Source organism: Lactuca serriola, chromosome 1 (assembly GCF_051521515.1).
Source record: "Lactuca serriola cultivar US96UC23 chromosome 1, Lser_US96UC23_V15, whole genome shotgun sequence".
Taxonomy (NCBI): Eukaryota; Viridiplantae; Streptophyta; class Magnoliopsida; order Asterales; family Asteraceae; genus Lactuca; species Lactuca serriola.
Genome location: NC_136408.1, coordinates 102,280,581 through 102,352,669, shown reverse-complemented (window position 1 = coordinate 102,352,669; position 72,089 = coordinate 102,280,581). Strand labels below are relative to the sequence as shown.

Below are 72,089 nucleotides of genomic sequence, written 5' to 3'. Positions count from 1 at the left end.
TGCTCTGGTTTGATGCATCGGTAGGCACGAAAAATTTTTAAATGGACTTGACTAGGGAGAGTTGAACTTAGGAAATTTATAGACTTGACAAATATTGACCTAGTTAGATCTGTTCAGCCTGACAATACGACGCTCGGATAGGTTGAGCAGGGAGTTATATATGGGAATCTACTCGTCACAATAATTGAACCCATACTTGGAACCGTGGCTTAACTTTTCCTCGATGTGCGGATTATGTCCTTAATTCCGGTTGGATGGGGCGACTGGTAAATGCCGATAAATTAGGTCTGTAGAATATCATTTTCTTTCTTTCCGTCTGTTAGTCATATCTTGTCTCCTTTGCGTGACTTCCAATCCGACCTGGTACACAACATATGCAACTCTATTTCTCTGCAGGTTATATATGTGAAAGACTTCTTATCTGTTAGCCATATGCTATCTCCTCTGCGCGACTTCTAATCCGACCTGGTACACAGCATATGCAACCTTCTACTTCTCAACCCCTCTAAAGTAATAAGTAATAAGTAATAGAATTCTGAATCTATCTTCTCTCTGAATGGTTGTCTGCTCACCCGATGTAAGGAGTACTCTGGAAGTTCTTGATGGTTGGGGCATATCAAGAAGCGGGAAACACATTCTAGTACACTTAAAATTGAACACATACAGATTGTCTATAGATCTCGCTGCTCAATTTAGGTGGATAACAATATCCTTGGTCGTCGTCAGATGAATGGTCCTTAGGATATAGTATCTAAGAAATTAGGACCAGATATAATTTTTAGGAACTTAAGTTCACCTGTCTTGTAACAAATAGTATGTCCTAAATTTCTCACAATTTTTCGTGTTTAAGTGGCCAACAATACCGACGATCGACCAGACAAAGATGTGAATATGAAAGGTACCGATAAGTGGATAAAGGCTGTCTAAAAACTTTGATCCCAAATCTCTCTTAAAGTTAGATATCAATTTTATTTTTTATTAAATTTGTTCATAGTTTTCCTCTATGCACAAATTTTAGGGGGAGAATTAAAAATAGATCAAAAATTAGAAAAATTCAAAAATCAAACAAAAAAATAGAAAATTAAAATAGCTGTTATTTATGTTTTATTTTTCCAGAAAATATCAAAAATCCAAAAAAAATATATTTTTTTGTGTGCTAATTTTTCTTTTAGTTTTGTTTTGTCTTGAAAAGTGATTTCAGGCGTAGATGAGACTCGTGGAGACTATATTGAAGATCTTCTGAGCCAAGGCATCATTCGTGAGCATCGAAGAATTCACATTCGAAGGAGCAAGAAATGAAGATTATTCTTTCGACATTTAATCTGACAACCCCAGAAGCATGGTGAAGCTATACTTGAAGATTATGTGACGGATTGCATTGAAGCCTCCTCAATCAGTCTGCTGATATCTTAAACCTGCTGAAGTGATCAGAAGATTTGTTCTCTCTGATAGTTCTCTCTGAAGATTCTCAAGCTGAAAGTGCTATCTTTCAAGAATCCTTTTATCAAGCCTCCTCACCCGACGTGCGTTCAAAGCCAAATTCTGAAGAAAAGCCCAACCGCTCAATATGAAGTCATTCATTGAAGATTCATCAAGTTCATCTTGAAGTTGTGAAGAATTTGAAGATTAATATTGAAGCCAAAGCTCTCATTGAAGATTGACAAGAAAAGCCAACTATTTTTTAGGGGGAGCTTGTTGGGTCATTTAGAAACGAAAGCTATAAACCAAGGGGGAGATTGTTGAGTCAAAAATATGGTTTATACTTTGCTTTTCTAGGAAAATATATTTTTATGTAATGTTGCATGTGTTTGCGGTTTGTGTGTACGGGCGCACACCCTGTATACGGCCGTACACAAGGTGTGCAGCTGTAGACATGTGTATGGCTGGAGGTCCATATAAATAGAGGAGTGCATGTGGGAGTGTATGGTTGAAAAGAAGGTTAGAAGAGAGCATCTTGAAGAGAGAGAAAGTTAGAGACAAGAAGTGTGTGTGTGAGAGAATCTATTGGAAGGAGCATCACTCAATTTCATTAATACATCACTAGATTCATCATCTTCTTCTTCTCCTTTTCTTCTATATTGATCTGACATAATCCAATTTATTGGGATTCCGCACCATCAATTGGATCTGATTGATACACAAGCAATTTTGGGGACTTACATCTCGATTGTCTCAGACCGGGATGTACGTTTCACTTCCAGATTCTGGAAGAAGTTTCATGAGGAGTTGGGTACTAGGCTGCATTTTAGTACCGCATATCACCCCCAGATGGACGGGCAGAGTGAGCGGACAATTCAGATGCTCGAGGACATGCTCCGGGCATGTGTGTTGGATTTCGGGGGAAGTTGGGATATGTACTTGCCCTTGGCAGAGTTTTCCTACAAGAACAGCCATCATTCGAGCATTGGTATGCTGCCCTTTGAGCTGTTGTATAGGAGGAGGTGTCGGACCCCCATTTGTTGGGGAGAGGTTGGGCAGCACGTGATGGGCAGTACAGAGATCGTGCTTCAGACGACAGAGCAGATCCAGCAGGTCAGGCAGAGGTTGTTGACCGCTCAGAGCCATCAGAAGAGTTATGCGGACAGACGCTGGTCCAAGCTTGAGTTTCAGGTCGGAGACTTTGTGCTCCTGAAGGTCTCTCCTTGGAAAGGAGTGATTCGATTCAGGAAGAGGGGCAAGTTGGGGCCCCGATATATTGGTCCATTCCGAGTGATCGCGAGGGTAGGCCGGGTAGCCTATCGTTTGGATTTGCCAGCAGAGTTGGGGCAGATTCACGACACTTTCCATGTGTCGCAACTGCGGAAGTGTGTAGCCGATAAGTCGGCAGTGGTTCCATTAGAGGATATTCAGGTGGATGCAAGCCTGAATTATGCTGAGAGGCCAGTGGCAATCAGAGATCGGAAAGTCAAGGTTCTGAGGAACAAGGAGGTACCCTTGGGTTTGGTTTAGTGGCAGCATCGAAAGGGGTCCGAGATGACCTGGGAGCCGGAGCGTGAGATGCGTGAGCAGCATCCGGAGTTATTTGTAGAGCGAGACTTCGAGGGCGAAGTCTAGTTCTAGTGGGGGAGAATTGTAACAGCCCAGATTCCCAGGTATTATTTAATCTTATAATTTTGGTGATTTGTGAGGGGACTCGGCGAGTTGGAGCTCAAACTCGCCGAGTATGATCGCGGTTTGGGCACGGGTTCACGTCCGAACTCGGCGAGTCCAAAAGGTGGACTCGGCGAGTCCATGCTGTTTAATGAAACCTTAATTTCCCAGGTATGAGACCTATTTAAGGGGGCTTATGGCCGTCATTTGCGGCCACCAACCCCAGAGAGAACCCTAAAGAGTCTTTAAGCGATTTATGAGAGAGAAGAGGAAGATCCTTGACTATTTGTGGGTGTTTTTGCACATAGAAGAGGATCAAGGCAAGAGGAGACCATAGAAGGTGCTAATCCAGTGATTTCTGAGCTCAGAGACTTCATTTGAGGTAGCCATTCGTTCCTTTCTCAGTCCTTGGTGTAAATCTTAGAGTTAGGGTTTCTTTGTGGAAAGATTCATGGAGCAATTGGCATCTTCCTGTGTTTGTGCTTTAGATCTGGACCCAAAGAGGTCCAGAGACCCTTTTCCCTCAAGCTTTATGAGTGTTAATGGACGCCATGAGCTTAGTATAGCATTCTAGAGACCACATCATCAAATAAGGCCTTTGGACCTTTGCATGAGCACCAAGATTGTAACTTTACGTGATGTATGTGCTTTGAAGGACTGGATCTATGGGTTATTGGAACGGATCTGACCTCAGGAGTGAGTTTGAGTTCATGCATGGCATAGACTCGCCGAGTCCAAAGAACAGACTCGGCGAGTAGCATGAAGATTGTCCATAACCACGCAACGAGTGGTCTTGCCGAGTTAAGGGGTTGACTTAGTGAGTCAGGGAGAGTCAGAGAGGGTTGACGGGTGGACTGAGTCAAGCTGGAACTCGCCGAGTTGTTCTTGAGACTCAGCGAGTTGAGTCGTGGTGGCCCCGCGATTCATGCCAGGTGGAACTCATCGAGTCAGGGAAGTACTCGACGTGTCAAGAGAGGATCCTAGGGAGTCAGTGAGCACGTATAGACTCGTCGAGTCGCTCTAACGCACTCGCCGAGTCCGGTCAAAGTTGACCGTTGACCAGAGTTGACCAGTGTTAACTTGATAGGGGTAGTCAACCTTAGTTGTGATAGTGTTAATTAGAGATATATAGCTCGGGGGATCGAGCACGAGTGATTTCCGGGATTTGCGAGTTACCGAGATACACGAGGTGAGTCTTCTCACTATACTTTACCTTGAGTAGGTAACCAGAGTTATGTGACAGAGTATTTGTATGCTATGTATGTTATGTGTTGTACTGCATTATTTCTATGTGATTTATGTTGTGCATGTTTATAGAGTTGGAACCGGAAGGTTCACAGAGTTAGAACCAGAGGGTTCGCAGAGTAGGGTCCACGGACCCACAGAGTTATGGCCTCGAGTGGCTAACATGTGTTATGTGTGGTATTTTGGGGACCTCACTAAGCTTTGTGCTTACAGTGTTGGTGTTATTTGTTTCAGGTACTAGTGATGACCGTGGGAAGGTGTCGGCTTGTTCAGTACACACACGCGGGATTTTTATGTTATCAGATCTTGGGAATTTTATATAGCATGGATTAAGTTTCAAACATTAATATTTTTGTGAATGTTAAATGAATTGTGTTTTTATAAAAAGCGAAAAATTGTTTTGAAATTTACGGTGTTACACTTTAGGTGATATCAGGAGAGAGTATGCACTAGGGTTTATTGTGCAACAATAATGTCCCGACACATCAAAATTTAGGAGTTTACAGCCTAAACAATGGTTTTTATGGCCGTAAACCCCAAGGAATGGGGTATATAAGTGACACTTAGTCATTTATACCATTTTTCCACCTTTTCAAGAACAAATCTCAAACTCTCTCAAGTATCATCCAAGTTTTCTTCAAAATCTTCAATCTAGTAACTGTTTATAGCTCTTTCAAGTTAGTATATCACCTAATCTAGTGTTTTAACACACATCCATCCGTGAAATTGTTCAAAAAGGTTGATTCTTCAAGTTTCACCAAGAACACACACTAGTGTTCTTGGACTTTTAGCTCATTTCAAGCTTCTATATTGTAAGTACTTCTATCCTAGAGTATCATAGAGCTTGTTATACTTCTTTACATCAAGAAAACACAAGGAAACACCAAGATCAAATGTGTTTACGGTCCAAGAACACCTTGGTCTGTAAACCCTTCTTTAAGGGCCAAAGTGACCCTAGTCCTTTCCTATGCCTTAGTAACTATCATGGATCCCTTCATTGATATGTTAAGGACTTGAAAACACCAAAATACCATATTCCATAGGGGTTTACGACTGTAAACCAAAAGGGAAATAGGGTCGTAAACTCCATTTAGGATTGAAATGGTGCCCTAACTTCTTCCTTAGGCTTATACATCAAGTATAAATGCTTCTAAGGTGTAACACCGTAAATTTCAAAACAATTTTTTGCATTTTATAAAAACATAATTCATTCATTATTCACAAAAACATCATTGTTTAAAACTCAATTCATAACATATATCAATCCCAAGATCTCATAACATAAAAAAAATCTCGTGTGTGTACTGATCAAGTCGGCGCCTTCCCGCGATCCTCACTAGTACCTGAAACACATAACACAAAACACTGTAAGCACATATTAGCCACTCGAGGCTATAACTCTGCGGGTCCGTGCACCCAAACTCAGTGAACCCTCAGGTTCTATCTCTGTGAACCTTCAGGTTCTAACTCTGTAAACATACACAACATAAATCACATAGAATAATGTAGTCTATCACATAACACATATATAGCATACAAAAATTTTATCACATAACTCTAATTACCTACTCAAGGTAAAGTATAGTGAGAAGACTCACCTCGGATATCTCAGTAAATCTCTTACTCGGTAAACTCTGGTCTAGCCCCTGCCTAATCACATGAAATAAATACTCTAATTAATACAACTCTCAGGGCTAGGCTAATCTCTCTCTCTCTCTCTCTCTCTATATATATATATATATATATATATATATATATATATATATATATATATATATATATATATATATATATATATATATATATATATATATATATATACATCCTCTAGGAAGGGTAAAAGACTATCCTACCCTTCCGATGACTCTAATGTCCAAACATTGACTAACCCTACAAGTCAACGAAGTCAACGGTCAACCTTGACCACACTCGCTGAGTGCACAACTGTGACTCAGAGAGTCCACACGTGTTCTTCACTCTCCTAGTCCTCATTTGACTCACTGAGTGAATCTCAACTCTGCAAATCATCACTGATCACAATCGGTGAAATGTCCCGACCCAACTTGCCGAGTCGGGCTCCTGACTCGATGAGTACCATCGTGCACTCTGTGCTCTAGATTACCTCTGACTCACCGAGTCACTTCCCCAACTCAGTGAGTCACCAACTGTGCGATTATCGGGAAAACACTCATCCTACTCGTCAAGTCAGCTATTGGACTTGGCGAGTTCATGCCATGCTCAAGCTGAACTGACCTCCTGAGGTTAGATCCGCTCCTCTAAACCGTAGATCCAGCTTACCAAAGCATTATAACCATGTAAAGCTAACATCTTAGAGCTCGTGCAAAGGCTCAAAGGCCTTATTTGAAGATATGACCTCTAAAATGACATCCTAAGCTCATAACCCCCATTAGCATTCATAAAGCTCAAGGGAAAAGGGTCTCTGGACCTCTTTGGGTCCAGATCTAAAACACCAACACGAGAAGGGACCAATTACTCCATATAACCATCTTCTAAAGGGGCTAAAAAGCCCTAACTCTAAGAATTACACCATAAACTGAAGAAGGGTCAAATGAATACCTCAAAAAGAAGTCTCTGAGCCCTGGAATCACTGGATTAGCACTCTTTTCAGCCTCCTCTTGTCTTGGTCCTCTTCTATTTGCAAAAACACTAACAAATGATCAAGAAATGACTCCTTTCCTCTCATAAACTCTCTAGCTCACTTAGGGTTTCTCTCTGGGGTCTGGTAGCCGAAAATGACGGCCATAAGGCCCTTTAAATAGGCCCCAAACCCGAGGAATCAGGGTTTCATTGAACAGTGTGGACTCGCCTAGTCCTTGGGGTGACTCGCCGAGTCCAGCCATCCATCCGGATAATGATTCGCGTCTCTACTCGGCGAGTCTACGCGTCAACTCGCCGAGTTCTTCCACAAAACTTGAAATTCAACGAATAAATATAATACCTGAAATTCCGGATGTTACAATTCTCCCCCACTTGAATCAGACTTCGCCCTCGATGTCTCATCCCTGAAATAGCTCCGTATGTTGCTCACGCATCTCCCGCTCCGGCTCCCAAGTCAACTCAGATCCTCTCCGATGTTGCCACTGAACCTGCACCAGACGCACCTCCTTATTCCTCAAAACCTTGATCTTCTGATCCACAATCGCAACTGGTATCTCCATGTAGTTCAGGGTCGCATCCACCTGAATGTCCTCTAACGGCACTACCACCGACTCGTCGGCTATACACTTCCTCAACTGAGACACGTGGAAGGTATTATGAATCCGCTCCAACTCCGCAGGTAGCTCCAAGCGATACGCTACCCTGCCCACCCTTGCGGTCATTGTGAATGGCCCAATATACCGGGGCCCTAGGTTGCCCCTCTTCCTGAATCGAATCACTCCTTTCCAAGGAGATACCTTCAGGAGAACATAATCACCGACCTAGAACTCAAGCTCGGATCGTCGCCTATCCGCATAACTCTTCTGGTGACTCTGAGTGGTCAACAATCTCTGTCTGACCTGGTGTATCTGCTCTGTCGTCTGAAGCACAATCTCCGTGCTACCCATCACTCGTTGCCCTACCTCTCCCCAACAAATGGGAGTCTGACACCTCCTCCCATACAACAGCTCAAAGGGCGGCATACCAATGCTCGAATGATGGTTGTTGTTGTAGGAAAACTCCGCTAAGGGAAAATACGTGTCCCAACTTCCGCCAAAATCCAACACACATGCTCGGAGCATGTCCTCGAGCGTCTGAATCGTCCGCTCGCTCTAACCATCAGTCTGTGGGTGGTATGCGGTACTAAAATGCAACCTCGTACCCAACTCCTCATGGAATTTCTTACAAAATCTGGAAGTGAAACACACATCTCGATCTGACACAATCGAGATCGGCACCCCATGCCGCAATACCAACTCTCTCACATATAACTCTGCTAACTTCTCCGCAGAAGAACTCTTACAAATGGCGAGAAAGTGAGCGCTCTTTGTCAAGCAGTCTACTATCACCCAAATCGCATCGACAGCCCTCGCCGTTCTCAGCAATTTGGTGATAAAATCCATGGATATCTGCTCCCATTTCCACTCTGGGACTTCCAGTGGCTGCAACTTACCATGCGGTCTCTGATGTTCGGTCGTAACCCTACGACAGGTTAGGCACCTCTCAACAAACCACGCTACATCTCTCTTCATACAGGGCCATCAATACTCCCTTTTAAGATCCAAAAACATCTTAGTGGCCCCGGGATGGATCGAGAATCTCGATCTATGCGCCTCCTCCATCAAGATGGTACGCGTTCCTCCAACAAACATTACCCAAATCCGACCCTGGAAGGTCATAAGCCCTCTACTATCGGTCACGAACTCTGACACCTCTCTGATAACTCGCTCTCTCTTACGGTTCTCCGGTCTGATTGCCTCAGCCTGAGCCCCTCTAATGGTGTCCAACACCGGAGTCATCACCGTCAATCTCATACAAATATCCCGAATCGGGGCGCTCTCTGCCCTACGACTTAGGGCGTCGGCTACCACATTAGCCTTGCCCGGGTGGTACAGGATCTCGCAATCATAATCCTTTACTACATCCAACCATCTTCTCTGACGCATGTTCAGGTTTGGCTGATCCATCAAATACTTCAAACTCTTGTGGTCCGTGTATATCGTACACCGAACCCCATACAGATAATGGCGTCAAATCTTGTGGGCGAACACCACAGCCTCCAACTCTAGATCATGGGTGGGACACCTTGCTTCATGGGGCTTCAGCTGCCTCGATGCGTACGCGATCACATGCCCCCTCTACATCAACACCGCGCCCAACCCAGATATCGATGCGTCACAACACACCATGAAGTCCTCCATTCCCTCTGGAAGAGCCAACACCGGGGCTTCGCACAATCTCTGGTGAAGAGTCTTAAATGAGGCCTGCTGCTCTGGGCCCCAGCTGAACACTACACCCTTCCGGGTCAACCTAGTGAGAGGAATAACAATCTTGGAGAAATCCCTAATGAACCTCCGATAATAGCCGGCCAAGCCTAGAAAACTCCTAATCTCAGAAGGAGATTTCGACACCTCCCAACTCATCACCGCCTAGATCTTGGCCGGATCAACCAAAATCCCCTTTTGGTTAACGAGGTGACCAAGGAAATGCACCTCTCGTAACCAAAAATCGCACTTGGAGAATTTGGCGTAAAGCCTCTCCAATCTCATCATACTGAGGATTTGTCGCCAATGCTCCTCATGCTGCTCCCTGGATCTCGAATATACCAAAATGTCATCAATGAACACAATCACTGATCGATCCAGCATCGGTCTGCATACCCTGTTCATGAGATCCATGAACGCTGCAGGCGCATTGGTGAGCCCGAATGGCATCACCACGAACTCGTAGTTCCCATAACAAGTCCTGAATGCGGTCTTCTGGATCTCCTCCTTGCGCACCCTCATCTGATGATATCCAGATCTCAGATCAATCTTGAAAAACCAAGATGCTCCCTACAGCTGATCGAACAAATCTTCGATCCTCGGCAAAGGATAACGGTTCTTGACCATTAACTTGTTCATCTCTTGATAATCTATGCACATTCGGTGCGACCCATCCTTTTTCTTCACAAAAAGGATCGGTGCTCCCCATGGCGAGCTGCTCGGCCGTATAAAACCCTTCCCCAGCAGCTCCTTAAGCTATGAGAATAACTCGTGAATCTATGGAGGTGCAAGGCGATAGGGCGCCTTGGCAATAGGTGCTGCCCCTGGAATCAAATCAATGCGAAACTCAACCTACCTATCGGGAGGCACACACGGTAACTCCTTAGGAAAGACATCCGGGACTTCACGCACTATCGGAACCTGCTCAACTGTACTCGTTCTCTGTGCATCAACTCTCGTATCCATCACATACGCTACAAAACCACTACAGCCCTGCTGTAGACTCTGCGTCGCTCTAGCAGCCGAACAAAACGCTGAATCGGGACGGGTACCCTCTCCGTACACCATAAGAACTCCCCCACTTGGGTCTCGTATAGTCACCAGCTGCCGCTCGTAATTGATAATTGCTCCAAATCTGCCCAACCAATCCATGCCTACGATGACACAGACGTCCCCCATCGCAATCGGGACCAAATCAATAGGATACTCTACACCGAAAATCTCGAGTACACATCCTCGAATCACCTCCGTGGCATACACGGCTCTCTCGTCAACGATGGAGACTCTCAGAGGTCGACTTAACGCCTCTCGACTAATACTGATGTGCTGACTAAAAGCCAACGATATAAAAGATCAACTCGCATCCGAGTCAAATAACACCAAAGCAGGTACAGAACTCACAAGAAAAGTACCTACGCATATCATAATATAAGCACAAAATATCAGACATTAAAATAAATACATGAAAGAATACAAACCAGCCACAACATCGGGCGCTGCACGGACCTCTTCCGTAGTCAACTGGAAGGCTCTCCACCGAGTCTTAGGCATCTCGGTCTTCACCGGTCGAATATCAGAAGCTCTAACAGCAGCAAGGGCAGACCCCTGAGAAGCTCCCTGTGTTGAACCTCGTAGTATCGGATACTCTCCCTTCCGGTGTCCGGTCTGGTTGCAGTGAAAGCACACTACAAACCCTTTAGGGCAGTCCTTGGCCATATGCCCCTCCTTGCCACACTTGTAGCAAGATCTAGCTCTACAAACTTCATCATGACCCTTTCCGCACTTTCCACAAGTGCGACCCTTCTGGCTCCCTGCTCTGGAATCAGCGGGCTTGGCCCGCTTGGCTGCCGGCTGGGACTGTGCCGGTCGCCGATCCCTCCCCTGAGACTCCGCCTCCTTCGTAGCCTGAGTCTCTAGCTCGATCTCCCTCTTCTGGGCATTTGCCTGAAGCTCGGCAAATGTGCGCTACGAGGAGTTCGCCACGAACTCCCGAATATCTCTCCTCAAAATACTCAGATAATGGCTCATACGTGCCTGCTCAGTAGACACGTGTTCAGGGCAGAACATCGCCCTCTCATGAAACATCCTGGTAATAACCATAACAGACTCTGTACCCTGCTTGAGGGTCAAAAACTCCTGTGCCAACCGATCCCGTTCCACCGAGGGAACGTACTCATCAGGAAACATGGCGGTGAACCTCTCCCAGGTCACCGCAGCAAGCTCTGTTGGAGAATAGTGTGTTGTCGCGAACTTCCATCAGTCCTTCGCCTCCAGGCGAAGTTGGTTCACCGCAAACCGATCCCTCAAGTGCTCCGTGCACGAGCATGTATAGAAACACCCCTCAATGTCAGATACCCATCTCATCGCTGCAATCGGATCCTGCATCCCATCAAACTCTGGTGGCTTCGTGTTGCTGAACTCCCTGAACAACAACGAGTCACCCCCTATGGCCTAGCAGCAGCGACGGCTGTGGTGGCCGCTGCAACAGCAGCCTCAGAAAGAGCGGCATAACGCTCGTCAAAAGTCTCAATCAGCTTGGTCTTAATAGACCCGAACATCTCTGGTATCTCTTCCCTGATGGCCGCAGCCACCTCCTCATGGATGATCTGGTGGATCTCCTCATCACTAGTCCTGCTGCTCTCTGGCGCATGACGTGTGCTCACCATGATCTACCTCTGAAATACAACATACGATATATTAGAAACTCACTCAAGCATACTCGCACTTGATAACTCATCCCTCCTTGATCCCTGGCATCCCGAAGATTCTTACTTGAACTATACATCGCCCCGGTGTTTTCAGTAGTACGGGCCCAATACTACCGTCCACACCATATTAGTATACACCCCAAGTCCTCCTCCTAGGATCCCAAATCCCAAGTACTCTGTTATGCATAATCCACTCTCTAACAGATCTCTCATAAGCTACTCACTGCTACCTACTCACTCTCAAGGATCTCATAGCAGCTCACCCCCCTAGGCTAAGGCATCACAAATCAAGCCACTCTAGTCCTAATAGGAATACCTAGCCCACTCTAGCACGAGAATACATCATATCAATCTCATAAACATATAACATAAGGGTATTTTAGGAAATCACCGTTCGGGCACTGACTGATTGTACACACGACTTTGCTCTGCATTTTCCAAAAAGCTTTTACTCTTTTTAGAAAACTTGGTTCTCTTTTGAAAATATTTCTCAAATCCTCAGTTTGAGTTCAAATACGCCCGAAGGTGTACTCAAATCCCTTAAACTAAGAATCTGATACCAACATGTAACACCGTAAATTTCAAACAATTTTTCGCATTTTATAAAAACATAATTCATTCATTATTCATAAAAACATCATTGTTTAAAACTCAATTCATAACATATATCAATCCCAAGATCTCATAACATAAAAAAAATCCAGTGTGTGTACTGATCAAGTCGGCGCCTTCCCGCGATGCTCACTAGTACCTGAAACACATAACACAAAACACTGTAAGCACGAAGCTTAGTGAGTTCCCCAAAATACCATATATAACACATATTAGCCACTCGAGGCTATAACTCTGTGGGTCCGTGCACCGAAACTCTGTGAACCCTCAGGTTCTATCTCTGTGAACCTTCAGGTTCTAACTCTGTAAACATGCAAAGCATAAATCACATAGAATAATGCATTGTAACACATAACACATATATAGCATACAAACACTGTATCACATAACTCTGATTACCTACTCATGGTAAAGTATAGTGAGAAGTCTCACCTCGGATATCTCAATAAATCTCTGACTCGGTAAACTCTGGTCTAGCCCCTGCCTAATCACATGAAATAAATACTCTAATTAATACAACTCTCAGGGCTAGGCTAATCTCTCTCTCTATATATACATATTCTTGGAAGGGTAAAAGACTATCCTACCCTTCCGATGACTCTAAGGTCCAAACATTGACTAACCCTAAAAGACAACGAAGTCAACGGTCAACCTTGACCAAACTCGCGGAGTGCACAACTGTGACTCGGCGAGTCCACACGTGTTCTTCACTCTCCTAGTCCTCATTCGACTCACTGAGTGAATCTCAACTCTGCAAATCATCACTGATCACAATCTGTGAAATGTCCCGACCCAACTCGCCGAGTCCGGCTCCTGACTCGGCGAGTACCATCGTGCACTCTGTCCTCTAGATTCCCTCTGACTCACCGAGTCACATCCCCAACTCAGTGAGTCACCAACTATGCAATTATCGGGAAAACCCTCGTCCTACTCGTCGAGTCGGCTATTGGACTCGGTGAGTTCATGCCATGCTTAAGCTAAACTGACCTCCTGAGGTCAGATCTGCTCCTCTAAACCGTAGATCCAGCTTCCTAAAGCATTATAATCACATAAAGCTAACATCTTGGTGCTCATGCAAAGGCTCAAAGGCCTTATTTGAAGATATGACCTCTAAAATGACATCCTAAGCTCATAAACCCAATTAACACTCATAAAGCTCAAGGGAAAAGGGTCTCTGGACCTCTTTGGGTCCAAATCTACAGCACCAACACGAGAAGGGACCAATTACTCCATATAACCATCCTCTAAAGGGGCTAAAAAGAACTAACTCTAAGAATTACACCATAAACTGAAGAAGGGTCGAATGAATAGCTCAAAATGAAGTCTCTGAGCCCTAGAATCACTAGATTAGCTCCCTCTTCAGCCTCCTCTTGTCTTGGTCCACTTTTATTCGCAAAAACACTAACAAATGATCAAGAAATGACTCCTTTCCTCTCACAAACGCTCTAGCTCACTTAGGGTTTCTCTCTGGGGTCTGTTAGCCGCAAAGGACGGCCATAAAGCCCTTTAAATAGGCCCCAAACCCGAGGAATTAGGGTTTCATTAAACAGCGTAGACTCGCCGAGTCCTTGGGGCGACTCGCCGAGTCCAGCCATCCACCTGGAGAATGATTCGCGTCTCTACTCGGCCAGTCTACGCGTCAACTCGCCGAGTTCTTCCATAAAACTTGAAATTCAACGAATAAATATAATACCTGAAATTCCGGATGTTACATAAGGTCTTGTAAAACCTTCAAACCAACAAATGGTCAAAGGAGTATGAGCTTACGACCATAAACTCAAGGGTTTACGACCGTAAACTCAATGAGTTGAGGTCACAAAACCGTAAACTCAAGAAAAGGGTTCTTTTGAACCCTAAACCCAATAGGTTTGTCCCACGACACTTAGATGCAATCCTAGGGGCTTATAACAATTATTTAAAGTGTTTAACTTGTCTTAGGATGTCTTAACTTTGTTAATTAGTTTTCTAAAGATTAATTGGACACATATATGTGTATTTATATGTTAACTAGGATCATTGTGTGTACAAGTCATCACTTGACACCTACCAATCCTATTTATTTAGTTCATCCATACCACAAACTACAGGTGCTTTCATACCCCGTAAATTAACCTTTTAATGTTTTTAAATGTTTCTATGGGGGGGGGGGGGGAATACAAGTTGAATACTTATACATATTATGTTATTAATAGCTACCAAACAAGTGGTTTTATTACTTTTCAAACTGTGTTACCAAACTGCTTTACTTCAAAATGTTTTACAAGCTCTTTTACTTGTCAAATACTTTTACTTAAACTCTTTGATACTTATATATTGTCAAATGCATGTCTATGTATGTATAGTTATATAAGCAATGAATAAAATACTTAGGAAGGCCAGCTCGCTTTAATTCCTTTTCCTTGTTTGGATGTGGCTTTAGAGCATCGGTTATCCGTCCGAAGGTCGTTTAAATATTAGTTGTATATCATGTATACATACATATTCATAAAAGTTCCTTCAATCAGTTCTATACCATTGGTTAGCAAGGGTATACAAACATGATCATACATTACTAGTAAGCTACCATAGGGGTAGTTTAGAAAGATACTAAAACTATTACTAGAATAATGAAACATACAATGAGCCAGTTCATTCATGAGTCAATACTTGCTAGATAGAGAGAGAGCATACAATACAACTAGTACACACAGTACATTACTATACATGCTAGATAGAGAGAGAACACACATTACAACTAGCACACGCAGAACATTACAGTACATACGGGCTAGACAGAGAAAGAACACACAATACAGCTAGCACATTCATTACATATACATTCATGAAGTTATGTGAACCATTAAACGAGGCATGGCACTACCTGCCATGATCGTTTTTGTATCCAGAATCTCCTTAATTGGGGAGCATATGAGTTTGCGTATAGATCAATACTGGATTGACTATCCTATACCTTGCTGCTCGCTACAGTGGGACTTGCAAGTCTACGGGTGCCAAATGTCATTTCTTACGGGGTCTTACATCTTCATTTTACTAGAGTCGGTAGCAGGATACAAGTCGATCACAGGTTACTTTAAATATCAATTGGTTTAAGGTAGGTAGTACAACAGTAGTCACTTATTACGAATACTACAGTACTATGATATTTTCCCATTACATTCACTTTGTGAATATTCACACGATGCACGGTATTCTAAAAACTATATTTTTGGTTAATGATAGTCGGACTTGGGAGAATACACACTCTTACAAGAGACACACGCACAGATACTAGATGCCTTGGTAGAAGGATACAATTAGTAGGAAACATAGGGTTTTCTAGGAGAGTTCAAACATTTTACAAAACATCTTACAAATGCTTTCATACAAACATAGACACTAATACACTTATGATCTCACTAGCTTTAAAGCTGATACTCTCTTTCAAAATAACTTGTATTCTCAGGTCACCATTAGACAGGTACAGGTGCCAGGTTTTGAGAAGATAGAGTTTGTTCAAGACTCGTCTTTTATTTTGATATGTATTTTTGGTGACTATATAACTTGACAGAACACACTTGTATGAAATTATATTATTCATTGTTGTGATACTGTACATGACGTCCTCCGCCCCAGAACGTTTCCGCCGTTCATTATTTTAGGGTGTGACAAAGAAAGGCGGCCTAAGTGGATGCTTATTTTGAGGGTTGTGTGAGTTTGGAGTTCAGTAAAACTCCCCTGCATGTGTATCGTGTCTTCTCGGTGCTTAATAGTAGAATTTGGAAATTAGTTTGGGGTTCCAGTCATGAAATGAGTTCAGTTCGGGTGTCCAGTCGAGTGTGTGTTAGACTCTAAGGATTTTTGGATCGATAGATTGAGGGTAAGATATTGAGTTGTGGTTATGTTAGGGCAAAAGTGTTGTAATACTGTGGGGGAAACCATAGCATTCATGGATTCTTTCAGATGATTAGGTCGGGGTGGACCAGTTCGCAAGATTATGGGTAGACCACAACATGATTGGAATCAGGTAATGGCAGGTTGTTGGGGATCGAGCATGATGTAAGACTACAATATTCTGGTAGCGTTCAATACTCATATTTGACATGATGGTGACAGGTTGCCAAACTATTATGATCGAATGGACTAAAAGGATTGATGGAGCCAGGAGTAGCGATATAGCAAGGGCAGTTATTGTTAGTCGAAGTATCCTTTAGGAATCGCATGGAGCGACTGTGAGATCGCTTGTTGGTTCAGCAACCAGACAAGGATCTGGTATTTTGGATGAGTTTTCTGTCAAGAATAGGTGTACTGCAGAAAAATTGGTATGTTACTCTGTCTCCTAGTAGTAACCTCAAGTTATCAGAAGTTGAGTAGCCAGTTGGGAGATAAGTGGAATGAATTCGACAATAATTCAGTGTGGGCGATCTGACAGGGAGCCAGACCATCTCGAGACTTCAGATTTCATATTGAGTAATGTCATCCTAATTCGGGGAAAATTGCCCATTTTCATATTTCAGAACCCTACGAGGGTGGGTTACAATTGCCTTGGAAAGGCTGGGGTATGCTTGTAGTTGTGGCCATGCAGTTCAAGTTGTCTAGCATGTAAGGAATGATGACAAACGATTTCGAGAACAAAATCAAATTTAAGTGGGGGAGAGTTGTAACATCCCATTTAAAATAGAATAATTAAATAATTAACCCGGAACCCCGAGAAGTAATTTTTATTATTATTTTATATTATTATATCCAAAAAAATCAAACAATAATTATCGAGATGTTAGTTTGGGGGTTAAAGTGTAATTTTGGGATTTATTTTGAAAAAGATTTCAGATGTTAGGATGTGTTTTGAAAGTATTATACCTGAATTGTAATGAATTATGAAAGATGGGGGTTATTTGGTAAATCTTGGATCAAAGTTGAAAGGATTTTATGGAGTCAGGGGCTAAATGGTAATTTTGGGACTTAAAATGAAAGGAAAAGGAGAAGGAGGGGCGAGTTGTGTCAATGTGGGAAGAAGTTTTCTGTGAGGCGGGTATTTAACATAATCTCTAACCCTAACCCTAATGGATGTAACAGCCAACACCCCATTCCCTCTTCATCCTACCAGCCGCCACCCTCTCCCTCTTCCATCGTCCGGCTGCCACCATCCTTCCCACTCGACTCACTTACTATTCCAACCAACCAAGACCGCCATCGACCAACGGGTGAACTAGGAATGATAGTCGCTCTGGTCGTGTCCGATGGAAGTGCGATCACCATAGATAAAGACCAAGACCGCCGAATGCGCCGCTGCTTCGTCATCATGACGTTTGCTCCCCTTGATGCCGCTAATCTCTTCACCGCCTCTCTCTGCATATTTCGTTCTTCTCCCTTCGTTTTTGCTCGAGCCCGCTGCTAGCCATCGCCTGCTGCCACGGAGTGACTGAAAGGGGTGCGTGGTTCACTTTATATCAACGATGGGGTGCATGTTTCAATAGCAAGAATTTTTGTGCGTGTGATGCTAGCTGGAGATCGAGGAAAGGAACCACCATGTCCGGCACCCATGGTGGCCGCCGCCTGCTGCCATTTTCCATTACCACCAGCCACCGTGGAAGGTGGCTATATGTTTGTCTTTGCTATGTATTTAGGTGAGTGTATTATTATTGTATTGCATTAAGTGTATGTTGTGTTGTGGGATAAAAGTGAGCCACCACCACCACCGTCTGGTGGTGGTTGCCACCATCTGCCACCGTCGGCCACCACAAGGTCGCTGTGAGTGTGTGTGTTTAGCTTAGTGTGTGTGTGTTAATTGAGATTTTCATTGTAACACTTTTATAGGGTAGGAATAATCAAAATAAAAATCTATAACCACCACCGTGAGGTGGTGGCTGCCACCACCAACCGCCGTGTTGGGTGGTAGTGTGCCTCGTTTGCGTTTTGACTCGTTTGGAGATGCTTGGACAAAGTGGTCCCAATAAAACCCTAATGGGCCCAATGAATCCATAATTGAACTAAAAGCCCAACCATTTGATTAATGGGCTAGTATTTAGGCTGGAAACCCAAATTACGGTTTGGAAAACGCTAATGGCATAAACCCTAATTTTGGGAAATTATCGGGACCTGCACTTGAATTAATTACTAAACTAAAAATGTTAATTAATATTCATTGGCAAGTTAACCTAAGGCAATATTGGACTTAATGGATTAAGTCCTTAATGTGTTAAGTAGAAACACTTAACCTAATCGTCATTTCATGTGAAAACCCTAATTTCACTTGAGCCTTGAGTTAGGCCTTCCTATTGGGCTTTGGTGATTAGACTATTGATGGGCTATCCAAGAGCAAATAAATGGACCAAAATAATTCGATGGGCTTTAGGGTAAGGCTCATGTGAAGGACTTGGGCCCAATTTGGAAAATTGGGCAATAGGTGGGGCATGACTCGCCGTGGATGATTATGTGATATTGGGCCACAGGAATACCAAGAGTTTGGATTAGAATAATTGGATGGGCCTTAAGGAAAGACCATCCAGAGATCTGGGCCCAATTTGAAAAATTGGGCCATATATATTGGACTTTGGCCCATTACTTGACGTTTAGGCCTTTGGAGTGTGAGTTGGACTTTGTGCTTGGAACCAGCAGCTGAATTTGTCAACCAGCAGCTGGAAGTTTTATCGGCAGAACTTCAGCAGTGCCAGGTGAGTTCTCCACACTATATCAACAGGGTCTATGGCACCAAGGTCGGCCCTTTATGATTTACATCCTAGTTTAGGATGGTTGCTATGTTAGATTACATCCTGGTTTAGGATTGTTTATATGTTAGATTACATCTTGGTTTAGGATGGTTGCTATGTTTGACTACATCCTGGTTTAGGATGGTTGCTATTCTAGTAATATGTTAGATTACATCCTGGTTTAGGATGGTTGCTATGTTTGATTACATCCTGGTTTACGATGGTTGCTATGCTAGTAATCTGTTAGATTGATATCCTGGTTGTAGGATGGTTGCTATGTTAGAGATCGGTTAGATTTATATGACTATGTGTTATTGCATGCTAGCATATGATATTTATGTGCACATGCTTATTGGTTTGGGGAAAGGGTTAAGGCAGGCCCTGCGGTGTGCAGTAGGCCAAGACACCCTGGGCGGACTAGGTAGACTGCAGGCTCGGGTCAGGCAAATCTAGTCAGGCTGAAGGCCTAGTGAGCGGACTAGATAGGCTAAAGTCCCCGAGGAAGGCGATCCAAATGTGCCGATGGATCGGAGAGCTGTCCAAATAGACTGAGGACGGGGATTTGGTCCAGTCAGACTGATGGCTCATTATGCATGTTGTTTGGTTATATGTTATATAATATTATTATGATTGTCTGGCATTGGTATCTTAGGGGTAACTCACTAAGCCTTTGAGCTTACATTTATCGATTATTGTCTCAGGTATTTTGATGACCGCGGGAAGGCGAAGGCGTGATCGTGCACCTCCTTACATTTTCATGATTGATTTTGGGGATACTCTGATGTTTAAATTATTTTAAAAGTAAACTGTAATAACTTAATGGTTTTAAATGTTTTAAAAAGTTTTAAAATTGCTTGAATTTTATTGTTGTTACATCTCTTGTTTGTGCAGAAAGACCTTCAAGGAGTAGGATTTTCTCTCAAGACATTGGATCCACAATCTTCTGTTTAGTATGCACAATTTGGAGGTATAAAGCTCCAACCATGCCTCATATTTTCCTAGATCTTGGTTAAGCTATTATTTTCTTCTCTTTTGTCCCAAACTCTAGGTGTTTGTGATTATGAGGTACTCCAAAGCCTTTAATCTATCGTTTTAGAAATTTCAACGCATTTTAAGTCTTAAAAATGAAAGCTTGGATCTTGGTTTATCCCTATGCAAGAGTTACGGTGTAGAAAAGGTTTAAGCAAGTTAGGTTTTTAGTGTTGGGCGTTTTTAGTGTTGGGCTTCATGTAGTCATGTAAAGGCATAAAGTTTGAAAAATTTTGACCTTTGGGGTCTTATTGAGCTCAGATATGAAATTTGCGTGTAGGGTCTTAAGGCACTAAAACCTAATTATGATTTTTGCTATAGGGTGCATACAATGGGCATAATTCGCAGTACGCTGCGCTTACTGTACCTCACTCACGATCCATTCCCATATTGGTAGAATATACGAGGCATACCAGTTGGTACCCACCCAGGGTGTACGGCCCACTCTAGCTTTTGGTCATTTTGGGCCTTGAATCGTTGGGCTTTGCTTGTTGGTCATGGACCATAGACTTTCATGCTAATGCGTCACTTTTAAATTTGGGCCCATGTTTGACTTTGGGGTAGGCCTAGGATTTTCTTCGGGCTTAAATGAAAAGGATAAATTGTCCCTTTTACCTTAGATATGGTACAAATAAAATACAGTTTCAACTATGGGTTATGTCTTAATTATTAATTGGGGCTTCATTTGTGTAGTCAGAGCAGGGATTTTTCCAGTCCAACAGCCTGTTAGATGCCATTTGATTAATCTAATAGGGCAGTTTTCATTATCATTTAGGATCATATTTTTTACATTTGAATGTCATTTATTTAAATAATGTTCGGCTCATGTATTTTATTAGAACCCGTACTATTAGCATTTTTTATGTCAATTTCAGATAGTTCGAGTGAAGCAGTACCTTAGGAGCCGTTGGATACATATTTGGAGCTTAAATGGAGTTGGAACTGAAGGATGATGTTGAGTAATGCTTATAAAATATTTTTTTTCAAGCAATATTCGATCGAATTGATCACAAGAAGAAAGAATCTGCAATCTGAAACTAAAGGATGTTGCTTGCAGCTTTAGCCCCTTGTTAGTATCTTGACCATATCTCATGAGCCATAACTCTGATTGAAGAGATTCAAAATGTTCTGAAAACTACACACAATTGTGGACAACTTTCATGTCTGTGAAAAAGGCCAAATCTATGATTACATATGCCAAAAATACGATCACATGTATGATTGCATGTTTTTCCTCCGATCACATGTTTGCCATGAAGCTTCCCCTATGTGATCGCATAAATGGACCGAAGTTCCAGAAACATCGAAAAAAGCATCCTACACCATTTAGGTGCAAATATGGTAAAAATTCATAAACCTGCCATTGCATATTTCGATTTCTTTCTTCGTAAGTTTTCGCCTTGAGTATAAATACAACCCTCATAATCAGTTGTGAAAGGTTTGACGATTCCATATGAAGAAAACCACTTTTGAAGGCGATTTTTGATATATTTCAGCGACTTATGAAGATCTGAAGGCTGCGAATCTTCTCACACATTTAGTTTAAAAGATTTATCAGTAAATGTTTCTTTTATCTAGTTTGATTTCGTGTTTTATGTCTGGCTAAACTTTAGTTTTCAGTTCTACATAGACTAGTACTTCTCATGTGATTAGTTTTCAGATCTGATTTTCATTTTGTATTTCTATCTAGATTTTTTAGTGTTGAGCTTAATGAAAGTTTGATTTTAAATTCTTGTTAGTCTGATCACATTGCTAGGGTTTTATCATTCTAGTTAATCAGTTAATATAATTTGTAATTGTTCTTGTCAACTAGTAAAAGTAACTAGTATTAGATTGGTTCCGTTTTGGGATTTAACTCTAGTATAAATTGAAAAAATCATACCTTTACGCTTCCGAGCTTGTGAGAAGTATTAGGTATTGTTAGGAAATTTACACAGAACTTAATCCAGTTTTTATGATTTAATTAAGAGCTTGTTTAATTAGATTGTAAAAAGTTAGGGTTAATTCAAAGAGCTAGTTTTGGTTAACTAGTTTAGGTAAAAGAGATTATACTAGAGCTTGTTAGTTTTTCTTAGGATCGGCTTAGATAGAACGCACTCTGAATAAGCAGATATGAACTAGTTGCATGATTAGGAAACTCGCAGCAGAACTAAAACCATTTCTATTATTGATTTTCGTTTAATTTAATATTACTACAAGTTTTAGTTTTTTTAGTTTAATTTAGAAATCCCCCTTTTATATTTTTGTTTCATGGCTAGATGTGCCTCGTGCTAAAATGCATTGAGTTTTAGGGTGTGTCCCTGTGGAATCGACCCTGCTTCCCTGTGTTATATTCGTAGTGCAACCAGTAGTGATTAATTTCATTTGTTTAAATCGGGTGCGACAACCGGTCTTAACAAATTGGCACCATTGCCGGGGAGACGATGCTTTCTAATTGTTTTATTCCAAGAATTTTTCGTTTAGGTACACCTTTAGCTTTTGATCTATAATTCAAGAGAATTGCAAGGAAACTAAAGAAAGAAGTAGCAAGAAAGAAACAATCAGCTAGTTTATTTGGTTCAACATCTTCCGCACCTGCAGAAAACATCACATCAAATGGCACTCCCTTGTGGAATGCATCAAATCACTTTTTTTTTAGAAAGTACCCCTATCTTCTCCTAAAAACAGCCCTTATAAAACATATTCCCCACCCTCTTTCGTTAAATATGTAACCATAGATTCTTTAGAAACAAAATATAATGAATCAGTCATAAGTAGATATCTAGCAGAAAAGACTCTCAGAGAGTGGGCCACTCAAGAAGTCAATCAGGAGCCCCTCTACATTACTTTTCTAGAAGCCCAAAACTTTGAGTTGAAATCTGGGCTAATATATCTTATTCCCACATTCCGCGGCCTGGAAAATGAAGACTCATATAAATTCCTCATGGAATTTCATGTGGCTTGTTTAGGAATGAACCCTCATGTTGTCAAAGAAGATCAGATAGAGTTAAGGGAATTCCCCTTTTCACTTCAAGACTCAGCAAGGGAATGGCTATATGAACTTCCATCTGGTTCTATAACCACTTGGCAAAACTCGTGAAGATGTTTTTAAAGAGGTATTTTCTAGAAACACGAGTTTCCCATTTCCGAACAGAAATCATTGGGATCAAACAAGAAAAAAGAGAAGCTTTACATACTTATTGGGAAAGGTTTAAGAAGCTTCTAGTTCGGTGACCACAACATGGGATCAACGATTATCAACTCTATAATTGATTCTGTCAAAGTCTGACACCCATGGAAAGGTGCCTTACAAATGCTTCCATTGGTGGTTCCTTGGGTGATATGACACCAACCGAAATTAAGGAGTTGATCGAGAAGTTGGCAATACTCATCTGGAGTCTCAAATATCTGAGCTGACGAAAACTATTTTGCTCTTGACAAAAGAAAAGGCAGCTGTGAAGAAACCATGTTGTATATGCTTGAAGACGAAACATCCAACTGAGAAGTCCCAACAACACTAGTAAGTTAATCTGGTTGGGCAAAGTTGAGCTAATGACTTTAAATATGGGCAACTTTCTGGCAGTCAACCCGAGGATTTTTTTTCCGCTTTCAGTAAAGAGATGGTCATAGTTCCAAGCACTGAGTATCGACAGAGTTGCTGAAATTCAAATTTTTTGTCACATCTTGATCAAAAAAAAAAAAGAATTTCTACGAACTTATCAGGTTCATTCATTCCTAACTGCACCCTTTTTGTTTTTATTTGGTTTATTGAGTTGTTCATTTCTCTCTAAGCACTGAGGATAATAAATTATTTTAAACTTGGGGAGGAGGTTAGCATAAAAAAATTGCATTTTTTGTTCTAATTTTCAGTATTTTTAGGTAAAAATTTTCAATTTTTATTTTTCTTTTTGCATTTTATTTTCCGCATTGCCTTTGCATATAAAATTTGAAAAATCCAAAAAATATTTAATTTTCCTTTTTACTTTTCTTCATTCATAAAAAACAAACCCCTTAAAAAGATTTTATTTCTAGCTATTTTTATTTTCTACATTTAAAAATTCTTAAAAAACTTTTAGAAAGTCAAAAAAATTCAAAAAGTTTAAAAAATATGAGATGAGGACATTCTTTACATTTGATAACTCCGCGAAGTTGGAAAATGAAGGAATCAGGTTGTTATTGGAAATTTAGAATCAACTATCATAACTAAGGGACCTAAACATCGTAATATGAGACCCAAGCCTTAGAAAATAAAACAAATGACATACTGAAACATTTTTGTGGACGGTAAACAACCTTGGGATGATTTGCTTTAAAATGTTTAAAAACAGCCTTTATCGACAACTATGGACCCACAAAACATAGACCTATTTGTTGACCCACGTTACCCTTGCGGTAACATAGAGCCCTTATATCCGATCCACACTGACAACAAGGAAGGAAGGGTACAACTGTCATATCCAGTACCCAAATCAAAATTTCAAACACTTAATCGATGAAGTCTAAAGAAATTCAAAAATTCAAAAGTTGATTGAAGAACCCAAGCGAAAAACAAAGATACAAATTCAAGTTCACTTGAATCAAAAGCACCCTCAGAGTTAAATTTGGCGAATGAAGAATTGTATGGTATGATATTTGTGGATCTCGAAAAAGTGAAAGCATAGGAGTTGGCTCCCTACGGGTGAGTCTCACTGCATCTATGAAAGCTGATTTTTCGTGAAGGGTTGTTATGGATACGTCGATTCTATTGCTTGACTATTTAGTATTATGGACATGAGATCCTGGACTGTGTTATTTTCGCTCAAAAATCTAATTAAGGTATAAAGTTTAAATAAAACTATGGTTGGACTATTGGGTTACATTGTTTCGTGATCTTCCTCACTTTGGGAGTCTGTGATACATGAAAGGTAACAGGATAGTCGTCTAGGTAGTAGTGATTGGAAATCCCTCGATGTAAAGTGTGATCATATAAAAAATTATATATATGAAATATTTAAAAAACAAGTGAAGTATTTTTAGTTTCTTTTATTTTATTCTAAATTTTTTTAGGTCATCGACATTTTTCCATTTGTTTATAATGTTTTATCTTTTTTTACTTGAGAACAAGTAAGATTTAAGATTGGGGAGATTTTTTTAAATACCATTTTATGCATCTTATAGGGTAGTTTTCATTATCATTTAGGATCATCTTTTGTACATTTTCATGTCATTTATTTAAATAATGTTCAACTCATGTATTTTATTAGAATTCTCGTACTGGTACCATTTTTTATGTCAATTTCAGATAGTTCGAGTGAAGCAGTACTTTGGGAGCAGCTTGATGCATATTTGGAGATTAAATGTTGTTAGATGCTAAAAGACATTGACTTTTAGACTATGTCCCTACGGATTCGACCCTGCTTCCTTGTGCTATATTTTTAGTGCAACCAACAGCCATTAATTTTATTTGTTTAAATCAGGTGTGAAAACCGGTCTTAACACAGCCCGAATATTCATCTAGTTTTTCAGTAGTTGAGTTGAGTTTTCTCACTAGATCCATGGGTTGAAGGCACCAATGAGGGCCCATTGCTTGTTGTATAGAATGCTTGATGCCTCGTGATGTTTTGAATAATTTAATGATTGATAGTTTTTGGTACAATCAATGAATGGAATTAATAGTTTTAAATGAAACAGTTTATTACTATTTTTGAGTCATTACAAGTTGGTATTAGAGCCTGTGTTTGAGAGATTCGGGTATACTTTCGGGTGCGTTAGAACTCAAAATAAGGAAATGATAGTTTTCTTAAAAAAATGACGTTAAACTTTTAAAAGGACTTTTGTTAAAAAGAAGGGATGTGATGCGTGTAATTAGTCGAGCTCAAGTAAGTGGTTCTCAAATTACCTATACATACATATTAAGAGTAGTATGCTTGATATGAGAATTACATGCTAGATTATGGCTAAGGATACTTTCAAGAATGATCGATTAGGATTGTATAGCCTTAGAACGATTAATTAAGATTGGATACCTTCATGAATGACTGATATGAGAATTGCATGCTAGATTAGAATTGATATCGGCTCAGTTAATTGCTAAGGTTATCCTTTCAAAGTTGTAGATGATTAGGATTGTACATCCCTAGAACGATCGATTTGGACTCATTTCCTGTTCTTCTTTTGGTTGTGGACTTAGAGTAGAATCATCATTTGACAGTCTATGTGATCTTATTTTTTGTATAACATGCATACACATGGAAACCAGTAGTGTTGATTGAGGTTCTTAGTATTGCAAGTGGTGGGAGTTGAGAAAACCTAGGAGATTCTGGGATATGTATGTTATATGGAATAGGTTTAGTTTATTTCTTTAATGTGATGACTTAGAGGAATCAATATTGACCTTGAGGATGGTACATGTAGGTGTGAAATGTAGTATTAGGCTCGTACTACTAGAAGCATATGAGTTATACTTGAGACGAGTGCAGACCTAGAAACTCTAAGGAGAACTATATAGAGGAATGCCCTCGAGTCCTTTGCTGATTATTTATATGTTGTGTTTCAGTTTGGAGGATGCTGATGATTACTCGAGGAGGTTCACGTTCGGCTTTTAGTTTAGGCTTGGGTTTAGGTGTTGAGCCAATTGATGAGAGGTTATATGAGTTCATTTCGGCCGAGGATACTAGCGGTATCTTGCATGCTACCCCTGTTTTGTTCGGTACCATCAAGGATGGGATTATGGAGTTGGTGGATGAGGGGCACAAGCCTTTTCGAGACGAGATTGCTATGAGTCAGGTTGGAGCTCGAACTTTCTCATGTCGGGAGTTAAAGGCTTGTGAAGCTATTGAGCTCTTGAGTTCTTAACCCCATTGCTAGCCGTCGTTGGATTGTTGACTTGGAGAATGCTCAGCGGACGAGCCTTTCCATGAGGAGGAAAAGGTGGGATTTGCATCATGCCTACTGAGGAACAGATCACAAGGCTGGTGGGAGGAGGTTACCCGAGCTGTAGGGTCAGCGGTAGTGGCAGTGATGACCTGGGAGGATTTTCCTCAAAGATTCCAAAGGAAGTTTGTACCTCCTATCAAGGTGCAGTAGCTAGCGAGGGAGTTCTAGGAATTTCGTTAGACTACTATGATCATGGCGGAGATTACTGCCAAATGTAGGGAAACGAATTTGTTGGTGCCGTAGTACGTTGTGGATGAGGAGATTTCGAAGACAAGATAACATGACATTCTGAGGGACGATATCAGGAAATTCGTGAGCTTTTAGGGGTGCGAGACCTAGAATAACGTGATTAAGAGGGCCCACAAGCAGGAGATTGAGTTGGAGCTCTGATCGATAAGGAAGTTGGAGAAGGTACAGACAATGATGAACCATGCTAAGAGGTCCAAGACCTCCAATACTCACACCAGAGACAATCATGGTCATGGCCGTTGCAACAAGTGTGGCAAGCCGCACAGTGAGGCTTTTCGAGCGGTGGATACAGATTGTTTTAGCTATGTCCAGTCGGGCCACATGAGCAAGGATCGCCCCAGGGGGGCTGTGATTTTCTTTTATTGCAATCAGACTGGCCTTAAAAGGCCCATGGTCCGAGATTGTCCAAAGGAGCAGTCGCGGCACCTGCGCCAACCACCTTAAGGATTACGGATGGCCACCTAGGCATGTGAGAGGCTCCTATGATGACGAGCAGGGCATTTCACATGATGACCGATAAGGCCTCTGCAACGCCAAATGTGGTTATCGGTATGTGTCCTATTTCTTTCTCTTATTTATTTTGTTGTTTATGCTTATGATTATTTTGATCTTGTATATGGAGCTTTTTGGTCAATGGTTTGACCACTCATGTTCTGTTTGATACGGGGGTTACCTGATCCTTTGTATCTCCTACACTTAGCAAGAAGTTTTGCGATGCTCCTGGGACTTTGGATTCCCCACTAGAGGTTGAGATTCTGGATAATCATACTGTGAGTGCTTCGAGGGTTTTCCGTTGGTGTGTCTTGAATATATTTAGTGAGAGATTCTATATTGATTTGGTGTCGATTCGCTTGAGAGGATCGAAGGTTATCATGAGGATGGATTGGTTGGGCCCCAATGGGGCCATGAATTGATTGCGTGCGGCAGTTGGTGAGAGTTTGAACCCCAAGTGGGGGAGAACTAGTTACTCTTGGTGAGAGAGCTTCACATGGACCAGTTCTTTGTTCAGTTGCGAAGGCCATGATATATTTGCAACATGGTTGTTCTGGGTTTATAGCTTATGTTGTAGACACTCGAGTTGAGGACAAGACATAATTGAGTGGGCTATCCAGCCTTCGGTATTTCCTCGATATGTTTCCCAAGGATTTTCTATGAGTGCATCTCGAATGGAAGGTTGAGTCTTGGATTGATATGGTTCCTGGTGGGGCTCCGATAGCCAAGGCATTGTATTGCCTGGAGCCACCTGAGATGCAGGAGTTGTCTACGCGGCTTCAGGAGCAGCTAGACAAGGGTTTTATTCGTCCGAGCATCTCTCCGTGCGGAGCATTGATTCTATTCATGAAAAATAAGGTCGGTTTACACAAAATGTGCATTGATTACTGAGAGTTGAATAAGATAACGGTGAATAAACGTTACCCACTATAGAGGATTGGTGATTTATTTGACCAACTTCAGGGTGTATATTGGTTCTCCAAAATTGATTTGAGGTTGGGTACAATCAGATGAGTATCATGGAGGATGACGTGCAGAAGATAGCCTTTAAGACTCGTTATGGTCATTACAAGTTTGTGGTGATGCCATTCAGGCCCACCAATACACCAACAAAGTTCATGGGTCTCATGAACCGAGTTTGCAAGACGATGTTGGATCATTCTATGATTATATTCATTGATGACATTTTACTCTCTTGCAAGACCAAGGAGCGATACGAGGAACATTTGCAAGATGTATTAAAGACCCTGAGGGGGGAGAGGCTTTATGACAAGTTCTCCAAGTGTGAGTTCTGGTTGCACGATGTGCAATTTTAGGGGAACATTATGAACTACAATAGTATATTGATCGATCCGGCCAAGATCGAGGCCATGATGTGATTGGAGGTTCCGAGGAACACATATGATATTTGGAGTTTCTTAGGTCTTGTAGGGTATTATCAGTGATTTATCTAGGATTTCTCCAAGATTGCAATGCCTTTAACCCATTCGACTAAGAAGAATGTGACTTTTCGATGGGGGCCTGATCTGCAGTTGGCTTTTGAGACACCGAGGAAGAAACTGTGTGAGGCCCCGATTCTCGCGCTCCCCAAGGGTTTATCCAAATCCATAACACCTTCCATGTGTCTCAGCCTCAGAAGTGTGTTGCCGATTAGTCCAAACTTGTTCCTCTGGATGATATTCAGGTTGATGACCACCTGAATTATATGGACAGACCGACGACAATCCTAGATCGGAAGACAAAGGCTTTGCGTAACAAAAAAATGTCACTGGTCAAGAGTTCCGAGTGGATATAGGAGCCCGAGGCAGAAATGCAAGAGCATTACCCTAATTTGTTCATGGCAGTAGACTTTGACGGCGAAGTCTAGTTCTTGTAGGGGAGAGTTGTAACATCTAGTTTTATAGGTATTTGATTTTGACCCTTGAGTTATGAATTTTTTGCAAGATGGGTCCCCAATGCCAATTTCGTGATTTTTTGGGTGCAGCTTGGGTACGTTGGGTGTACCTAGTTCCGCGCCAGTATGTTGCACGTATGCTAGTATGCTACGCGTACGTGGTTTAGACCAAAACCCTAATTTTAGGGTTTGTGCACTATTTAAGCACCATTATAGCACCCAACACCTTTACCTTTATCAGCCTCCATCCCAAGATCGACCCTCCTTGAAAACCCTAGTTTATTTTGAGCATTTTGAGCTTTTGGAGTGAGTTATGGGCTCTCTTGTTTGTGAAGAGATCTTCAAGGAGTACGATTTCCTCTCACTACTTTGGATCCAACATCTTCTCTTCGGTGTGCACCATTTGGAGGTATGATGTACTCTAAAGCCTTTAAGCCATCCTTTTAGACATTTCAGGGCATTTAATGTCAGAAAAATGCAAGCTTGGATCTTGGTTTGTCCGCATGGAAGAGTTATGGTGTAGAAAAGGTTTAAGAAAGTTAGGTTTTTAGTGTCGAGCCTCTTGTAGCCATGCAAAGGCATAAAGTTTGCAATTTTATGGCCTTAGGGGTCTTATTGAGGTCATATCTAAAATTTGGCCCATAGCAGGAAATGATCAAATATCTATGATTTGGCCCATAACATTTATTTTCTTTTATGTGTGGTATGTGGTACTTTGGGGGAACTCAGTAAACTATACGCTTACGGTTTATGTTTATGGTTTCAGGTAAGTGAATCTGTAAGCTAGACTACAATCACCAAAATCAAATTACAATTACCATAGAGATCCGATTATAGTTTTTCTAAGAGTGGGAGATTCAACATAAAAGTAACAACATGGGTTCAATCGAATAGTTTGATGAAGAATCGATGTGTTGATGCCCTGCATATACTATAGAAGAATCCAAGTGTTGATACCCTTGGCGAGAAGTGGCGACAGGATGGCGATCACGTCTGGTGAACCTCCGATTCAAGTGAATCAATTTTCATTCCTGTGAAGCTCCAAATTCGATACAATTTTCAATGATGAATCCATCTTCATTAGGGGAAATTGATGTGTTTTAGGAGTTTAAGAAAAGAAAAAAGAAACACGAACAAAAAGATAAATTGATCCAAACCATCTTCATATTGTTAATCCATCTTCATTTGGGGCAAATTGGAGATGAAGATGAGGTTTGGATTAAGATTTAGACTTTGATAGATTTGAGTGTACCCATCATCTCCTTCGTCCCTTAGTTGTTTGTCCTTACCACTCACACTAAATAATCAACGACATGAAGAGAAGGGGAACAGGTTGGTAGTGGTCGATTTCGTCAGTGTCAAGCAGTTGTGGGGTATTCAGTTAGGGTCAAGAAATCACGTTGCCAATAATAATGGTTTTCTAGGGTTTTAGTGCTGTTTACATGAATAAAAAAAGTGGAAAGAAAAGTGGGTATATGAAGCTGGTCTCTGGAGAGAGAGAGAGAGAGAGAGAGAGAGAGAGAGAGAGAGAGAGAGAGAGAGAGAGAGAGAGAGAGAGAGAGAGAGAGAGAGAGAGAGAGAGAGAGAGAGAGAGAGAGAGATGCCATATTTATTATTAATAAATTTTTAAATTAAACAGAAAAAATATTCAAAAAAATGTGATTTGAACTAAATGAATACCACCATAAAATTTGCTCACAAAAACCATTGATCCAAGAAAATTGTGATTTGAATTAAATGAATACCACATTTACCATTTTTGGAGTTTTGTCTTCGTTTTACTAAAAAATACTCACCACTCTAAGGCTACCCGGAGTCGGCGTCGGAGTCGGCGTCCTTGAAGATGCATGATGCTGAGGTGGCGTGACCGAAGACGCGTGAACAGCATGTGACGTGAATCGGAAGACGGAAGAAGACGGAGCTTTTTATTGGCTTGCTTCTTTTTTGACCGTTTGCCCCTTAATTTTGTTGGTTTTTCCTTTTAATCCATCGAAGTAGGAAAAAAAAAAGCAGATGTATCCGTTTTCCAGAAATCGGGTGAAGAAGACTACCAAAATGTACCGGTGGACATTCGATATGTTTTAATTGAAGTTACAAATTTGATCTCTGAGATTCTGTCATTTAATCCTATTATACCATTTTACTTTTATTTGAATTAAGTTAAACCTTTAACTACATCTAATTATGTTTATTTAATTTTAAAAATTAATAATATGTTTATTTGATTTTCTAATTAGTAAAATGATTACTTAAGTTTATAATAATGTTTTTCTATTTAATCTAATACTATAAAATTAAAAAAAATAAAAATATAAATGATTTGGATTGGTAAGCATTCGTAGCTATTACCTTTTTAATATGGTTCATTTGTTTTAAATTTATTTCTTTTCCATCCTTTTTGGAAAAACAAAAGCAAAAAATGTTTGACAAACTACTTTTAGAAGCTACTTTTGAAGTTTTTACCTAAGGAAAAGGAACTTTTTGGAAAAGTCAGGAAATCTTGACTTTTTGTAACTTTTCAAAAAAAGACTTTTGGGGTTTGAAAAGTTATGCCAAACACCCCTTAGACTACTTTTAGTCGCGTTTTAGTCCCCCACTTCAGCAAATCCGTCGCTATTCGCTCCATTCTGTGGCCTCCACGTTGACCCCTGCCCTTCTTTGTCGCCCTCTTCGTTGACCGCCGCGGACTCCATCGCCCCCCTCCTCCTTGTTTGCGCCACCGAGAACATGGCGTTTCTACAATCACCCAATACAATGAGGTATCAGACAAACAATCTTTAACAATACAAATCAGTATCACATATTTGATTTTTAATTCTAATCATGGGTCCTATTTTGTTTTGGTACTGCAATCAATTGATTTTTTCTCAATCTTATCGGGTTTAATTGCTTTTTGATTTTGTTTCTTCCGTGTCATCTTTTTTTTTTTTTTCTGAATTCTTTTTAGCAATTTTTAGTATCTGGTGCAGGAATCAGGATGGGGGTGTGGATTAAGTCGTGGAGTTATTTCTTGGTCTGGTGTGGTTACAGTCAGTGGTACGAGAATACAATAAAGACAAGTTTTGGTTATGTTATGCAATTTTCGTATTCTTACAGTTCATATTTGAAGATATGGAAATATTTACAGGCTCAGAGATGGGTTTGATTAAGATACTTTTGATATATGATCGATTACTGATTTATCACTGAAATTTGGAGAATTCTTGCAGATTTTGTCTATGGGAAAATTTGGATCTCAAAGGTTCCTAATATGGGTCTCTCAATTTTCACATTGTTTTTGTGTGAGTTCTCTTTATGTTTAATATTCTGGTTGCTTTATGTTTTAAGTTTTATTGAGGAGTTGTTAAAGAAAAATAAAGGAGTCCAAGGACACAAAGACAAAATGCTCATTTAAATATATTTAATGCTGGACTTTTAAACTGAACCATGAAATGTATTTAGTTGACATGGATGAATATGAAAATTAAAAGATTCAAACATTATCTCATCACATAATTTTAAGTTGTATTGATGAGTTATATATTCTAACTTTGATAATTTATATTTCCTAGTAGAACTATTTCTGTAACAATGTTGTAAATTATATGATAATTACACAGATTTTACAAGTTACTAAGCCTCTAAAATCTAAATACTAATGTTTGTAGGTATGCTGAAATCCACAAAGTCAAGTACCTGGACCCCATTTCTTAGAAATCTATTATTTCAATTTCTTATACGCTCCAAGAAAAGTCGACAAGAAGATATGTTTTTTTTTATCAAAAGCAGTTGTTGACTAAGACTTTCTTTACAAAACCACTACTTTCTCTTAATTTGATTTGTAAATCTAGTCTCTAATTGCTCATACCTTCCCTGTACTCATAATGGTTGTTCTCACTAAATTTATTGGAGATTCTTCTTCTTCCCCTACTAATGATCACAAACATGATGTCTTTTTAAGTTTCCGAGGTGTTGATACTCGTTATGGTTTCACAGATCATCTCCATAAGGCGCTCTTGGATGCAAATATTTCCACCTTTTTGGATGATGAAGAGATTGAAACTGGAGGAAAGCTAAAACCAGAATTGGATAGTGCAATTAAAGCATCTAGGGCTTCTGTTATCGTGCTGTCCCAGAATTATGCTAGTTCCTCATGGTGTCTTGATGAATTGGTACTGATCCTTGAGCAACGTATGAGATCCAACCAAATTGTTATCCCTATCTTTTATCATGTTGAGCCCACCGATATTAGGAAGCAAGAAAGCACCTTTGGAGTTGCAATAGCTGAACACAGACAGCATATGGAGAAAATGACAAATGCAAATAAAAGAAGTCAATTGGCTCAAAAGATTGATAGATGGATTCAAGCGCTTACTGAAGTTGCGGGTTTGAAAGGGAGGGATGTAAGTGGCAGGTAATTATTTTCTTATCCATATTTACACATGCCACAACTGACCTTTGTTTGATAACCCATGAAATTTAAATCTTATATACTGCTATGTTTATTTAATTTCAAAAAAAAGTTTTTTTTTTTTTTTTAATTTTTAAATTGGACAAAGATGCATAAAGTTGAAGCTGATTTTCTATTATGTGATCCCATATATTAATTCATTCAGACATTTAGATTGTAAAAAGATGTATAACTGATTAAAAAGTATGATTTCTGACATTCTTTGGGTTAGGACTTAGAATATGATTTTATGATTTGCTATACATAATACATCTATGGTAATGTTATTAATTTAACTCATTTTTATAAATAATTATTTGATAATCCAAAGATGCTTTCTATAATAAATCAGATTTTGAATGGCTTGATACGTCTTTATTATAATATTTTACTATAGTTAAATATTATAATATCATAATTAGTATAATCACAGTTGTGAAACTCATATGTGTTGGTTCAACCCTACAACTTGTGAACAGATAAGAACAAACAGGTATGTTATGAAGCTACTGTACACGAGAAGAAGAAAGAAAGAACAGATGGAGGCTTTTCTTGTTTTTCTTCTGGACTTAAAAGCAACTATATTAATAAAAAGCAAATGGCTATAAATAGCCTACAAAACCCAACCGAAATAAACAATACCAACCTGAAAACCAGTCACTACTCCTAAAGAATAGGACACTCCAATGATCTAGTACACCAACTTTCACATCCATTGTACTAGGCCAACCACCCTTTGATGACCCTTTATTAAATTGTAGATACACTAAACAAAATATAACCTTTTACCCATAATCCAAAATAGCCCATGTCAAGATTACACAACACTCACCTCCTTAATCTTAACATTATTTAGTTTCCTCAAAGCCGTGCTACTTCATCATCATCTTGGATCAAATTCGCTTCTTCTTCATTTGTTTCTTTCTTAGGACACTCAGCTACATAATGTCCATATTCTTGACAATTATAGCATGTAATATGTCGCTTATTTCGATACTAACATTTCTCCCTTCGATCTTCATAGCTTTGGAACTGGCTATCAGGACCTCTACCACGACCTCTTCCTTGACTCCGGCCTCTTCCTTGTCCGTATTGACCTGAATTGAAGTGACCACACTTGGTTCTCTCTTCCAATACTCTTTTGATAGTAAAGAACTTGTATTGATTTTGATCATTATTAACTACATCAAGAGCTTTAATTCTCTCTTCATATGCCTTCAACCTCCTCACAGCTTCCTCAAGTGACATATTCTCTATCTCCGAGAATTATTCGATAGATGCAACAATTTACAATAATATCTTAGGAACCGAATTTAGCAAAATTTTTACCATTATCTCATCTTTCAAGCAAACCCAAGACTCTTGAATTTTGTAGCAATCTCACTAAGTTTGCCCAAAAACTCATCAATCATGAAACCCTCTTTCATCTTCAACATCTCTAGCTTGGTACTAAGTGTTTGAAGTCTTGTCCTTTGAACTCTTTCAGCTCACAAATACCGCACACGAAACGTTTCCCACATGTCTTTTGCATCCTTATGCTTAGCCACTTGAAGCAATATATTTTCAGGTAGAGTCTGAAACACAAATGCTCTTGCCATTAGATTTTTCTTTGCCTCGACCGCTCTTCCCGTTTCCAAATCAACCACTTAAACATAAACCATATGCTAGTAGGATCGACTCCACCATAATAGACCAACTTGTATAGCTTGTAGCTGTTAACTTGGGGCATTACAATGGGATACTTTGGCTGCTTAAAGGTACAACCTGACTTGATCCACCCAGATTTGTTGCTCGCGTCGTGCCTAACTTGATTCTTTCTTCTCGTAAAGTACCAAAAGATCACACAGATCTGGGTTATTTGAGATCTTCGTTTCTTTCTTTAGCATACTATTAGATATATTATAATAATATAGACTAAAGGGTACTTATTTGTAATTATTATATATATATATATATATATATATATATATATATATATATAACCCTAATACATTAGATCAATACAATATACAATTCTCGGATCTTTATAGTATCAGAGCCGTAGGTATCTTACTCCCCACTCAATCCGAAAAACAGCTAGGGTTAGCATCGATCTTCTTCACCATTCTTCTCAGCGATCATCTTCTCTTTGCCAGCTTCACAACCGATGAAAAGAAATCCCACTACTTCCACAAGTTTGCCTTCAACCTCACACTAACCAACTATGGCTATTGGAAGAATATGATACATCCTTTTCTTCTTGCACACAAGTTGTTCGATTATGTGGATGGCACAATTCCATGCCCACCCAAACAACTCCCACCTATTGCTACCACTGCTGCTATTCCCACACCAGAACCACGAGATAATCCAAATTACTCGATTTGGATTGCCAATGATGTGCACATTCGCCTGATCATCTCTTCCATATCTGAATCAACCTTCCGTCATGTTCAAGGTGACACTTCTTATGATCTGTGGTCCTCTCTAGAATGTGCTTTTGCACCACATTCATCTTCTAGAGAATACACTTTAAAAACTCAACTCTTACGGATTGAGATGAAAGGAGATGAGACTCCTAATGCCTAACTTAACCGAGCACAAGAATATGTTGATGCCCTAGTCATCATTGGTGAACCAGTCAAGGATAAACACCTAGCTGACACGGTTGCCGAGATCATTTGGCTTCAAGCTCTTCTTCATGAACTTAGTGTTAACAGTCTCTGAGCTCCAGTCTTGTGGTGTAACAATCTTGGCACAACCTATCTTTCTGCTAATCCAGTCTTTCATGCTCGTACGAAAAATGTGGAGGTTGATTTTCACTTTGTTAGAGAAAAGGTTACTAAAGGAAAACTAGGAGTTCAACACATATCAACGCATGATCAAACAGCTAATATCTTCACAAAGCCACTGCCAACTCCAAGATTTGTATCTCTTCGATCCGAGCTGCAGGTTATTCCCCATCCTTAGCATGTGGGGGCGTATTAGACATAATTACAATAATATAGACTAGAGGGTCTTTATATGTAATTGTTATTATTATTATTATTATTATTATTATTATTATTATTATTATTATTATTATTATTATTATTATTATTATTATTATATATATATATATATATATATATATATATATAACCCTAATACGTTTAATCAATACAATATATAATTCTCGGCTCTTCACCCACCCACACATACTTGCAGGTGAACAATGTTCTTGTCTTCTGATTACACATACCTTTTTTTCCTACTCATGTTCATTTGTTTCTCCACACAGGTTGCTTGTCTTCTTTGTTAAACCATATCTTTAATTCAGCACACAAGCTTTCCATCAACTCACACAGATCGGTCTTGAAACTCTATCACACAGATTCCTAGTTTTGAACTCGGCTCACGTAGAGCGTTGATAAGCTCATACAGAGCTCTGTGGGTCACATAGAACCTCTGATGATCCCATGTATGTTATGAAGCTGATGTACACGAGAAGAAAAAAGAAAGAACAAATGAAGGCTTGTCTTGTTTTTATTCTGGACTTATAATCAACTATTTTAATCAAAAGCAAATGGCTATAAATAGCCTACAAAACCCAACGGAAATAAAAAATTCCAGGCTAAAAACTAGTCACTACTTTTAAAGAATAGGACACTCTCATGACCTTGTACACCAACTTTCACATCCATTCTACTTAGTCAAACACTTTGACGACCCTTTATTTAATTGTGTAAATAGTAAACAAAAACTAACCTTTTACCAATAATCCAAAATAGCCAATGTCAAGATTTGCCAACACTTAACCTGTAATCTTAACATTAATTAATTAGTTTCCTCAAAGTAGTGCTACTTCATCATCATCTTGGATCAAATTAGCTTCTTCTTCATTTGTTTCTTTCCTAGGACACTCGTCTGCATAATGTCCATTTTCTTGACAATTATAGAATTTAATGACACTTATCTTGATACATACATTGCTCCCTTCGATCTTCATAACTTTGGAACTGGTCATCTCAACCTCTACCACGGCCTCTTCCTTGACTTCGGCCTCTTCCTTGTCCGTATTGACCTTGATTGAATTTACCACGCATGGTTCTCTCTTCCAATCCTCTTTTGACAATAAAATTTTGTTTTGATTTTGATCATTATCACCTTCATCAAGAGCTTTAGTTCTCTCTTCAAATGCCTTCAACCTCCCCACAACTTCCTCAAGTAACATGTTCTCTATCTCCAAGTATTGTTCGATAGATCCAAAAATTTACAATAATTTCTTAGGAACCGAATTTAGAAACGTTTTTACGACTGCGTCATCTTCCAAGCTAGACCCAAGAATCTTGAATTTTTACCAATCTCCTTAAGTTTGCCCAAAAACTCATCAATCGTGTTACCCTTTTTCATATTCAACATCTCTAGCTCGGTTCTAAGTGTTTGATATCTTTCTTTTTGAACTCTTTCATCTTCCAAATACCGCACATGAAGAGTTTTGCTGTAACGACCCAATTTTCACGTCCAAAAATTTTCGTTATTAAATATTACATAAAAGCATTAATAGTTAAAACAATTTTTGATTAAACAATTTCACCTCGAAAACCAAATTGAAAACCACAACATTCGATCAATCAAATATCAGAGTATCAATCCCAGAATAAACTCGTAACTGCGGAAACAAGAGTGTGTGTGTGTGTGACATGCTGCTACCGCGCCGGCTCCTTTCCCCTAGCTGAGGAGGTACCTGAAACCAAAACTGAAAACCGTAAGCACAAAGTTTAGTGAGTTCCCCCACTGTACCACATACCATATAATCTCATAACATACACATATTATCAGGCATATATGGGTGCCCGACCTACCCCTTCGGCCCTCTCGACCGGATATTGCCTAGCATATCTGGGTGCTGGCCTCCCCTTCGGTCCTCTCGACCGGATACTGGGGAACTATTTCTCCCCTCTACTACTACTACATAACATGTATCATAATATCATAATCTATCTAACATGGGTGGGTATGACTACCCCTTCGGCCCTACCGACTGGATATCTCGGGGACTATCTCCCCCTACTGTCACTAGCACATAGCATCATATCATACTAGCACATAAACACAACACAGGTAGTAGTAATCCCTAGATGAATATCACAGAGACAATCATCTACATATAACTCCTATTGGTGGGCCGACATTGTGGTCATAGACCCACCGCTACTAGAAGGTAACTCACCTCAGAGTAGCTGCTGATTTGATCGGGAACTGACTGCCTACTGCTGCTGCTCTGGAAATCCTCCGGATGTAATTCCCACAACATACTCAATCAATTACTGCTAACTATCCTTTGGGTAAAATGACCATTTTACCCTTGATCATGTCCTTAAGTCAAAGTCAGAGTCAACTTTCAATTGACCCGACTCGCCGAGTTGGCTCGCCAACTCGCCGAGTCCCCATCCAATCGACTGCCCTGGGTCCCGTCTTTACTCGTCGAGTTAGGCGTTGACTCGACGAGTTCTCCTTCCAACTGATGTCTAACTCCTTCATCCTACTCGCCGAGTTGTATGAACAACTCGCCGAGTTCGTCTTCATCCGATGAACACTCATGTTGAGACTTGCCGAGTTGTATGAACAACTCGCCGAGTCTGTTCTTGATCTATGAAGATTGCCTTGGACTCGCCGAGTCAGGCAATGACTCGCCGAGTCCCTCCATGGATGAGTTCAGCTTCCAACTCACCGAGTCACACCCCGTGACTCACTGTTCACAATCAACACTACAAAAAGGGGACAAACTCGGAGACTCGCGAGCAGACTCACCGAGTCAGATGAACGACTCGCCGAGTCGTTTCCATGCAACCATTAACTACACGGATTTGCTCGATTCCAGTCCATGCCATTCATAGATCTGGGTTCCTAGAGCATGAATCACACGTAAAGTTTCCAACTTTACGTGTAGATATGCACCAATAAGGGTTTTAGGGTTCAAAATGCACCCAAAAGGGTAGATCTAGGGTCTTCATGCAATGAGGGTCCATAAAGGCAACAGATCTGAGCTCCTGGAGCCCAACCATGCCTAGATCTAAGGGCCAATCAGCTTATTACGAAATAATTTGCACATACAAGCTTGGGGATTGGCTCAAGAATGACTTAAATGAAGTAATAAGCATAGAAACAGGGGGAAAACGGGTTATACCTCAAAGGAACTACTGAGAGAGCACAAAGATGCTTGGATTCCTTCCCTTCCTCTTGATCTACTTCCCTTTTGCCTCAAAACCTTCAAGAACACACAACAATTGCTTCAAACTCTCAATGAATAGCTTAGAATGAGGGTTGGAAGCTTTGTGGGGGGGGGGTGAATGGGGGCTGGCTTGGGGCGGATATGTTGTTTAAATAGGATGCAAACCCCTGAAACTTAGGGCTTCATTCAACAGTGGTGACTCGTCGAATCCGGAATATGGACTCGCCGAGTCGCCAACTTAAACATGTCCCGGGTTCCGTCCCTACTCGGTGAGTCGGACCTATGATTCGCCGAGTCCAAGGCTTAAAAGAAGGAAAATACTCAAATAAGATTTACGTACCAGGAACCAGGTGCTACAAATCTCCCCCACTTATTTTAAACTTCGTCCTCGAAGTCTGCTGCTCGATCCTAAAACAGCTCGGGGTAATGCTCCATCATCTCGTCTACTGGCTCCCAAGTCCATTCCGAACCCTTGCGGTGCTGCCATTTCACCTTTACTAGTTCCACCCTCTTGTTCCTCAAATCCTTCGACTTCCTGTCGAGGATTGCGACTGGGCGCTAAATGTAATTCAGGCTGTCATCAACCTGAATATCCTCTAAAGGCACTACTGCTGAATCGTCCACTAGGCACTTCCGCAGCTGAGAAACATGGAAAGTGTTATGGATCTGGCTGAGCTCGACTGGCAGATCCAGCCTATACGCCACCTTGCCCACCCGGGCCACAACTCGGAACGGTCCGATGAATCTCGGGCCTAGCTTTCCTCGCTTCCTGAATCGAATGACGCCCTTCCAAGGCGACACCTTCATAAGAACCATATCCCTGACTTGGAATTCCCAGTCGGATCGACGCTTGTCGGCATAACTTTTCTGCCGACTCTGAGTAGTCTGAAGTGTGCTCCGAACCTGCTGGATCCTCTCGGTCGTCTTGAGCGCCACTTCGGTGCTCCCCAGGACTCTCTGGCCTACTTCACCCCAGCATATCAGTGTCCTGCACCTCCAACCGTACAACATCTCAAATGGGGGACGATCCATACTCGCGTGGTAGCTGTTGTTGTACGAGAACTCGGCCAAAGGAAGATAGGTATCCCAGCTACCACCGAAATCCAACATGCATGCCCGCAACATATCCTCCAAAGTCTGGATGGTCCGCTCGCTCTGACCATCCGTCTGCGGGTAAAAAGTGGTGCTAAAATGCAAACGAGTGCCCAACTCGTCATGAAATCTCTTCCAAAACCTGGAAGTAAAACGCACATCCCTGTCCGAGATAACCGATACTGGCACCCCGTGCCGTGCCACGATCTCCCTGATATAGATGTCGGCCAATTTCTCGGCCGATGTGCTCTCCTGAATCGGGATAAAGTGAGCACTCTTGGTCAATCGATCTACGATGACCCAAATCGAATCCACCCCACGCGCGGTCCTGGGAAGCTTCGTGATAAAATCCATCGTGATATCTTCCCATTTCCACAACGGGATGTCCAGCGGCTACATCTTTCCATGCGGCCTCTGATGTTCGGCCTTGACCTTCCTGCAGGTCAAGCACCGCTCGACGTACCATGCCACATCCCGCTTCATGCAGGGCCACCAATAATCTGGACGAAGATCCCTATACATCTTCGTCGCCCCGGGATGAATAGAGAACCGAGACTTGTGCGCCTCCTCCATCAAGATCTGGAGCACGCCTCCGTGATACGGTACCCACACCCTACAATGTAGTGTCAATAGTCCTCGGCAATCATAATCGAAAGAGGAAACCTGACCCACCACACGCTCGCTCTTCCGATGTTCCTCCTTGATAGCCTCCTGTTGGGCCTCCCGAATCTGCTCCAACAGGGGAGTCACTACCGTCATCCTCATACAAATATCCCTGATCGGCGCTGCCTTGCGGCTAAGTGCATCGGCCACCACATTGACCTTCCCTGGGTGGTAGAAGATCTCGCAATCATAATCCTTCACCACGTCCAACCACCGACGTTGCCTCATGTTCAGATTCGGCTGATCCATGAGGTACCTCAAACTCTTGTGGTCCGTGTAGATGGTACATCGAACCCCGTAGAGGTAATGTCGCCAAATCTTGAGGGCAAATACCACCGCCCCCAATTCCAGATCATGCGTCAGGTAGTTCGCCTCGTGAGGTTTGAGCTGCCTCGAAGCGTAGGCAATGACATGCCCCCTCTGCATTAGTACCACGCCCAAGCCTCAAATGGACGCGTAACAATAAACCACAAAATCCTCTACGCCCTCTGGCAGGGCTAAGATTGGTGCCTCGCACAATCTCCGTCTCAGCGTCTCAAACGCAGCCTGCTGCTCAGGTCCCCACCGAAAGACTACAGCTTTCTTCGTCAGCCGTGTCAGGGGCACGACTATCTTGGAGAAGTCCTGAATAAATCTCCGATAGTAGCCTGCCAATCCTAGGAAACTCCGAATCTCAGATGGAGACTTCGGAACCTCCCATCTCATCACGGCCTCGACCTTGGTCAAATCGACCAGAATCCCGTTCTGGTTGACAAGGTGTCCGAGAAATTGCACCTCTCGCAACCAAAACTCACACTTGGAGAACTTGGCATACAAGCTCTCCCTCCTCAGGGTCTCCAATACCTCTCGCAGATGCTCCTCATGCTCTTCCTGTGTCTTGGAATAAACCAAAATGTCATCAATAAAGACTATCATAGACCGATCCAGCATCAGTCTACATACGCGGTTCATGAGGTCCATGAATGTGGCAGGAGCATTGGTGAGCCCAAACGGCATCACCACGAACTCATAATGACCATAGCGCGTCCGAAACGCGGTCTTCTGCGTATCCTCCTCCTCGACCCTCATCTGATGATAACCCGAACGCAAATCAATCTTGGAGAACCAAGATGCTCCCTGAAGCTGGTCAAAGAGGTCATCAATCCTCGGGAGAGGGTAACGGTTCTTCACCGTTACCTTGTTCAGCTCCCGGTAATCTATACACATCCGATGCGACCCGTCTGTCTTTTTCACAAACACAATTGGGGCTCCCCTGGGTGAACTGCTCGGACGAATAAATCCCTTGTCTAGCAGCTCCTGCAGCTGCGTAGACAACTCCTGCATCTCGGGAGGAGCCAACTGATACGGTGCCTTGGCTATCGGAGCCGCACCAGGAACAAGGTCAATCCTAAACTCCACCTGTCACTCCGGAGGTATCCCAGGAAGCTCCTCCGGGAAAACATTTGTAAAATCTCGAACCACCGAAACCTCGCTCACTGTTGCCTTACCCGCCTCCCGGGTATCCATCACATACGCGACATATCCTGCGCATCCCTGCTGAAGATAGCGCCTAGCCCTCGCTGCTGAACATACAGTGGGTCTGCCATGTGGCCTCTCATCATGAATCACTAACTCTCCCCCACCTGGGGTCCTAACTCGCACTAGCTGCTGCGCGCAATCTATCACTGCCCCATTAGGGCTCAACCAATCCATGCCTATAATCACCTTGTTCCCACGCAGCGGAATGGGAACCAAGTCTACCAAGTAACTCTCCTCAAACAAACGCAGTACGCAATCTCGAAATACCATCGATGCCCGCACCAATCAATCATCAGCAATCTCTACCTCCAAAGGGTAATCCAACATGCCCGAGGACTCATGAAACTCTTTGTTAAGCGCAAGGGACACAAATGATCGGGATGCACCCGAGTCGAATAACACCTGAACTGGGATACCGTTCACATGGAACGATCCTAATGCATACATATACATACGGAGCATATATCAATATCATAACATCATAAAAATAAAAGAGAGGGAAAGAATCATACCCGTCACCACATCGGGTGCGGCGCGTGCCTCCTCGGTAGTCAGCTGAAATGCTCGGCTCCTCACCACTGGAGCCTCTGCCTTGCCCTGACAGCCATCCGTGATCCGCAGGGTCGCTGGAGCTGGCGCCTTCACTGGCGCTGAAACTATCAACTGGGGCAATTAGCCTTCTTGTGGCCCCTCTGGTTGCAGTGGAAACACAGCAACTCAGACGTCTGAATAACTGCTGCCGGAGTAGTGCAATCCCTGCTAAAGTGCCCAGACTTGCCGCACTTGTAGCAGCCTGATGATCCCAACCTGCACGTCCCCTCGTGCATCTTGCCGCATTTCCTGCAGTTTCCCCGTCCCTGTTGGCCTTTCGGCCCCGCATCTGATCCCTTAGGCTTCTTCTCCGAAGCCCCTCCTGACTGACCCTCTTCCGCCTTCCGTTTCCGGATGTGTTCCAAATCTATCTCCTTCTCCCTCGCCCTGGAAATCATGGAGTCCAGGGTAAGGCAAGCCAAAAAGCTAACATGCTCTCGGATGTCAGCTCGTAGCATATCATGATAACGGGTCCTCCTCATATCCTCGTCACCAGCATACTGGGGCACCAACAAAGCCCTCTCCCGGAACTTGGCGGTGATCTCCGCCACAGTCTCCGTCGTCTGTCTCATGTCTAGAAACTCCCTGGCCAGTTGCTGAAGCTCGACAGCTGGTGTAAACTCTGCCCTGAACCTGGTCACAAAGTCCGACCAGGTCATAGCCTCGATAGCTGAGGCTCCCAACGAGTCTCCCACCAATCACGAGCTCGGTCTCGCAAGCACCCTACTGCATACCTCACCTTCGACCCCTCGGGGCAGAAGCTAGTCAACTCTGCAGACTCAATGTCTGCAATCCATTGCCTGGCAGCAATGGGGTCTTTCACCCCGTGGAAATTTGGCGCACCACTGTCCATGAAGTCCTTAAAGGACAGTGTGCGAGGACCCGACTGGCCAGATGCCATGTTGCTCCTGAACGCCCTAAGGCGATCCTCCACCAACTCGATGATCCCTTCCTTGATCGACCCCAAGATAATGGGAGTCGACTCAAGGATACCCCTGGTGATCTCTGACGTGATGAACTCGCGTAGTCCCTCATCTACCTGCTTGGAACCTGATCCCGAACCTGACCCCTCTCCTGAACCGCCATCTACCGGCCTCGATCGAAGTATCACCATTATGCAATACATCACAACAATCATTAGTGATACTGATACTTCCTGAGGGATCACAACTACTTACAAGTTCCCTGGTCTTATCTTGGCCTTCCTTGGTTCGGGTACGGATCCTCTGCTTTTAGTAGTACGGGCCCATACTAGCTTCCACATCTATCCGTACCTTCTTCAAGGACTGCCTCGACTCCACCAGATCCCTTTCACTATGGCTGATCACTACTATACTCATCCTAGGCTCGCCCTAGGGAAATCTCTGACTCTACTCGATCCAGTCCTCAGCTGCTGCAGACCTCCTTGTAATGCCAATTAGCCATTACCCGAATACCATCACACGTGACGAGGCTCTGATAATCCTTCAAGTACCCGACTCGTCCTTACAACGGTTGGACTCAAACAAGAGCTGCGCAGTATGATCAAATGTGGTACTCTAAGATTATTCAACCCTGATCACATGTGACGTGACGTATTCACCTAATGGCTAATTCCCGTTATTCAGAGTCCCATATAGCACGAAGCAAGCAGCATTCAGACTAGGGAAACAACCTCAAGCAACTCCGCTCTCATAGAGAGAAACTGAACTAGCACACAGTGCTAAACTCATACTATCAGGCATAACCTAAACAGGCTACCCTACTGCTGTCTACTCGATACTAGCATGCAATTCTCATACAACTGAAACACATAAAGCAGGCACAAAAGGCATCACTCCTAGATCCTTAGTCCTAGTCTAGCACGCTGTTATACAAAAGTTGTTAAACATAACATAAACTTGTATGGGTACTTTGGGGAATACTTACTTGAGCTCGGTCGGTCGCGCAAATCACACACTTCATTTTTTTCTCAAAACTCTTTTCTCAATTTCTGAAAACATTTTCTTTTAGAAAATCCTTTAATCCCTCGATTTCAGTTCAGACACCCCCGAAGGTGTGTCCGAATCCCTCAAACCAGGGCTCTGATACCAACTTGTAACGACCCAATTTTCACGTCCAAAAATTTCGTTATAAAACATTACATAAAAGCATATAAGTTAAAACATTGTTTGATTAAACCATTTCACATCGAAAAACAAATTGAAAACCACAACATTCGATCAATCAAATATCAGAGTATCAATCCCAGAATAAACTCGTAACTGCGGAAACAAGAGAGTGTGTGTGTGTGTGACATGCTGCTACCGCGTCGGCTCCTTTCCCCTAGCTGAGGAGGTACCTGAAACCAAAACTGAAAACCGTAAGCATGAAGCTTAGTGAGTTCCCCCACTGTACCACATACCATATAATCTCATAACATATAAATATTGTCAGGCATATCTGGGTGCCCGACCTACCCCTTCGGCCCTCTCGACCGGATATTGCCTAGCATATCTGGGTGTTGGCCTCCCTTTCGGTCCTCTCGACCGGATACTGCCTAGCATATCTGTGTGCTAGCCTCCCCTTCGGTCCTCTCGACCGGATACTGGGGAACTATTTCTCCCCTCTACTACTACTACAAAACATGTATCACAATATCAGAATCTATCTAACATGGGTGGGTATGACTACCCCTTCGGCCCTACCGACCGGATATCTCGGGGACTATCTCCCCCTACTGTCACTAGCACATAGCATCATATCATACTAGCACATAAACACAACACATGTAGTAGTAATCCCTAGATGAATATCACAGAGACAATCATCTACATACAACTTCTATTGGTGGGCCGGCATTGTGGCCATAGACCCACCACTACTGGAAGGTAACTCACCTCAGAGTAGCTACTGATCTGATCGGGAACTGACTGCCTACTACTGCTGCTGCTATTGTTCCGGAAATCCTCCGGCTGTAATTCCCACAACATACTCAATCAATTACTGCTAACTATCCTTTGGGTAAAATGACCATTTTACCCTTGTTCATGTCCTTAAGTCAAAGTCAGAGTGAACTTTCAATTGACCCGACTCGCTGAGTTGGCTCGCCAACTCGCCGAGTCCCCATCCAATCGACTGCCCTGGGTCCCGTCTTTACTCGTCGAGTTAGGCGTTGACTCGATGAGTTCTCCTTCTAACTGATGTCTAAGTCCTTCATCCTATTCGCCGAGTTGTATGAACAACTCGCCGAGTTCGTCTTCATCTGATGAACACTCATGCTGAGACTCGCCGAGTTGTATGAACAACTCGCCGAGTCTATTCTTGATCTATGAAGATTGCCTTGGACTCGCCGAGTTCCTCCATGGATGAGTTCAGCTTCCAACTCACCGAGTCACACCCCGTGACTCACTGTTCACACTCGACACTACAAAAAGGGGACAAACTCGGAGACTCGCGAGCAGACTCGCCGAGTCAGATGAACGACTCGCCGAGTCGTTGCCATGCAACCATTAACTACACGGATTTTCTCGATTCCAGTCCATGCCATTCACAGATCTGGGTTCCTAGAGCATGAATCACACGTAAAGTTTCCAACTTTACGTGTAGATATTCACCAATAAGGGTTTTAGGGTTCAAAATGCACCCAAAAGGGTAGATCTAAGGTCTTCATGCAATGAGGGTCCATAAAGGCAACAGATCTGAGCTCCTGGAGCCCAACCATGCCTAGATCTAAGGGCCAATCAGCTTATTCGAAATAATTTGCACATACAAGCTTGGGGATTGGCTCAAGAATGACTTAAATGAAGTAATAAGCATAGAAACAGGGGGAAAACGGCTTATACCTCAAAGGAACTACTGAGAGAGCACAAAGATGCTTGGATTCTTTCCCTTCCTCTTGATCTACTTCCCTTTTGCCTCAAAACCTTCAAGAACACACAACAATTGCTTCAAACTCTCAATGAATAGCTTAGAATGAGGGTTGGAAGCTTTGTGGGGGGGTGAATGGGGGCTGGCTTGGGGCGGATATGTTGTTTAAATAGGATGCAAACCCCTGAAACTTAGGGCTTCATCCAACAGTGGTGACTCGTCGAGTCCGGAATATGGACTCGCCGAGTCGCCAACTTAAACATGTCCCGGGTTCCGTCCCTACTCGGTGAGTCGGACCTATGACTCGCCGAGTCCAAGGCTTAAAAGAAGGAAAATACTCAAATAAGATTTATGTACCAGGAACCAGGTGCTACATTCGCACACATGTTTTGCATCCTTATTCTTAACCACTTGAAGCGATATATCTTTAGGTAGAGTTTGAAACACAAATAATCTTGCTATTAGATTTTTCATTGCCTCAATTTCTCTTCCCGTTCCGGATCAACCGCTTCCCATTAAACATAAGCCTATAGGATCATCGACTCCACCATAATCGACCAACTTGTAGAGCTTGTAGCTGTTAACTTGGGGCATTGCAATGGGATACTTTGGCTGGTCAAAGGTACAACCTGACTTGATCCACCTGGATTTGCTACTGGCATTGTCCATAACTTGATTCTTTCTTCCCATAAAGTACCAACGGATCACACAGATCTAGGTGATTTTAGATCTTCTTTTCTTTCTTTAACCCACCCACCCACACTTGCAGTTGAACAATGTTCTCGTCTTTTGATCAAACTTATCCTTTTTTTTCTTCTCATGTTGATTTGTTTCTCCATACAGACTAGCTTCACCACACATGTTGATTATCTTCTTGGTTCACCTAGAATCTTGATTCTGCACACAACCTTTCCTTCAACTCACACATATCGGTCTTCAAACTCTATCACACATATTCTGATGATCCCACTAGCCTAGGGCTCTGATACCAAATGTTGGTTCTTCCCCTACAACTCGTGAACAAATAAGAAAGAAACAAACATGTATGTTATGAAGCTGCTGTACACAAGAAGAACAAAGAAAAATAGATGGAGTCTTGTTTTGTTTTTATTCTAGACTCAAAAGAAACTATATTATTCAAAAGCACACGGCTATAAATAGCCTACGAAACCTAAAAGAAATAAACAATACCAACCTAAAAACTAGTCACTACTCCTAAAGAATAGGATACTCCCATGACCCAATACACCTATTTTCACCTTCATTGTACTCATTCAAACACCCTTTCATGACCTTTTATTCAATTATAGATACAGTAAACAAAAACTAACCTTTTACCTATAATCCAAAATATCCGATGTCAAGATTACCCAACAGTATGAGTTACAAGTCCATACATTTAAAATCCTAAAAGTGTCAATAGTTTGACTTGCTCAAAAACCATGAGTTGCTGCTTGACTCGTACGTAGTCTAATTAAGTCCTCAAAATGGTTTTTTAAAGAACCTAATGTTTGATTGAAGCAATGCTAATCACTTCATTAAGCATTAGCTTCTCCTGCTACTTCAACTTCTCTTTTTCAGTTTGGAATTTGGTTATCACATTTCCTTAATCTCAATTTATTCTTCTACCTGCCACATTTTGTTTGTCCACATGCCCTTCCAAAGGTAGGTAGCTAGGGGAAGGATTCTATTTTGACTACGGGTGAGAAAAAGACATGCATAGGAGAAAACAATACTTAGAAAACTGAATGAGAAGAGTTTAAAGGCTAGAGGCCATGCATAACTTGGAATAAAATAAAATAGATTGGTGGTAGAAAATGTTTTTTTTATGGAAACCTATAGGCAGCCTAATTTGTAAATAAGTAAAGTGGCTGCAGGAGTTTCTTGGAATTGTTGACATAACAAAAATATAAGGTTTTTGTTGTATTTTAAATAAAAGTTATGTTTTTTATAGACTAAGTTAAGTGGGTGACAAGTATTTATTTATCTACAATTTTAACTAATATAATACGATAACCTGTCATGTTGTTTAGATTCTTGCAAAACCACATCAATACTCATGTTTGATGGACTTTTAGAAACATCAAATATTGTGTTACATTGGTGGCTCTGGTCTTATTATACATAAAAGTTTTGATCTTACACATCAGATAGTTATATGGTTTGAATTACAAGTATGATGTAATTTTTATGTGAAACTTATCTTAACAATACCTAATGTTAATATGATACATATATTCATAAACACATACATCCATACATGATACATACATACAGAAACACATACATGCATACATACATGCACTCATCCATCGATTCATCCACACATTCATTCATATATACATAGATATTATTTGGATGTCTAGATAGATTAAATCTCCAAATCTTTATTGTTAGTTTTTTGGATTGTGTTTTGTGGTTCTTACGAAAATCATTTTTTAGGCGAGAGACAGAGTTTATTGAAGAAGTTGTAAAGGACATCTATCGTACATTACGTATATCCTCAAGGATTCCTCTACCAAAACTTATTGGGATGGACTATTCCAAGGAATTCCTCACTTCATGGTTGAAAGATTCATCCTCACATACGGCAGACATACTCACTATTATGGGTATGGGCGGGATTGGGAAGACAACTTTAGCAAAATATGTCTATGGGTTACATTCTCATGAATTCGCCACAAGCAGCTTTATTGAGGATATTAGCAGGGCCTCTAACAAAAGATCAGGTGGGTTGCTTGCCTTACAAAAACAACTTTATGATGATATTTCAACATCAAAATCAAGTTCAACTCAAGTTCATGATGTTTCTACATACATCTCAATGATAGAGAATGTAGTAGCCTGTAAAAAGGTATTTCTAGTTCTTGATGATATTGATCGTCTCGAACAGTTGGATGCATTACTCGGAAGCAAAGGTTTCCATACAGGAAGCAAAATAATAATAACAACAAAGGATGCATGGTTGATACAGAGTTGTGTGATGTTCAAAACAAACCTTAAACCCAAGCATGAAAAGCATTTGCTTAATGGCTTATATGAGATCGAATCAAGGGAACTTTTGTGCTTTCATGCATTCATGTGCAACCATCCCAAGGTAGGTTTTGAAGAGGTGTTAGAAAAGCTTGTGAAGTATTGTGAAGGGCATCCGTTGGCTCTTGAAGTTTTGGGCAAGTCTCTACATAATCGAGATGTAGCTTATTGGGAAGGGTATATAGAAGGCCTGAAGAAAGAGATGGGTTCCAATATCAATAATGTCCTGAGAATGAGCTTTGACACTTTATCATCCAATGATAAGGAATTATTTAAGCATATTGCTTGTTTCTTTGTTAGAATGGATAGAGAAGTTACTCAAACAATATTAAAGGCGTGTGACATCGAAACAAGATCCGGAATCCCCAATCTCACTGACCGATGTCTTCTTAGTTTCGGATGGAGTAACAAACTAATGATGCATCAGTTGCTTCAAGAAATGGGAAAATTCGAAGTACATAAAGAATCACCTCAAAAGCCATGGGAACAAAGCAGATTATGGTGTCATGAGGAATCTTTCAAAGTGTTAAAACAAAAAAAGGTATGAGACCATATATATACTTGTTTAAAATATTCTTTCTTGTTTATATTCATGTTTATAATGCGTAATTCTTTTTGTGTCCCCTTATTCTTAGGGTACAGAAAATGTTCTAGGCCTCACTCTTGACATGAGAATGCTTGAAAAAGAGAAGTTATGTGAACCATTTGAGGTGGAAACAGATGCATTGAGCATGATGGACAATCTAATGCTACTACAACTCAATTATGTGCAAATCAGAGGGTCTTATGAGAATTTTCCAGAACAATTAAGATGGCTGGTGATGCATGGGTTTCCTTTAAAGTCTATTCCATCAAACTTGCCAATGAAGAATTTGGTTTCTCTTGACATGTCATACAGCAATATTGAATCATTTGGCGTTTGTTATAGCAATACGCAACGACTTCAGAATTGGCAAAAGGTAACTAATATCCATTTATTATTCTTCCATGTTCAGTTGATGAAAATTACTAGAATTCTAACTTATATCCAATTCAGTGGTTATTTGGATCGTGCTCAAAAGACAAAAGGCTGCTTGGAACACTGAAGATTCTTAATTTATGTTTCTGTGAAAAGCTTTCTAGTCTAGGCGGATTTGAAGAACTCCCTTCGCTTGAGAAACTAATAGTTACAAATTGCATTGGTTTGGTTAAAGTATGTGAATCAATTGAGGCATGTGTTAAACTTGTTCTAATTGACCTGCGGTACTGCAGCAAACTTGAAAAACTTCCAAAAACCATAGGCATGTTAAAGAAGGTGAAAACTTTATTGCTAGATGGTTGTAATCTGTGTGAATCTCATATCGAGATTAGGAATACGGATTCATTGAAAATGCTCAAGGGTAACAGTATTGGCATAAACACAAAAACCTCTTCCTCTTCCGTTCTTGAAGCTATACCAAGTTATCGAATGTTCTTTGCGACTTTTATACCAATATCTTTAGTATGCTTGTCACTTGTAAGTAATAATTTGTCAACTGAATCCTTTCCCGTTGACTTTAGTCGGCTATCTATGTTAAAGGATTTATATTTAGATGATAATCCTATTGTTTCCCTGCCAAATTGTGTGAAAAGCCTTCCTAGGCTTGAGAGACTTGATATGAGAAACTGTCTATCTCTTAGTTCACTTGAGCATCTTCAATATACACCAAGAGAGTTGATCATCTATTTTGATTACAAGCCTTTGCCACGAAAAACTATATTTGATCTAGAAAAGTCCACACCTGATTTCACAATAGACTGGGAGTCGTTAGAACCATCTTCATTTGAGTTCGAAGGTGTGATCAAAATCCAACCAATGGCAGGTGTAGCGGAAAGGGTGTTACGTAGTTTGGGGTGGACTAATTTAGACTTCCTTAATGGAAGGCAAGTCCGAACTAATTTTTATTTCAGAGGATCAGAGGAATCTCAAATCCAGGTTTCCTCTAGTAAACTTTAAGTCTTTAGCCACCTGTTGTGAATATGTGTATTAATGATATGGTGATTAATTTAGGTGGTTGTATTTGGCAGATGTATTATGAATTTGGCATATTCAGCACAATTTATGGGGGGAAACAGATGCCGAATTGGATTCATTGTAGAAGCAAGGGGCCATCAATATCATTTACCATTCCATTATCTCCTTACAACTTCAGAGGATTGAATTTCTGCTATGTGCAGGGTTATCTATTTCCAAATCAGTTTGTTGATTTACCAATAATCAAAGTTAGTAATTTAACAAAGAATGGCACCTGGATATACAGACATTACATTGATGGTGCGAGTGTAGGTGGACAGGCACGGTCCCTGACATTGTTAAGCCATTGGATGCTTGGGATGAATGAGATGGAAGCTGGTGACCATGTTACTATTTCAGTTACAGAGCCCTATAATCAACTTACAAAGGAGTGTGGGGTGAGTTTAGTGTATGATGATGGAAACATGGATGAAGATGAAGAGGAAGATGTGTTAGGTTATTACAAGTCATGGAATCACATCATTAGTGGAGATCTCACTGGATTTCAGTTAACATCCGGTGAATACATCCTAGATGCCTGGCAATTTATGCGGAATTCCGCTGAACTAACAGCAGATCGCTATCATCCCTTTATTACAGGTGGTGCCAGCTTTAAAGGTAGAGATCATTCTTCTTAGTTATATATTCTTTTGTAATGTGTTATGTAGTACAATTCATTTAGTATTTGTTTCCAAACATATATAACAACATCAATAATTAAGTTGTTAAAACAAGTTCCTCCACCAGCAATATATATGCTACAACTAGGGTTGTCAATGTCGGCCATGGGATTTTAATTGATTAAGCAAGATCTAATTGGAAGTATGGTTCAACTTCATTAGATATTTAATTAAGTAGATCATGACCAAATCGACCCGTTTATGTTGATTTGATTTATTGACCTCAAAAATAAGAGTTTTCTCTTCTAAAGTATGACTCTAGTCTTGATTTGTAAACGGATCTACCCCAGATGGATGATGGACAGATCCAAGTATCGGTCCATCTAAATGGTCCATTTAATTTGTTGGATCAGTTGGCCAGGCTTCTATATGTTCGATCACATAAATATATTGGATTGGATCTAGATCAAAACCCACTATATTGAGAATCCTAGCTACAACTACCTCGTCAAAGCGGATGTATGTGAATGATAATAAACTTATTATTTTTTATCTGCATGCAACAGAAGACGAAGTGCGCTTTAGAGCTTTAGCGCGAAGGAAGTACCACCTACTTGGTCATCACTCATGAATGTGAGGTATAATCTCTGACACCAAAAGCTTTTCATATCATTCAAATTCAATACAAAGCTACACAAAGTTATAATACAAAACATTATACGTAGAATATCATATCATTCAAAGTTTAATACGAAACTGATTCTCGACCTTGAAAACTTCCAGATCATCATCCTCGTTATTCTTTTGTTAAGACGCATCGTGTTCACCTTGAACCAAGTCGTTTTGGAAGTGCATCAATGGTGGGAGCCGCACGGCTGTTAATATATTATCATTCAATGAAAAGCTAGTTGGTAAAAGGTCAGTTAGTCAATGTCAATAGTTAGTTAGCTAATATTGTTACATTCAGCTTATGTTAGCAATAATGGTGCATCTTTAGTCTTGTATATATACAGAGCTTTTAATCGACATTGTAAATAATGAAGATAAACAACATTCTCTCATTTCTCTAATATGGTATAAGAGCTGGTGCTTCTGATTTGTGCATATTTTTCATTCCATCATTCCTGATTTCATCATACTTCAATTCTGGCTCTGTCTCAATCTCATTCATGATTCATATATGGAATTCTTGTTCTTCAATTTCCAATTCGATTCCTCATTTGATTTTTTTTGGTCAATCTAATTTTCTCGATCTAAAATTTCAGATTTGATTTCTCTTTTACTGTTTTGTTCTTTCTTGGTCTTTGATTCTTAAATTCCTGAATTGTTGTTTCATGATTCTTAAACTGCCGAATTCTACAAATTTTGCATCCAATTCACAAGTTGATCGCATTTCAGTTGATGATACTTATTTTCTGCATCATTCCGATAGTCTTGGTTTAGTACTCGTTTCACGGGTGCTCATAGGGGATAACAATGTGTCATGCAGCAGAGTTATGCTCATTTCGTTCTCTGTAAAAAAAAAAAAAAAAAAAAAAAAAAAAAAAAAAAAAAAACAAGGTTGATTTCATAAATGGATCATTTCTAATCGATGTTCTAATGATTAAACTCATCTTAAATCGTAGAAAATGAACAATAATGTTGGTATTTAATGGATTCTCAACTCAGTCTCAAAGGAGATCTCACCAAGCATCGTCTTTTTGGAATCTGCTCATTATATATGGAAGGAATTGAAGGACTGATTTCGGCCAAGCAATGGTCCTCAGAATCTTCAAAATCAAAAGAGATCTTATGAATTTTATGTAAGAACGTGATTCTGTAAGTAATTACTTCACAAAACTAAAGGTCATTTAGGATGAAGTGTCAAATTTTAATGTTCATTGTACTTGTGGACTTTGTACTTGTGGTGCGGCAAAGGAAGCTGACCAAACTAAGAGTTTCTTGATGGGGCTTAATGACACATTTTCTCAATTTCTAGGCCAAATACTCTTAATGGATCCAATTCCACCTCTTAATAAAGTCTTCTTACTCATCATATAAGAAGAACGACAGAGGAATATGTGTGCTGATTTTAATGTTATCAAAATATATTAGTGTAGTTATTCTTAATATTGAGATATGTTGAGTTTATTTACTCACAGAGACCGGAGTTGAACAGTGCACATTCGGAGTAATAAATGTAAACTCGGGAATATGGGGGTCCGAGAGCAGCAACCTTGGCAGGGTCTAGGGGCAATGACCCTAGCGGGGGTCTAAGGGGCAGAGCCGGTGGTGGTGGTTCTGCTATCTCTCAAAACAAGTGGTGAAATCATTGTGATGTAGGAATCGGTTGTGTCCTATAACAACCTTTCAAGCTACCTACCGGGGTTGGCACCAAAATGGATGTAACCACCATTTAACCACTTTCTCTCATGTATAAGAGCACAGTGAATGTTCCATAAATGGATTAGATTCTCTATACTCAAAAAGTGATCATCTAATTCTCTCCATCTCTCAAAAAACAAAATAGCAAGGTACTTTCTATGTTTCGAATTTGGAAGTGGCCTAATTTCTAAATTGTCATTCTTTGGCTATCCCAAATCAGATTTCGTAATACCCCAAGCAAAAGGGTCGAAATCACATATTTTGGAAAGTGATTGCAATCACAATTCAAGTATTATCCGAGTACATATTGATATTCTTAGACCCAAAATTTAATACTCAAAATCTATGATTCTTGATGAATATTAATGGTAGAATTTGTTAACGACATTAGTTCCAAATTCGGGAAACTAGACAAGTTTGAGGGAAATGATTTTCGTTATTGGCAAAAGAAGATGCATTTCATTCTCACCACATTGAAGGTTGTTCACGTTTTAAACACTCCTACACGAGAACCAATAGAGTATGAAACCATTGAACCTACCAGAAGAAGATGCAAGTGAGACAATGATGATTATATATGTCGTGACCACATTTTGAATGATATCTCTAACTCTTTCTTTGATCTATATCAAAATCACGAATCTGCAAAAGATCTTTCGGATGCACTTGAATCCAAATACATGGCAGGGGATGCTTCTAGCAAGAAATTCCATGTGAGTAATTTCAATAATTACAAAATGGTGGATTAAGGCCTATCATGAAACAATAAATGAACTATGAGATTTTTGGGACAGTTTGAACAACACAAAATACAAATGGATGAATCCATTTCGTTCTATAGTGTCACTGAAAATTTCTCCCTATCATGGAAAGTTTTTAAGCACACTCTGAAACACCAACTTTATAGTCATTTGAGAATTGATGAACTTCTTCAGGATAAAGAAATTGGCAAAGGAAATAAAAAAGAAGTTCCTGGATCTTTTGTGAATATGGTGGGTGATGATAAACATTAGAGAAAATAATAAAGGGAAAAAGGAAGAAGAAAGATGATCATCATAAAGGTTCAAACAAGAAAGTAAAAGTTGCATGTTGCAATTGCAACAAACTTGGTCACATGAAATGTTATTTTCGTTCGAGGAAGAACAAGAATGGTGCAAACAATTGTAAACAAGGATCTCATGATGAAGGATAGAATTTCATTTCTAAAAATACTATTATTATTATGTCATGTAACATTAATTCCTGAATTATTTTATGTTTAGGATGATGATCATGCACGGTGGATAGACTCGGGACGACGAGTCATGTATTTAAATATCGCTCTTGGTTCAAGGATTATGAAGTAGTACATGTTTTGGTCGAAAACTAATCAAGTAATATTCAACTAAATTGTATGAGAGGCTGTAGTGTTTGAGGTAATGAAAGTATAAGATATTGATCAAAGTGAGACAAGTGAGTTACAAGGAAAGCCCTTGATCCTTTTTAGGATCTCCAACATAAAACCTTGGAAGCTAATAATGATCACATGCCTTGTTGTTTTTATTTATTTCAATGTGAGGTTATAGAAATGATCATGATAATATGAGTAAGAATGTAGTAATAGAGCCAATCATGTATGTAGTGTGTGTATTACAGGTGTATTTATAGTCTACACTAATTAACAATAAGTCTGATATTAATTTCCAGGATCCTCTTGAATGGGCATCAACATGTTGCTTGAATTTCGAACCCTAGTAGATAAAATTTATCCATTCCATGATCATCATTACGCAGTCAAATCGTCTTCTCTCTCCTCTATCACCAGAATAAATAGGGTAATCAGGTCAAGATTTTCTTTACCTTCCCCACCTTTTCTCTTGATCATCTCTAGTTATTTTCAAATGTAATTTCTTTCTTCCTTTCTTCCTTTCTTTTACTTATTTTTTGATCATGGGAAAGAAAATTGCTCGCTCTCGTGCTAGCATACTTCCTCCTTCCGATGATGATTTCACTTATCAAAAGTTACTGGCTCATGATGAGTCATGCTCTTTTGACAATGAGGATATTCAATCTTAAAAGAATAAAGGTGCTTTTCCTAATTGTGTTGTCTTCAAACACTTCGATGTCTCAGTCAAGTCATATTTCATCACACCCACCTAGGTTTGCTTCACAGAATACCCTTTTTCTCTAGGTCTAACTTATCCTTTCTCCGGGGTCATCTCTGATTTCTTTGAAGTTACCCAACTCTCCTACGTCTAGGTTATGCCAATAGTTTGGAGGATCCTTTATCAGGTCGATCACCTGAATCATTCTGGGAACTTGAACAGTGGTTTATCTAAGTTTGCTTCTATTTATGATCTTTCTATCTTTGGCTCTTCTTGTTTTTTTTCATGGTCAAACCATTTAAACCACTTCTTTTTCTAAAATCCAAGCATAATGATGACGATTGGAAAGAGAGGTTTTGCTTTGTGAGACGTGATTCCAATGCTAATGGAAGTTCTTTGCCAGAGAGATTTGTTAAAAAGGGTAGGATTTATTGTTGTTCTTTAAGGGTCCTGGGATTTACTTTCTTATTTTATTTTTTGTGATGTAGTGTTCAAGTTTGAGGATCTTTCTCCTGCCGTTGAAGATAGCAAGCTTTCTTGCTTTGTCTAAGACCGTTAGATCTTGTCGTTTCGAACCGCCTAGTCTTCAGGAAAGTTCTTCGGCTACTGGCCCTATGTCGATAGGTAACGATCCTTAGTTCATCTTTTTCTTTTCTAATGTGAAGGATCCTGAACTCATAGGGATTTTTCTTTATGTTTAGGATCCAAGGTCACACGCTCCGGTTTCCACTTTACCCTTACCAATCTTGACACGGCTATGTCTAGTGGCCAACTAGTAGTTAAGACGAAGAAGACCTCATCTTCTCTCCCCCCCCCCCTAGAGATCTTCCATTGATTTCACAGTAAAGACTTCAGGATACCGGAAGAGAAAAAACGCTAAGGCCATGGATTTAAGCTTGGAAAATCTCGAAGCTGAGGATGCACTCCTGAAGTTGGTTTCTTTTTCTCAGGCTGTAAGTAATGGGTTTTATAGGTTACAAAGATCATCTATTCTCCTAGAAAAACATAAACCCTAAGTTCACATGCACCCTAAAGGATCTATGTTCTCACTATGATTTGCAAACAACGATTGAATATCAAGAACCCTAATGTACATTGCTATTTTTCGAAATTAGCAAAAGGGTTATTAGTAAAAACATATATTTAGTTTATTATAGTGAATACAATAATATTCATTCTTCGTTGTTCTTCAAAAAGCAAGCAACAGAAGTCTCGTGTCTCTAGTAGATCACACCCAAACTCTAGCAAGTTGGAGGCTTAAGAGGAGAGAGGAGGAGGAAGGAAATTTTCGAATTCTCTCTTTTTTCAATGAAGTGATCTCAAAAATCATAACCTAAGGGGGTTTATATAGGTGATAAGGAGGCTAAGGATAAGGCATGTTCCTTTTAGATAACCCTAATCCTTTTGCTTTCCCCTTAAGACATCCAACTTTCCTTAGAGCCCAAGAAAATCTCTAGACACCCTCTGGAACTTCCCTAGAACTGTCCCCCTTATGGGAGATTCTAGAATTGGTCAATGTTTAACTTTTGAACATTGGCACCTTTAGTCCTTCCACCTTTAATTAATCTAATTAATCACAAAATTAATTTCAATTCATTTCTGATTAATTTTTAATTAAAAAAATACTATTTCGAATTAATATATTATCCTCATAATATATTAGTAAATCATTTCTTTTTATTTCTAATTAATTAATTAACCATATAATAAATTAATAAATCAATCTCTCGCTCCAAAAAGCAATCCAGTCAATTACTAGGTTTGAGGGCAACCCAAAAGGACTATGCTAATAATTCAAGATTATAGTAATTTAGTTATTGGCTTACACACCTAATCCAATACTCTCCTATTTGGATAAGTGTAAAACTAAATTATAGTTATAACTTCAAAATGAAACATCAAAGTGTGCTTTCCAAAGAAATTGTCGAACTTAGATCCAATCAGATATTTGTCCTTAGATAAGTAATCTAATATTCCTCTATTCTAAAGATATCATACATACTTGACAAATGGATTATAATTAATCTCATAGTCCAAACTTTTTTCTCGATTTCCGATTTGTGATGAAATCATAAGACTTCTAATTGAACACATCAATTTAGTCCTGATTGGGCCCAACACTATAAGTAACCACCAAATCATTGAGGTGTTGGATTAGTGTCTAAGCCCATAACTATATTTGGTATGCCTCTCCCTCCTCTCTTCTCAATCATCTTCTTGCTTGTGGGGTTTGTAAGCCATTAAAGGTGTTACACTTGTGACACTAAGCTTCTTGGAGATCAAAGATTCTAGAAACTATTGAAAGGTATCATCTAAACTTGTTTTATTCTAGATTTCATTTTAATAGTATGCTAGATTAGGGTTTCAAGCTTTAGATAAATTTTCATGTACAATAAAGAAACCTAGATCCAAAGCTTTAGGGTTTTGCATGTGCACATAGGATGTTATTTTGCTCAAAACCCATCAGTGGTATCAGACACATGCTTCGTTTCTATTGTACTTGGTGCATGGTGTATTTGTTCATTGCTTAAAATCAAATTTTGTGTTATTTGCCTGACAAAGTCGTCGAGCCCTATGAGCTACTCGACGAGTAGGATGAGATCGGCGAGTCCTGTAAGGGGCTCAGCGAGTCGGGCTGTCAGACAGATAGATTTTCAGGATTTTGGCTTATTTTGACTTGATATAATTACCAAAAATGTTTTTGAATAATAAAATCCGAATTTTACTGATTCCATGTAATTAACTTAGTCAAAATAGAAGATAATTATCATTTAATTAGATAATCATTGCCTTATATGATAAACATTAATTATTTAAATTATTTGTTTACTATCTTGCATGAAAATTGGAGTAGGTCAAAATTAAATGATCACAAATTAATTGTTTAATTGTTTTATTTGATTTTGATCTAGATAGTTTTGAAATGTTTCAAAAACTTGCCCTTAAGTTTTGGAATTTAAATTGTTGATTAAAAGTTTAATTTTAAATTAATTAAATTCCAAACCCTAGAATTTTACAAGTTTAAAATTCAACCCTATACTATTATAATATTATAAGAATAATTATTATATATATATATGTGTGTGTGCGTATGTGTATATATATATATATATATATATATATATGTATAAGATAAATGCTAGTCTTACTGTTAGTAGGCCTCATTCACGAAACCGATCTATAAGGGGGTATAAGGTTGCTGCCTATAAAATGCCAGTTTAATGGGTGTCCACTCTCACTCACCGCTTCCTTGATTGGTGAAGGGTCGTTATCTGAACGGGTAGGATAGGTCAACTAATTCCTCATTAAAAGTATAGTGATTAATAAAGTAACGAAATGTTTTTATTAAATTCCCAATCTTAGTTACTTTAGGAATATGTGAATTTGAAGCTATTCCATGAAATTAAACTTTGTACCCTTGCCAAGACGTTAATGGAGTGTATGTGGTTAACCGACACACTAATTTGGTTCTAGCAAAGGTGGAAAAGGGTGACTCGATGTTTGTCATAGATCAATGGAGCGTGTGCGGCTAACCGGCACATTGATTAGGTGACTGCAACATTGAGGGCACCAAGTACATTTGCATGGTTATTCACACCTTGTTAGTGATCATCGATATCCCTGTCACAAACTTGAAGGGCATATCGAGATTTAAATGTGCCATCAAAAAGTTCAATGAATCTCAAAGGATCTAGGAGTTTCAATACATTTAAAACATAATTGTTTTCGTTTTTCATGGTGGCAATTAGTGAATCGTCATTCACTTACCTTCAAGTTGTTTGTTGTTTAGATTACGACATCCCTCTTCTAAATTGCAAATAATGTTGTTGGATCCTAGCCCTAATTTCTCATTTGGGTGTTTAATTGGGGATTTTTATCTAATCAAACTTTGTCTCTTTTCTTTTTCAGATGTCTAACTCGAGCAACAACAATGCTTCTGGCTCAACCTCTACCGGCTTGTTCTCACTCGTGAATTTGTGTGGGAGGGTGATTTTTGATGGGACCAATTTTAATGATTGGATCCAGAACATCCGAATGGTTACCCGCTACGAGGACAAGGAGCTCAAGGAGGTAAACGTTAATACTGCTACTCCCGAGGAGATCGCTGCCTTTGAGGCCCACGAGCAAGATGCAATGAAGTCCACTGCATCATGCTCGCAACTATGACTACAGAACTCCAAAAGTCCTATGAGGACTACTATCCGTATGAAATGCACCAGGATTTGCTGGAAAGGTACCACCAGAGTGCCAGGCAGGAATGGTACAAGATCATCACTTCGATGATCACGACCAAGATGAGGGACGGAGAGACTATCACTGCTCATCTGCAGAAGATGCAGAGGTATGTCAACCGCCTGCTGAAGTTAAATGTTAACTTCGACGAAGATCTGGCGATTGACATCATTCTTCACTCACTGCCACCCTACTTCAACTAGTTTTGCATGACCTCCCACATGAACAAGGAGGAGGTCAGCTTGAGTAAGCTTCAAGGCTTGTTGAGGACTGCTAAGAGAAACCTCAAGCATAAATCCATTGCACCGACTCCCGCTACAACCACCCTCGTCTTGGCTATTGGGCAGGGGAATGGTAACAAGAGGAAGGCTCCTTCCAAGAGTCACTATAAGCGAAAGTCTCATGATGACGCCTCTTCTAGTGGAACCAAGGCTGGTCCCACTTCACCCACCTCCAACCCAAAGAATGCAGAGTGCTACCACTGCCATGAGAAAGGGAATTGGAAGTAAAGTTGCCCGAAATATATGCAAGATATCAAGGATGGGAAGATCAAGGCATCCTTCGCAGGTATTTATACTATTCAATATAATGATTCATTACATATTATTTCTTGGGTTCTCGATACAGGGTGTGGTTTTCACATTTGTTCTGATTTGCAGGGGTCTAAGAGGAAATAGGGATGTGGAGCAAGGGAAGATAAATTTGATCATGGGGAACAGAAGATCGTTGCCTGTCACCAAGATTGGAGTTTACTCTTTAGTGCTTAGTAATGGATTAGGGCTAGATTTGAATAATTGTTGCTATTCGCCTGAACTGGCAAGAAACATCATTTCTTTTCATGGTTTGTATAGACAAGGATTTAGATATTCATTTGATAATGAAAAGGGTTTTATTAATGTTTATCTTAATGGTGTTTTCTATTTTGAATCATTGCCTTGTAATGGAATATATGAAACTATGATGGTTGTAGACAATTTAGGAAATGATGTGTTGTGTATCGATTCTTCCAATAGTTTGGATAAAGCATGCTTGTGGCGTTGTCGTCTTGTACATGTCAACAAGAAAAGCATAGCCCAATTCCAAAAGGATGGAGTGTTGGAGTCATTCAACCTTAGGGACGATGACGTGTGAGAGTCTTGTTTACTTGGAAAGATGACCAAGTCACTCTTCATTGGTACTTGTGAAAGGAGTGAGGATTTATTGGATCTCATACACACCGATGTGTGTGGGCCCTTTAGATCCACCACAAGGGATGCATGCCGCTTCTATGTAACTTTCACCTATGATTATAGCAGATATGGGATATCAACTTAATCAAGCACAAGTTAGAAACTTTTGAAAAGTTCAGAGAGTTTAAGCAGGAATTGGAGAATCAGCTGGGCAGGAAAATCAAGATGCTTCGATCCGATCAAGGTGGAGAGTACCTAAGTCTTGAATTTCACGACTACCTCAAGGAATGCGGAACCATTTCGCAATTGACGCCACCTAGGACAACGCAGTTGAATGGTGTAGCTGAGAGGCGTAATCAAACCTTGCTAGACATGGTTTGTTCCATGATGAGTCGTGCTTTGCTACCTATCTCATTCTAGGGGTATGCTTTAGAGACTGCCGCCCATATCCATAACTTAGTCCCTACAAAGAAGGTTTCCAAAACACCTCATGAGATGTGGACAGGGAAAGCTCCCTCGTTGGCACATATCAAGGTTTGGGGTTGTGAGGCTTTCATAAGACGAGAGACTCACAACAAGCTCGAACCTCGTAGTGAGTGGTGTATTTCCATTGGCTACCCACATAAGTCCTTTGGATATCTTTTCTATAGACCGGGTGACAATGTTGTCTTCGTTGCGAGGAGAGGGGTTTTCCGAGAGCGAGAACTCATAAGCCAAGGAGATAATGGGAGGCAAATCAATCTTGAAGAGCTTCAAGAATCGAACGATAAAAGAACCTCAAACATTGGCGCTCAACTTGAGGAGGAAACTCCTGTTGAACCGGTTGACGAGTCCTTACCTCTTAGACATTCTAGTAGAGTTAACGTTCAACCCCAGTTTTATGGTTTCCATATTACTACTGAAGGGAATACGTTTATTAGTGATAGTAGACTAGTAAATTTGGATGAACCTAACAGCTACAAGGAAGCCATGGTAGGCCCGGAGTCTACGAAATGGAAAGAGGCTATGGACAACGAGATTCAATCCATGTATGACATCCAAGTTTGGAATTTGGTTGACAATGTGTCGGGTCGTAAAACGGTCGGGTGTAACTGGATCTTCAAGAAGAAGACGAACATGGATGGGAAGGTACACACTTATAAAGCATGATTGGTTGCGAAGGGCTTTACTCAAACTCCCAGAGTTGACTATGATGAGACCTTCTCACCAGTTGCGAACATAAAGTCTATTAGGGTGATGCAAGCCATTGCTGCATTTCATGACTATGAAATTTGGCAGATGGACGTCAAAACCGCTTTCCTTAATGGGAAGTTGGTTAAGGATGTTTACATGAGTTAGCCAGAGGGTTTTGTCGATGCAAAGAATCCTAATATGGTGTGTAAGCTTGATAAGTCCATTTATGGATTGAAATAAGAATCTCGTAGATGGAGTCTTTGTTTTGACGAGAAAGTCAAAGACTTTTGCTTCCTGCGAAGCGAGGATGAGTCATGTGTATATGTCAAAACCAGTGGGAACATAGTTAGCTTCCTCGTATTGTTTGTCGATGACATACTACTCATAAGAAACAACATCCCGACCCTGCAGGAAGTCAAGTCCTGGCTTAGGAAGTGTTTCGCTATGAAGCACCTCGGAGAGTCTGCCTATATTTTTGGGAATAATGACATTGAGAAAAAGGAGTAAAAGACTAATATGACTTAGTCAGAATACTTATGTGGACAAGGTACTAAAACGTTTTAGTATGGAGAATTCCAAGAAAGGGGAGTTACCGATCCAAGGCAATGCCAAGTTGAGTAAGACTCAAAGACCAAGTACCGAAGTCGAGATAGCAGAGATGAGTCGAGTACTTTACGCTTCCGTAGTTGGCTCGATCATGTACGCTATGACTTGCACTTGCCCTGATGTGGCCTTCGGTTTGAGCATGGTCAGCAGATATCAAGGGAACCCCGGGAAAGCAAATTGGACCGCAGTCAAGAATATTCTTAAGTACCTTCGAAGGACCAAGGAATGGTTTCTAGTCCTTGGTGGGAGTGATGACTTAAGGGTGCAAGGGTATAGTGATGTCAGGTTTCAGACCGACCGGGACAACTACCGTTCTCAGTCGGGCTGGGTTTTTACCCTGAATGGAGGAGCAGTGACTTGGAAAAGTTCCAAGCAGGAGATCGTAGCTGATTCAACGTGCGAATCAGAGTACATAGTGGCGAGCAAAGCGTCAAAAGAGGTGATATGGTTGAAGAACATCATCGGAGACATTGGAGTTGTGCTAGCCATAAAGGAGCCTATGGAAATATTCTACGATAATGAAGGAGCGGTTTCCCTGACCAAGGAACCGAGTGATCATGGCAGATCCCAACATATCACAGAAAGTATCACTTTATCAGACATCGGGTGGAAGAGGGACTCCTCGTAGTGAAAAGGGTATCGTCAGAAGATAACCCAACAGATCGACTAACGAAGGGACTGAGTAGGGTTAAGCACTTACAGCACACTATGCGCATTGGGCTGAAGAACGATATTTGTTTAGATTAGATAGTTTCGAAATGTGTAATAGATAAATTGTAATTGACATTTGATGGTTAAATAAAGGAGTATTATTTATGAGTAAAGTTACTGTCTTATGTTAGTTGTTACCTATTGTTTCATTTTGCATGTTTTGACTTCCTGAATAATAAGATTATTCGAACAGTCCACAGTCGCTTATACTTTGGAAGTAGGTATAAATGAAGAGTGTCATAAATTGGTTTGTAGACTGTCTAAACTGTATTAGACATAGCAAAAGTTTGTTGCAAAGTTCATGAGTGCTTATGAATAAGATTTGAGCATTGGAATAAACCCATGCTTACTGGTACCACTTCATGGAATTTATCACGAATGATCGCAAGACGATAATATCATATGGTCTTGAAACCCTGATATATGGTTTATTGTTTGCAAGTTGGTTGTGCATTGATAATGCATAAACGCATCAGTAACTTGATGTTATAAAATGTATTGTTGTGCATGATTTAATGAGTGAATAGTAAATGCATATAAGTCGAATTTTATCTGTTCCTATTATCCTAAGAGGGTAAAAGCGATATCTGGGCCCCTTGATAATTTGGTTTGACTTATGTGCTGGGCCCGGTCAGAATTGATGTGTTCAATTAAGTTCTATGTCAGATAAATCTGAGATCGAGAAACAAACTGCTGAACAATAAGTATAACTATGTTCCATGTAATTGTCTACACGATATCTAGAAGACAGGACTATACAATCCCTTATCTAAAGGACGGGTTACTGATAAGATCAGAGTTCAACAGCGTCTTTGAGAGCTACGATTGCTAATCAGATCCTGAAGTCATGCTTGGATTTATAGTTGCTAGACTTATCCAAGTGGGAGACTGTTGGATTCGTGTCTAAGCCCGTAACTATATTTGGTATGTACTTGACCCGGTTGTGCATGGACCTTTTGGGTTGCCTTCACCAAAACAACTAGACAAGATGATTTATGGAGAGAGAGAGAGAGAGGTTACTATGGTTTACTAATATATTATATGAATAATATATTAAAAGAGAAATCATATATATTTTATTTAATATTAGTCAAGAATTAATTAAGAATTAATTTTGTGGGTAAAAGAGATGAATTAAATAAAGGGGACTGGAACTATCAATTGTGTGATAGTTGATTTTGGGCTGTGAATCCTTATGGACATAAGGGGGGACGAAATTTAGAGTGCAAGCCCACTCTAATATCGTCCAAGGGGCCTTATTCAAGAAGGTTCTTGAAGTTGCTTAGGGTCTGAGTCATCCAATTATGGTTTTGATTGAAGCCCTAGCAGCTCAGCTATTTATAGGACCCCAAGACTACAGATTTTGGCTACCCCAAGAAACCCTAGAGTTACTAAAGCCGAAATTGTGCCTCTCCCTCCTCTCTTCTAAATCATCTTCTTGCTTGTGGTGTTTGTAAGCCATTAGAGGTCTTACACTTGTGACACTAAGCTTCTTGAAGATCAAAGATTCTTCAAACTTTTGAAAGGTATGATCTAAACTTGTTTTATTCTAGATTTCGTTTTAATAGTATGCTAGATTAGTGTTTCAAGCTTTAGATAAATTTGCATGTACAATAGAGAAACCTAGATCCAAAGTTTTAGGGTTTCGCATGTGCACATAGGATGTTCTTTTGCTCAAAACCCATCATGAGGACCCCAAATAAATCGCTTTTCCCATCTTGGCAAAAAGCACGAATAAAATTTTACTCATATGCTTTCATCTTTTACACACCAAATTGTACATGACACCATGTTTTATAACATCAAGTTACTGATGTATTTTTGCAATACCAATGTACAACCGACTAGTAAATTACAATTCATATATCTCCATTTTAAGAATATAAGATATTATCATCTCAAAATTACTCGTGATATAATCCATATAGTAATTCTCTGAGCATGGGTTTATCCAATACTCAATTCTCCATATTCTAAATACTCATGAACATTGTAGCAACACAATTGCTATATCCAAACTACTTAGACAATCTACAATCCAAATCATGTCAACCTTCATTCATTACTTAGTTTCTAAAGTATGAGTGATTGGAATTTTGAATAATCAAATTATTCAGGAAGTATAACATGCAAAGTCAAACAAAATAATAAACTAATTAACTATGGTCTCAAAACTATTGAATATAAATAATCTCTATTATTTACTTACCATAATAATTATTACATTATTCATTGTATAATGTTTCAAGTACTCAATTATTCACTTGAATTAAACATCACATGCCATGTCAGGAACACGGATACTATGCCTCTCTATGGTCCTTCCTTTGTGAACAAATCAACTGGAAATTATTCCAACGATGCTCATTTCACAATTCCAAATTCTTATCACTATCCAATATGTTATGGAATTCCAACTTAACATGCATTAATCCCCTTTGATATTAAGATTGCAAAGTCTCAATGACCGAGTCTTTGATATTATAGAGTATTGCACTAGAACTTTGGTTCTAAAAACAATTCCATGGTAATGAAGTCTAAAATTCAAGGCATACTCCTTGAACACTTCTCTCGCATTAAAGTTTCCAACTTATATGTAGACTTTTCAACAATCTCCCATTACGAAAACATTTCAATATTTCCATATGACCATTATTTTGGATCAATAACCATCTCAATCCAGAATCATCTCACTATGGTTTGTGTGAATCAATATCGTACTTCTAACTATCCATAAGTAGCCAGCATTTAGTATTAACTTAGAATGTTCTTGAAAGTTGTTTGACAACTTTAGTCACACAAAATTCTAGTCCTTTTTCTCCCAATGCTCCGAGCATTTGAAAAATTAGAATAAGTGAATATTATAGCATATCTAATCGACCCTATATCCGAAGCTTATGTGGCTCAACTCATTATATCTTATATATGTATATGGTATTTGTTCAATCTATTGCTATAATATTTCCATATATTGAGTTGAATTTCCTGTGTTCAAATATTCCAATATGATATTCATATATGTCTATGACTAAGTTGTATTAAAGGATACAATCTAAAACTTTAGATTCAAAAAGAAGTATGAGTGACCTTTTCCTTATAGCAAAACAATTTCCAAACTTTGCAATTCGAAAATTGAAAACTTTGTTCCCTACAAACAGTATTGTCAACATGTAATACTAGCATGACAATTATGCACCCACTAGCTTTTACTCTTGTCCTTCTTATAGAAGTACATACTTCCGTTACACAAAGCTTCAATAAGTCTTCGACTAGACTTCTTAAGCTTGTACACCTTAATTGGATAGCATATGTGTGTGTTTAAACACTTTCAGAAATTATAGACATATGTATTGAAATTTCAAACAATTTATTTCCATTCCTTAGAATTCAAAATATGAAGAAGGATGTCGTAATCATATTGTGAATTTGAGAATGCAATTAACATAACCAATATCCATTTTGATCTTTATCATATATTTAGAATCTGCTATCAAAAATATTCCTCATAATCATTATCATTAATTAGAGTGAATCTTTTTCACATAGATTTCAATGTGCATACGTTCCCATCCATGTGAGTCTATCACTTCTAACCCACAATCATAAGACATGGTTTAGGACAAAACCAAATTCAAATTTTGCTTTCCTTCATTGATGGAACTTTGATATTTTAAATTTTTTGTCCTCTAGTAACGCAAGGGGCTACCAATGCTTCCATGATAGCATCTCAATCATATTGATCAATGTACTTTTACTAACCAATGCACTTTTGTTTTTGTCGTTAAATGAAAAATAAAACTCATAATAATAGCCAACTCAACTAGAAATGCACAGAAATAAAAATGTGTCAACCAAACACGATAGGTTATCAACCTAAGGTCGCGTTGAAGTCTTGACTAAAAGGTTTATTGTCGATTGACTCTTGAAACTCTCAAGATCAATATGACTCCCACTGACTTCTTGACATATATGTTTTCTCTCAAGGAACATTCCTTGAGGAGCTAAAACAATTATTCAAAAGTTAGTGTGGATTCTTGACAAGAAAACACTTCATAGAATATGTCTTAGTTTATCTTTTGTTTTTCTATTAACGAAAACATCACAACTCCAGTTCTGGATGTGCTAGAGTAAGGAAACATTATTACTCCACATTTCAAGATCTGTTATCAACCTTCTTAGTTTGAAATGAGTTTCAAGATATGATTCATAGTTACTAGAGCATGGTTCTAAAACTTGATTGGAATGAAGTATGGCTCATATATGATCAATCCATTTCCAACAATATTTGATTCCTCTTCTTATTCATACAATTTCACTAAGATGTTCTTCAATGATCAATTGTGATATAAATCCACAATCACTTAGATGATCATAAAACATGATACTAAAGTACCCTCCTTTCCTTTCAGATTGGGAAACTTTTATCTTTCTTCCGAATGGATTTTCCATTCATTCTCCTACTCATGAACATTTCAAAAGTTTTAGAATTAGGCTTAATCTCATAAACACAACCAAATTTACTAAGCATCAATAAATTATGACGAATAGAGTCACTCTCCTTTATGGTGGATTTGAATAGTCCATATCAACATGTACCACATCCATCACTCCTTCACTTGCCTCACATAAACATGTAGTCAATAAATTAGTTATAATTTTTCAATGAACAAGATTATCATATACTATACAATGCGACTTATAAATAATTGTTTGGTTTGCTTTTACCGATTACTTAGGACAATATGGAGTGTTAGGTGAATTAGGTGTTGTTTACTTTTTGCCTGCATATCTTCTTGGCCTCTTCTATCTACGCCGCGCAGATCACGTGCAGACGTTAGGTTTCGCAAACTGTTCGTTTTTTTGAAGACTGCAGACCTAAAAATGTATGTGCGTCATCTTCTTGACACAGATGAGGACCAGAGTCTTCAAACCTCTTCAGAGATCTTCTAGCCTAAAATAACATATATATCTTTTTTTAACATAGATTTATTCCAACTTTATATATGATAAACAACTTTTAATAAAAAAATCACAATACTTGAAATAAAAAAGTTTGATGAAACAATCATTACCTTTGTGACAAATTTACAAATAAAGATTTAATTACAATAATGGTCATTATAGCTATTATATAGATATGAAAAAAAATCCTAATATTGTGTTACATTTTTGTATCATATTAGATTAAATATTATTTGATGCGCTATCATTCATTTAATGGAAAAATATTTATGTTCAATTTTTAATTGATTTAATTGAAAAGGTAAAATAAAAATTTTCATTTAAAATCAAAGTTTATTTTCATCCATTTTATAAGTTATTTTTTTTCCTAGTTACAATGTTTAAATAGAACTTTGCGACCAAATTTGGTTGTTTATTATTAAATATATACATTAATACTTACCATTTTATTTTCACTTTTATACAATAATACACAAAAGTTGGTCTACATTTGTTAATTATCTATAATAAAGTTATAAAATTATTGTAAAGCTTTTTTACTTTTTTTTAAATCAGTTTAATTATATTTTAGTTTATTCTAGCAACGTACAGATGTTAAAAAGCAAACGGTTTTTTTCTTTCAGATTGAAGACGTTTGGTCCACCTCTTCTACTGCAGATATTTTGCCTTAGAAAAAACAAATAACACCTTATTCTTGTGTAGGTTAGATCCTAACCTATTTAAGGCACTTTTTGGATGTTGAATAAAGTAACCTACAATATTTTTTGTTTCATATGTCCATCTTTTTCTTTCGTTCTCTATACCATCACATACCATATTTGAAGTGTTGTTTTCTTTTTCAAAAAAAGAAGCTTTATCTTCTACAGATTTTACTAAGGTGCTGTTTGTTTTTATTAAAAAAACTCTTTAAAACTCTTATTGTTGCGCGGCGCAGCACACACGCAACATTTTTTGTCCCGCAGTAGTT

The 72,089-nt window shown here is 39.8% G+C and overlaps 1 protein-coding gene across 4 annotated transcripts; it reads left to right on the top strand.

The window, feature by feature from the left end:
• Positions 1 to 33,460: 33,460 nt before the first annotated feature.
• Positions 33,461 to 58,671, top strand: LOC145096566 (disease resistance protein RUN1-like). Of its 4 annotated transcripts, none has more exons than XR_013703967.1 (10): positions 33,461 to 34,214; positions 50,578 to 51,709; positions 51,804 to 52,127; positions 52,205 to 53,122; positions 53,215 to 53,818; positions 54,387 to 54,458; positions 54,604 to 54,738; positions 55,446 to 55,622; positions 55,962 to 56,897; positions 57,120 to 58,671. XR_013703967.1 is itself a non-coding variant. In XM_079034109.1 (7 exons), the coding sequence occupies exons 1-6, from the start codon at positions 33,685 to 33,687 to the stop codon at positions 54,449 to 54,451; spliced, it is 3,573 nt and encodes a 1,190-aa protein (XP_078890235.1). In that variant the 5' UTR covers positions 33,461 to 33,684; the 3' UTR covers positions 54,452 to 54,458; positions 54,604 to 54,890. The 4 variants fall into 4 exon arrangements, 1 of the variants encoding a protein (XP_078890235.1); XR_013703961.1 differs by having other exon boundaries at positions 55,446 to 55,638; XR_013703945.1 differs by having other exon boundaries at positions 55,446 to 56,897.
• Positions 58,672 to 72,089: the final 13,418 nt, after the last annotated feature.

Coding starts and splice junctions, on each gene's coding strand:
- LOC145096566 (XM_079034109.1), top strand. CDS start 33,685: ATGGTTGTTCTCACTAAATTTATTGGAGATTCTTCTTCTTCCCCTACT. Junction 34,215..50,577: donor GGGAGGGATGTAAGTGGCAG/GTAATTATTTTC, acceptor ATCATTTTTTAG/GCGAGAGACAGAGTTTATTG. Junction 52,128..52,204: donor GACTTCAGAATTGGCAAAAG/GTAACTAATATC, acceptor TATCCAATTCAG/TGGTTATTTGGATCGTGCTC.